A 72,089-nucleotide genomic window follows, 5' to 3' on the forward strand; every position below is an offset into this window, starting at 1 on the left:
CGGTAGTACCCGGCTAAACCCAGAAAACTGCATACCTCTGATACATTCTTTGGTACCTTCCATTGAACCATTACCTCGATCTTCTTTAGATCAACTCTAATCCCATCAGCAGATACAACATGTCTTAAGAATACTACCTCTGATAACCAGAACTCACATTTACTCAGTTTCCCGTACAACTGTTTCTCCCGCAGAATCTGTAGCATAGTTCTGAGGTGCTGATCATGCTTCGACTCTGACTTCGAATAAATCAGTATATTATCAATAAAAACAACCACAAACTGGTCTAAATATGGCTGAAAAATACGATTCATCAAATCCATGAAAGCAGCTGGAGTATTAGTCAACCCGAACGACATTACCAAAAATTCATAATGACCATATCGAGTACGGAAAGCAGTCTTTGGCACATCACTTTCTCTTACCTTCAGCTGATAATACCCAGAACTCAAGTCAATCTTCAAAAATACCGAAACTCCTTTTAGCTGATCAAATAAATCATCTATACGGGGTAACGGATACCGGTTCTTAATCGTCACTTTGTTTAACTGCCGATAATCAATACAAAGCTGCATCGATCCATCTTTCTTTTTAACAAATAATACCGGAGCTCCCCAATGTGAAATGCTCAGTCTAATAAATCCACGATCTAGCAAGTCTTGTAACTGCACTTTCAACTCCTTTAATTCAGTGGGCGACATTCGGTACGGAGGTATAGAGATTGGTGTTGTACCCGGAAACACTTTTATAGCAAATTCAACCTCTCTGTCAGGTGGTAAACTCGGTAGTTCTTCAATGAATACATCTGAAAATTCACATACAGTTCTGATCTTGCTGCACTGACTACCAACCGAATCAGAATTAATAACATAGGCTAAAAATGCTGTACAACCCTGCTGAAGCAATTTATTAGCCTTTATTGCTGAAATAATACGTGCCAGTCTATTAGTACGGATACCATTCACCTCAATTTTATCCCCGTCTTCTGTCTGAATACTAAACTTCTTTTTATAACAATCTAATACCACTCCGTGTTCAGACAACCAATCCATCCCCAGTATTATATCAAAATCCCCAAATGGCATTATCAACAGGTCAATAGGAAAAATTTTATTTTGTATAATTAACGGGCATCTCGGACAAACCTGATTCACTAATACTGTTTGCCCCAATGGACTCGACACTTCTACAGTCACTCTAGATATTTCAGAATTAAATTTTCCCAGTTCAACTAATTTTGAATTTATATAAGAGTGTGAAGATCCAGGATCAATTAAAGAATAAACAGTCTTAGAATATAGTAAGAATATACCTGTTACTACATCGTGGGCGTCACCTTCTTCCCGTGTTCTGACCACATAAGCTCTGGCGGGTACTTTAGCTTCAGACTACTGGGTACCAATATCACTGCTCCTCCTAATACCTCCTCCCTTGGAAACCAAACTACCTCTACTTGACCCTCTGCCTCTAGCAGTAGATACCGATCTCTGTGATGTCACGGGTGCAATACTATCAGTTTTCGGACAATCTCTGACGAAATAGTCTGTAGAACCACATCGAAAACAACCTCTAGTTAATTTCCAGCATTCCCCTCTGTGTTTCTTTCCGCAGTGTTGACAGTTTAGAATTTCTATTTTTCGAGAAGGACCTCTCACACTGCCAGTAGATACCGTCATCTATTTTCCCCTGCTTCTACCACCTCTGTCTGATCTAAAACTGGATCTCCAACCACCTTGGGATTCCTTTGGCCTTTTCGGCTGAGGATTCGAACTAGTAGTTCCTGTACGCTTCCCAGTTGGTCTAACAACTTCAGTCTTTTTATCGAGGCCCAGAACTTGTTCCACCATTTTAGCTCGTTCAATCAAATCTACTAACTTTGTAATCCGATGAGATACTAACTGTACATTGATTTCGTCTCGCAAACCTCGTAAAAATCTTTTGCAACTATCAGCTCCTGTCAGAATAAACTCGGAGGCATATCTGCTGAGTCTCGAGAATTCCCTCTCATAATCTATTACTGGCATATCGCCCTATTGTAACATTAAAAATTCTTGTTTCTTGTCTTCAATATACATCTCTCCGATATATTTCTTTTGAAATTCTTTCTAAAATAGATCCCACGTTATCTGATTCTCTGGTAGATGTCGAACCACTGATTCCCACCATAAATAGGCTTCCCCTTGTAGCAACGATACAAAGACAGATTAAACACTCCAGAAGTACAGTCAAGCTAACAAAAATTCTTTTAGTCGACTCCATCCAATTCTCAGCTGCGGATGGATCGACTCCTTTTAGACCCATAAATTCAGTAGCACCATATTTCCTCAGTTCTTTTTTCGGGGCCGTCTAGCAGTAGGTACTAAAGTCGTAGCAGGAGTAGTTCCTGCTACTCTTTGTAATGCATCAGCTATAACTCTCAGTAATTGGGATTCATATCTATCTCTAGCATTTTCCCGTTCTACATTAGGAGGTTGGTTGCCTAATGGATTTACACTCGGTGTAGCTGATTCTGTTTCATCTAATTCTCTATCTTCAGTGTACATTCTTTCATCAGTATCATTTATTCTTTCGTCAAACATCTTTAATCTATAAAACAAAGCAAACAAATAGGTCAGCATCCAAAAATCCCGATTCAGTTTGACTCGATTGTGGCATGTACATCTAGACTCAATTTTGAGCCCGATTTAGTTCGATAATCGGTTAAACCTGATAGCTCTGATACCAACAACTGTAACACCCCTTAACCCCAAACCGTCACCGAAACAGGGTTACGAGGCATTACCGGACATATCAAACGATTTACAAATAATTCATAAATAAATAACCAACATATTAAAATAAATCATAAATTCATATATTTGTTTACCAATTGACTTCATTCATTTTAATTTTTTTTATAAAAATTATGGCAACACTTCTACTTATTTTTACATAAAACCCACTGCAATTAAAAGCCATATCATTTGCAAATATAATCAAATCAACCAATTCATGTCACATTCTCATTTTCTATTCTAAATACATTCTAATCAAACTCAATCAACATAATACCGATATAAATTTAACAATGTATTAATTAAATAAAATAGATAAACTTCTTTCATTATAATTCATAACTTATAATACTAACATTTTTAACCATTTATATTAAAACTTAATAACCTTTATACATACCCTATGTGCATGCCAAATTACTAAAAGAAAGTATACATCACCAAAGTTATGCTGAAGTCGGGATTGATCTGGATGCTGAACCGGAATTTTTGACTTCTATCAACCTGCGCACGGGAACAACCATAAGCTGAGTATTTCATACTCAGTGGTATTACCATAATTCAAATTATAACAATAAGAAACATATAATGCATAAATCGTATATACAAATTTAAATTTAAATTCCATATTTCAACAATAGCAATTCATCAATTGATATCATACATCCACAATTTGAATTTGGACATATCATGAACCTTAGGTTCATTTCTCAATCTCATTTCACATTTCAATTCACAATTCAACTTTTTCATTTCATTTCAATAGCTCATTTGATCAACTCGTTCGGTTTATCATTTCATCATTTACCCTATTAACAAAACTCGGACTTTGGAAGATACACGGATCCAACCAAACACACCAGAATGGCACCCAGTGGCTCATCGGATAGTTTGAAGCAATAGTTGACACCCAGTGTCTAATCGGCAAAGCCGAAGAAAGTTGGTACCCAGTGCCTCATCGAATCTATCCGAAGAAATATAGTGACACCTAGTGTCTCATCGACTCAAGGTCGAAGTATCCCTGAACTCTTCCAATCCTATGGCATGCAACCATATCCAACTCAGCCCGACTAGTTAATAGGGTATTTAAATCACATATAACCTCATTTCAATCATAATTTCTCACATTTTCAATTCAATCATTTTCCACATTTCAATCAATAATTAATCCACAATTCACACATTTTCACAACTCAATACATTTCCATTCAATTTAATATCAGTCACTATTCGATTCAAATTCACTTCCCGCTTTCAATCAACAAACAATTTAAATATTAATTTATATCAACTATTCAATTTAATTCCCACTCATTTTAATAATAATAATAATAATAATAATAATAATAATAATAATAATAATACTTACCTCACATTTCATTTACCAAACACATAAATTAAATTTAACATTTAATAATAAATAACTTGAATTATAGTAATACAAACCGTAAATCTTCCGTTTTAGTCCTCGATAGCTTTCTCCTTTCCTTTTGATGCCGATGCCTCGGGTTATTTGATAACTACGAAAATAATAATTTATACTATTAATTACAACACTAATTATAGTAAATAATTAAATTTCTAATAAATTCCTACCTTGTTCTCAATTTAATCCTAACTAAGTTCACTTACTTTTCTAATTCAATTCACACTCTATTTCTATTCAATTTTCATCCAAACTCAAATTTAACTATCAAAATTTCAGCATATTTTCTAATTTCGAATTTCTCTAAATTTAGTCCCTAAAACATAAAACTTATAGTTTAGTTTACAATTCAATCCTTTATTCAATTCCAATTAAAATTTCTACCAAATAAACCCTCAATTCCATCATTTATTCAACATAAACCCTACTAAAAATCTATCAACTTTCAAATTTTCAACTTAAATCCAAGAGTATTTCACTCTAGAATTCCAAAAACATCGAATTTATGAGAAAATGACTTGATTTAACTTACCAATTAAACTCCAAGCTTTAAATCTCTAGTTTTCCTTTTATTTTTCTTTCCCTTTTCTTTCTCCCCTGTTTGAATGGTATTCTCTTGTTCTTTTCCTTTTATTTTAACTTACTTTACTTTATTTCCTTTTATTTTATTTGTTTTATGTTTAATTAATTATTATTTATAAAATATCTATTTTAATAACAAATATAATTAATGCATTTGTACCATATCATAACCTTACATTTGTCTTAATCTAATTACTTCATTAAAAAATCTTTTAATATAATAATTTAATTAATAAATATCTTTTACTTCAATTATAAGAAAATATACAATTATATTACAAATGTACAAATACTTATATTACGCATGTATTTTATCATATCCATACAATTAGCATATTTTGGTTTATTTAATAATAATAATAATAATAATAATAGTAATAATAATATAAAACCATAATAATGTTTAATAATTATTGTGTTTTGGCATAGCATACCTGCTGTTAAGAACCGTTAATTGCTGATCTCTTGCTTCTTACTCACCTGCCCCCTCTTGGTATCAGAGCCAGAAAAGGTTCAGATTTTCTTTAATCAGCAAGACTACGATCAAGTAAGATGAGATTTTGGAATCATGGAATCTCCTAGGTTATCTACTACAAAAGCCCCACTTTCATTACTAGAATCCCCTTTCCGTTCTCATTCTGCTAGAAAAATCTCCTCCCTCTATGAAGTTGAATATTTCACAGAGGAAGAAAAAGTCCAGGCTACTAATCTTCCTTTAGTAAACCCATACTCTACTTACCAAAAACCCTCTTTTTCTCCTGTAAAAAGTATAAAATCCCTTATAACTACTAGAAGAAGAAATGTTAAAGAATATGTTCAGTCCTCTAAATTTGACAAACATCTTATTTATGGAGGCCAAGAAGAATAATTTGTCACTTTAGAGATCCCCTCTCATTTTCCACAAGAATGGAGTCAACATGGATATTCTCATATCCATTTTGGAGCAGTCCGATTGGCGTTAAATTATCACTAAACTTCAGGAAAACCTGTAGTATACAGAATTGCTTTGTTAGATTCCAGATACAAACACTACCAGGATGCCTGTATTGGAACGGTAGAAGCAACTTTAAGCTCGGGAATGGCCATGGTAACTCTGTTCCCCAACTTTACCATGTCCCTGCAAGATCCCAATTTGCTTGATGCTCTCAAGGTCCAGATCCAGATTATTGGAGCAGAAATGGTTGAATCGGCGGTAACTGCAACCTTGCACTATCAAATAGTGTATAGGGTCCAAGATCATGCATTCAAGCTGACAAATCAAGGATCTAAAGATTCTCTTTTGATCTCTGTAAACACAAAAGAAGAGCCCCATTGTATTCATGTGCCTAAACAGATACCTAAACAAGAGCTTTTAAAGCTTTTACCAGAAAAATGGGTGACCAACTACGAGCAGATCCACCAACATAGCCAGCCGATTAAATCCACCAGAAGTCAAATCACAACAAAAGCTGATGGGACTAGTGAAATTCGATTTGATCATAGTCACCTAAAACAGCTTTCAACACCTCCTGTTTTTACTACTCAGATGATGTTCCAGCCATTATCTACAGAAGAATTAGTACCAGGACCAGAGGCAAAGTTAATCCAGAGTTTTCAACCAGATGGAAAACCTTTGTACTATTTCAAAGATCCTTCAGGACATTGTCCGTGGGATATCAACTGTTCATGTGAAGGGTGCAGAAATGATGTTTTTGAAGAACTTGATGAAGACATCAAACGCACCAGGAAGAAGAAATCCAGCAAAAAATCAACACAATCAGATTTTTATGAGAGATGGATAAATGGAGATCCAGATATTAGCCCCTTAGGAGAAGATAACGGCAAATTCATATATCTTGTGGACTATTCTGCAAAAAAGCCACAATCTCCTAAGATTCAAGATTTATCACAAAATCCATCTCCATCATCTTCTCCAAAAACAGAACCAGACCAGAAATGGCTAGCTAAGCCCTTGAAGCAGCCATGTTACAAAAAAATCAATAAATGGGTCCAGAAAAATGATCAGTTCATGACTTGTAACTAGCAACACCAGTTGAAGTTTCCAACTACTGTTCAATCAATTCCACAAGTTCAGATGTACGCAGCGACTTCCTCTTATGATCAAGATTTTTCGTCGCTTGAAGAATTCACAAAAAATGAACATCTCCATGCGCCCAAAATCTCTTCAAAACTCCAAGTTGATGCAGAAGGAAGGCAAGTTAAAATTGCAGCAGCAGAAGCCACTTTAAATTGGCAGACAGAAAATGCTGTAGCCCAAAATGCTGCAATCAAGAAGATTGATCATAAAGTGAGTCAGATTGATAATAAGGTTTCAAAGATCAAAAGAACGACAGATGAAAACTCTGAGATGATCAAAAACCTTATTAAGATCTTCCAGAAAAGACTCAAAGAAGTTGCTCATGAGCCAGCTGCCCCAGGACAAGATATCTTTTCCCATATTGCTCAAAGAGAAAAAGAAATCCAAAACCTCAAAGAACAGATAAAATATCTGAAAGAAAATGGGAAGCTGCCACCACCACAACCAGCCAGAAACGGAATTGAGCTTTTCCCGTCAGTCAGACAGACAGAAGGACCTCGACATTTTGGTACTCAACCACTTATCTTTCCTCCTCCTGAGCCAAAGAAAAAAGCTACAATTAGTGAACTATTGCAGCAGATCAAAGCTCAGAAAGCAAAAGAAAAGAAAGAAGCTGAAGAGGAGAAAAGAAAGAAAGAAAAGGCTCGAGGTAAGAGACCAGTAGAAAAGGCAGATGATGATGATGAAGAAAGCCAATTCTCTTCACCACCAATATTTCTGCCATCAAAACAGATATCTAAGTCTTTGATGTTGCAAAATAACACATGTCCTACTAATCCTTTATCAAAGATTTTAAGGGATTATAGCCATGATATTTTGCCAAAGATATCTGTTGCTCAAAAGGAATCAGAAATGACCCCAGTTCCAGATTTTGAACCTGTCCCAAATGAAGAAGATTCAGTATCCTTCTCAGGAACTGATGACTCTGAATCTATTGAAACACAATCTAATCCTTTTTCGCAAGAGGAAATTGATGACAATCAATCAGATCTGCCAGAAGTAATGGCCACTCCAGGAGTAAAAGTAGAAGAACCATCAGATGAAGATATAACTGAAACAGAACCATCAAATGTCAGAACAACTCCACATGTCTCTACAACAAAGATGGTCTTCACTTTAGATGATATTCCAATCTCAAAATGGCCAGCGAGATTACAAGAATTCCACTCATGGCTTGATACCAGGAGGCTTACAGAAGAGAGTCATTACAACATCCTGTCTGAATTTGTTTCAAGATTCACAGGAATGTTAAAAGATTGGTGGAATTCAGTTACTCAAGCAGATCAATTGCAGTTTCTGGTATTAACAGACTTCTCACAAAACATAAGGATTATCCATAGTTACTTTATAGGTAATCCTGAAGATCTGTTAACTTTGAAGAGAAGGGAGTTTTTCAAAAGAAAATGCTACTCTTATCAGAAGAAAGATTTATCAAAACATTTTTATGTTATGATGAAGCTTTTTTATGCTCTTGGATTAGAACCAAGCCTGAAGCAAGCAGTTGTTGCATCCCTTCCAGATCCTATTCAAGTCGCAATTAATCAAAATCTTTATAGGCAAAACAAAAATATCCTCAATCTAACTATGGGAGAAATTCAGCAAGAGACTTTTATTGCTCTTGAAGATATCTGCAACAGAAGAAAAGTCTTTAAAGATTATCTCTATGGAGACAAGAGGATAGACAAAGCCTGCACTGATTCACATTTGAAGATTAAATGCGGCAAAGAGGATAAATCATGTTATTGTCCAACAAAGAAAAAGAAGCACTTCAAAAAAGAAGAAAGAGCCAGAAGGATGGGATCTAAGAAGAAATTCAGATGGAGATATCTCAAGAAAAAGAAAAGATTTTCTAAAAAGGGCAAATCCACAAGGTGCTACATCTGCAACAAAAAAGGTCACTTTGCAAAAGATTGTCCAAAGAACAAGAAAGGAGCAAAGATGATCAGACAGATCCAACAAAAATCAGGAGTCAAGATAACAGATGAAGATGACATAGAGTCCTTATTCTCTATTGATGATGAGCCTAATGATCAATCAATATGTGCTATTCAAAGCTTTGTATCCAGTGATTCAGAAGACTCAGAATTCTCTTTATCAGAATCATCATTGATGATACAGCCTCAGAAAAATTGCTGTTCTCTCTCTCTTCTTTCTCAAGAAGCATCCATGGAAGCCACACCCTCACATTCCAGTTTCTATCTATACAAGTAAATACAGTAAACCTGTTACTGTAATTACTTTTATTGACACTGGAGCGGCAGAATCCATCATGAATCCAGAAATTTTGCCAAGAGAACATTGGGAGCCCCATACCAGATATTTCAGCTCAGCATCAGGAAAAGTCTTTTCAACAGACTTAAGAAGTAAGCCCATCAAGATCCAGTTTTTCCTAACATGTTCCATTATCACTACAGTCTTGGGATCACAACTTCCGGGAAAAGATCTTATTGTTGGTTTTGATTTATATCTTAAAGCCAAACAATTAAGAATTTTTCCAGATGGAATAAGGTATAAACAAATGTTTAAACCTTATGTTCCAATTCCCAGATTATTTACTATTGATGCTGACAAGATTCAAGAAGTTGTTGGAGAATTAAAGCATAGAACGTGTGCGGAATCTCATTCAGATTTCCTGAAGAAATACAATCATCCTTTGTGGAAAAATTCAACATTCTTCATCAAAATTCCCTTCAAAAAAAATGAAGATATCAATCCTACAAAAGCCAGTCATATCGGGATGAATCCAGACCATCTCAAATTAGCTGAACAAGAATGCCAACAGCTACAGACAGAAGGACTGATAGAAGCTTCAGATTCACAATTGACATGTGAAGCGTTCTATGTCAACAAAAGATCTGAACAAGCTCGTGGAAAGCTCAGACTAGTAATCAATTATCAGCCTCTCAATCATTTTCTCCAAGATGACAAATTTCCTTTACCCAACAGAAATTGCCTATTCTCTAGTCTTGCGAAAGCCCAGGTGTTTTCAAAGTTTGATCTTAAAGTGGGATTTTGGCAATTGGGTATAGAACCTGAAGACAGGCCCAAGACAGGTTTCTGTATACCAAACAAACATTTTCAATGGACTGTGATGCCCTTTGGACTCAAAACAGCCCCTTCAAAGTTTCAAAAAGCCATGATCAGAATTTTCCAACCTATCATGGATCAGGCCCTAATTTACATTGATGATATCCTCCTCTACAGCCCTGATGAACAGGATCATGCACTTCTTATCAACAAATTCAAGCAGATTATTCTTGATTTTGGAATAATGCTTTTTGAAAGGAAGATGCAAATCAATAAGCAAGAGATAGAGTTCCTTGGGATGATCATCAAAAATGGAATGTACCAGCCATGTCCAAATATTGCAGAAGAACTGAAGAAATGTCCTGATACAAATCTCTCTCAGAAGCAAGTTCGACAATTTCTTGGGATAGTTAATTATCTTAGGGATTTTGTTCCCAAGATAGCCAAATTAACAAATCCTCTGAGAAAAATGCTCAAAAAAGATCCACCTCCTTGGAAATCCAAGTAGACAAAAGCTGTTCAGCAGATCAAGGAGAAAACAAGCCATTTACCACCATTACAGATCCCATCTGCAGAAAAAAGAATTTTGCAAACTGATGCAAGTGACAAGTATTGGGGAGCCATTCTCTTTGAAGAAAAACATGGAAAGAGACAACTGTGTGGATATAAAAGTGGAAGATTCACAGATGCAGAAATCCATTATCACTCCACTTTCAAGGAAATCCTTGCTGTGAAATACGGAATTACTAAATTCCAATTTCATCTGACAGGATATCATTTTCTTGTTGAAATGGACATGTCATCCTTCCCAAAGATGTTAAAGTTTAAACAGAAAGAAGTTCCTCATTCCTAGATTTTCAGGTGGGCAGAATGATTTTCCAGATTCTCTTTTGATGTTATTCACATTAAAGGGAAAGACAATGTTCTTGCAGATATTCTCACCAGGTTACCCGAAACCACTGAAAAACCCACTCAAAACCAAACCTCAAATCCTATTGAAGTTTTCATGTTTCAACCCTCTCCTTCCTCAAAAGAAAAAAAGAAACAAATCCAGCAACCACCTTCACCTTTTTCCCTTCCCTGTAAACCAAATTCCCATCCAGACCACCCTCCGGAAGTCTTAAGTCTAATCCTAGAGAAAAATTCCATAAAGAAGCCATGAACATGATGCTATCATATCAATTAGATGTCTTTAGGAATTTTGGAGGATTATTTCTTAAACCTTTAGGACTTCATCCTGATTACCCATTTATAAATCCTATCAAGTTCCAATTTGGTGAGTTTCCTGAAGAATTGAAATGGATGTTTTGGTACTTAACTCATCTCTTTCACATAGGGATAGAGTTCTTTATGCCTGACCTCCAACATTTCTTAACCATGGCAATCCGCAATGAAGAAACTCCTGAGATGAAAAACCTAGCCACATTTTTAAAATGGTTCTATCCTTTAGAATATTGGGTAGATATGCTCATGTTTGAATTTTACAAAAATACCCGTGTCCAATGGATAGTAATCATCTTCTATAAACCTCAATACTTCATGCAAAATGGAACAGCGACACAGTTAGCCTCTCTTCCTAGTTCCTAAATCCATAATACATATTTTGAAGAGGTTTATAAGAATCCTTTTGATCTCAAAAAAATTCAGAAATATTTGTGCCAGATTAATAAGATAATTCCCTCAGAAATATGGCCTTCAGGAGAAGCCCCATGGGATGTTCAAAGGAATCCACCGACATCTTATCAAAACCAGCTGAAAGAAGCCCTGAATGAGTATTGGTCCAACATACCAGATCCAAAAGAATGGTCTCAAGATTATCCTATGCATTGCAGCCAGATAATTCAAGACACACATGTCTGGAAGGATGAAGAAGGACCAAATGTTTCACAAGATCCACTTCCCAGAAGCAATAATGATGATGTGATACCACCAGGTGACCTGGAAAAAAGGATTGAAAAGCTGGAATTTAGGTGTTACAGAGCCCGTGAAAAGAAAAGACAGAAAGTGGAAGAACTCAACATCACCTCTGATATTGATACAGACTATGATACGGATACAGATGCATCAATAATAGATAAGTTAATGTAAAAGCAGATTCCTTCTTATCTGCTTATGTCCTTTATGTATGAGTCATGTCCTTTGTATCTGAAAAGCAGATTCCTTCTTATCTGCTTATCTTAATCCTCCTCTATATAAGAATGGAGAAGAGTCAGTTGTAAAATAAGAGTAACCTTTGAAATAAAACCCAGACGAGTTTTAAAATCTATGGCTTTCTAAATCCCTCTCATCTCTTCTTACTTAAAAATAGAATTTCTATGGAAGAAAATCTCTCATAAAGTTTAAGAGTATGCTCTGTGCTTGCCATACTTATGGATCCTGCACATCAGAAATTAAACCTGATAGAAGGTACTATTAGGTTCAGATGAGTTTGAAGAAGGAGTTCAGTGATTAAAGAATTTTAACAGCTAAAAGGCAGTGCCTTGTTGATGGCCAAAAGGAGAGAAAATGGCTGTGTTTTAAATTTTAATGCTTATATGCCGCCTCATTTCATATAAATGGCTTAATTTCCATTTTAGCCCTTTTTACTTTCTTTTAATCTATAATTAGGCTTTCATTCTTTATTCAATTTGATCCTTTTCCTAATTACTTTAAATTAATCTATATTCACAAAATAAAAATCTAATTAAACACACAACTAGTCTCATAAATATTTCTAATAATTATTTACTTAACTTAATTTACTAAGACGGAGGCCCGATATTATATTTTTCCAATGCCCATGAATTTTGGGTCATTACAGTAATACTATATAGTAATCTACATAAGTAATGCATATAAAATTGAGAACTTAATACAATAATATATGTATAATACGTACATTAAGTTGCAATGAACAAAATTAAAATGAAATAAAAATTAAAATGATTTAAATAGAATGATTTAAATAGGTGATAAAAATTTAAATGAATATTATATGAGAATGAGTTTTAGATAATCAATATAAATTAATTTAAAGCAAAGAATCTAAAATAATTTTAGAATGATTAATATATAGAGCAAATTAATAATAAAATAATATACAGACTAATTTAAAATAAATAATTTACAAAATAAGTTAAAAAACACACAATAAGTTTAATATAATATATAAAAGAGAAATTTTAAAATTAATTAATTTAAAGATAAATAAATTTTAAAATATCATATATAAAGAAAAATTTAGACTAAATAACGTATATATATATTTTAAAATATGTACTATATACCAAAGTTTAAAATAACTAAATAAAGTACTGTAAAATAGAAAATAAAATAGTTTAAAATGTAGAATATATTAAAACGATTTAAATAAAGGTTAAGGATCGAATTGAAACTACAACAAAACATAGGGGGTAAAAATAATAAATAATGAAAGGATGCCAGGCATATTAAAGTGCGCGCGAAAAACATGGATCTAAACAGAAAATATCCCGGTCTCTTATTCGTGCAACCTTTCGATAAGGACTAAAGCGAAGCAAATATAAAACAAATGGTGCAATTCGCGAATAATAAAAAATAATAATAATGGTCGAATTGTAGTACGCCTCAAAATCGGAAGGACTAAGGGAATAAATATCCCAAAACTCAGAAACACGCGGATCCCCCAAGAGCGAGTCGGGTCGCGCGCGGGCTATAACCTAAACGACGTTGTTTCGGTGCCTATGAGCCCCTGTTCAAAACGGCGTCGTATGGAAGCTCTATTTAAACCAAATTTTCTTTTAAAAAAAACATTTGTAGCTCTAGAATAAAAAAAATAAAGTTTCTCTGCTAGAGTTCCGACCCTAGCTTTTACACCGCTCCTCCGCCACAATTCCACCGTGAACGGTGGTCAGAGCCTCACCACAAAGGGCTTTTTGGCTCCTTTTCTCGCGGATCCGAGGGCGTCGAGAGGTAAGACTTCTTTTTTTACCTTTTATTCACTAACTGTATTATTTCTTTGAAAAAAAGATGAATCGAAACAAAGAGAAAAGGAAATAAACAAAAATCTACCTTCAATCTGTTTTTTTGTATTGATTTCCGTGTGTAAAAACATTACGATGGCTTTCTATTTTCTTTTTATATCCGCCTATCAAAATAAAAATAGAATAAAATAGAAAAAATATGCAATCTATTTTTTCTTTCTCTGCTGCGTTTGTTTGTTTGTGTTTGCTGCAGGTACGGGCATACGGAGGTGCGGTGACGTGGAGGGGACGCATGGTGATGCGGCGCGGAGGAGAGCCTCTTGCTAGGGTTTTATGGCTTCTGTTTTTGTGTTGGGCTGCGTTGGGCCATTAGGTTTTGGTTAATTTGAGCTATTGGCTGGTGGGTATTAGGCTTAGTGAGTTTGAGTTTTAGTTGGATCTGGTATAATTTTGGGCCTTTAATTTTTGATTAGTAACTGGACATTTTTAGACATTTAATTATTTTTTGGTTTTCATTATTTATATCAGGTCGGGCAATATTAGGCCATTACAACAATAAATCAAATTTATGAATGGCTAACAAAGTTTGCAAAGTGGCTAAACTTGATAATTAATTTATTATAATAATTATTATCAAAAGTAGAAAGTAAAGTTTAACTGGAACTCTCTATAGATGATAGACCAATACTTATCCCAAACAGATATTCCACCAAGGTACTAGCTGGACTAGATATTGAAAAATGTATAATGCCAGCCAGGGTGGCTTGCTAACAAATAGAAAGCAAACTTTATTTGGAAAAATATACCGGTTCTTGAACCAGATAGGCTCCTAGCAGCAAGATTTATATGAGGAGTTCCGTGCATTACCTGCTACCAAGGTCCATATCATCATACTCCACATCAAACGGACAAGGAAACCCAGAGTTATCAAAATCATTTTGTATAGACCTACTGTATTATGCATATATAATGTAAAAGTGTCCATGTAAAAGTAAATCAAAGTACATATAAATGCTTCATAAGTATGGCACACACTAATAATTTTAAGAGAAAAGATTACGAAGCATGCATAATCTCATCTGTTCATTTATTTATTTGGTTTGCTTTATAGGTAACTCAAAGTGGATTTTGAAGAAGAAAAGAAAAAAAGCTATAATTTTACACTTTGACGAAAGAAAAATAGCTGTATACATTGTATTATGCATATTGAAAGAACTTATATTCTCACTCACTCTCATGTGAGACAGAAGTCTAATCCAAACATATTTTTGAAGATTGTTGGATGATATCTTGGACTAACAAAGTCATATTAATGTAAGAAGAGCCCCCCACTTCAACAGCTTTTTTTGCCTTCTCTCCAAACTCTTTGGCACGTTTCCTTCTCTCTATTCCTTCATTTCCTTCATCCATCAATTGGGCTATCGCGTTTTAACATCTTCTTTCTTCAACATGAACCCAGATTTCTCATCTCCAAACATCGTCGGTTTGCCAATTCCAAGACTGACTCCGATTTTCAATACTTGTACTACAAGCTTCTCGTTACTAAACTGGTCTGCGAAGAGTGGTAATGTTATTAATGGGACACCAACGGAAATGCCTTCAATTGTTGAATTCCATCCGCAATGAGTTAAGAAGCCTCCTATAGCTGGGTGTGACAAAATGAGTACTTGGGGAGCCCATCCCACAACTACAAGCCCTCTTCCTTTTATTCTTTCCTCAAATCCATCCTCTTTGATCCACTTCTCCACTTGGTTTGATGTTGTATCGTTTCCTCTTAGCACCCAAATGAATGGTTTGTTCGATGCCTCTAACCCCAAACCCAACTCTATCAGTTCTGGGCACTTTACAGTGCTGATGCTCCCAAGGCAAGCATAGATTACAGAGTTGGGTTGTTGAGAATCAAGCCACTTCAAACACTGCTGCTCACTGATTGAAGCCTTGTTGCCTCTTTCTGCCTTGTCTAACTCATCTTTGTGGCTAAGAGAAACCGGACCAATGCACCAAGCTTTCTTTATCTTCCTATACTCTTTCACATAAGTTGACTCCAGCTCCTCGAAAGTATTTATGACGACCCCGTATGATGCTCGGTCAGCTTCGATCATTGGTTCAACAGTGTCCTTGGGTTCATCACGGATAAGCGGTAACTGGGCTTTAGTAAATTCGATCTTTTCAGTCAAGCCAGGTACCGTGAAGTATTCAGAATCAGAGGTTATGGTCTCAAGTATCTGGGAGGAACGTATATTATGCAAACAAAGAAGACAAAAGCAACAAAATCCATGGAATGATATCCTTGGAACCTGAAACTTGGTGGCAATTTTGTGAGTATAATAGAGGCAGATGTCAGAAATAATGCAATTAGGGCGTGGTGTTAGCTTCTCAAATAATTGCTGCACTGCTTCTTCCATCTTGTTTGCTGCAGTGAAGAAATCGAAAAAGTCCTCCCTTGAATACAGCATGTCTACATTCTCAACCCCATCTTGCAATCCTACTTCTTTGCCAGGAAACTGGAGCTGCACTAAACGGATAGGGAGCCCTGACTCAATGGCACGGGCAATCGTATTCTGGACTCTGCCTGCGTTGTGAGGTGTTGTAACTATAGTAACAATCACGTCACGTTGTGCTAACAGTCGCCCAATATCTACCATGGGGATCAAGTGACCTTGAGCCATGAAAGGGAACAACACAAAGTGAGGCTGGTCGGGTAAGGAACCCATAGAAATACGAGTAAATGAAATACGCAAGTTAATTTGTAATAGAAGGGTGCCGATAACTGTTATATATAGCGAAGTTTGAAGTTCATTTAAGAATGTTATACTTGGCTGCTGATGCAAGAGCATACATAAGAGTATTGTTTTATTCGGTAAAAGGATGAGGTTGGCCAGAAAACTAGAATTCTGTGGGCTGTAGTACTTCTTTATATACTTTTTTTTGTCTGGTCCATTTCAGTACGTGTCTGACCAGTGGCCCTGAGTTTAGTCCTAGTCTTGGGACATAATTATGTGAACGACATATCATATGGCAATGGCCGAAGAACAAACAAACAAAAAGTTTGAAACGGTGGTCAGCAAGATATCTTCGTTTGTGGAACTGGGTTCAGGCCTGGAAGCTTTCTATCAACATTAAAACAGGTCACAATATTTGGAAAATTGTCTTCGATCACCAATAAGTTTCACCTACGTGTCTTAGGCTACAACTCAAAATTCATTTAGGGTTCGTCCTGCTCTTGCATGTGGTAGTCTATCACTGGTTTTAGCTCCAAATGGTTTATAAAGAGAAAAAAAATCATATCCATGTCTGAAAAGAAAATGCAATAGACAGCATGTTTACCAATGCTGGTCTTACCCTATACTGATTCCCCTCAACTGATAAAGAGAAAAACAAAGTATGGGGGCTTAATTCCTCAAATTATAAAGGTCAATATTCTAATTCCTCAATCAAATAGAGTGAAACACATATCCTCATCTGAATCATGTTAAACTATCTCCTCCTTCTTGGCCTCAGCAGCGGCAGGAACTCCAACGGTTGCATCAGTAACCTCCCAGCAGCTCCAGCAGAAGGCATAGCTGCCAATTTCTCTCTTCCAGCAGCAATAAGCTCGGCCAAATCTTTTCCCTTGACTTGGGGCAAAAGCAACTCAATCTTGCCATCATCAACTTCAAACAAAGCGCCAGTAACAAGCAAACATTATTATTCAATAAATGTTTTGTCTTGTTGCTGTTTTCACTTTTTTTTTGGGGGGGGGGGGGGGCTTCCATTAAAGTACATATTTCCAAGAAAGAATTCAGTAGTAAATACAAAATTATACCTTGAAGAGATCAGTAAATGGTTGGAGCATAAAATCATTTGTATCTTTTGCTATGATTAAAATGAAAAAAAAATTGTTTAATTTTATATTGAGAAACACTTCTTACCTGATGATGCCTTCTACTTTTATAGTAAAATAGAAAGAATAACAAAGCAAAAAATAAATCCAATATATATATAACAAATCCAAACAACATAACCCTATTTAATCTTATGTAGTACTAAAAAAAAAGTTAGGATAGAGGAACGAAGCATACTACACACTCAAAGATGTCCTTCAAATTATTACACCAACAATACTAATCGAGAAAATACTTATTAATAAAATCTAAATATTAAATCAAATGCTAAGACTTAACACCGTAAAATAAATGCATTGGCATTCCATATTTAAGTATTTTCATTCAATTAGTGGCTAAAAATTTACAAAGGAAACTGAATATTATTTTTTTCATTCAAATTCAAATTCTGTTTTGAAGGCTTTTTTTTTAATATTTTAATTATCAAAATAATTAAAATATTTTAATTATGTTTAAGAACTTAAATAATATTGATTTGCATTAATTAAAAAAAGCAAAATACATTATTAGTGGCTTAGAAAATAAAAAATATATATTTAATAAAGCAAAAAAAAATGTTTTGCTCAGCGGCGGTGCTAGCCTCAGGGCTAGCTATCACCCGCTTTTTTTCCCCTCCCACCAACTCTTTCTTTCTTTCTTCTTTTCATTCACTCCATGTGTGTTCTCTTTTTCAGTTTGTAGATCTATTTTGAGAGTATATTTGTTGTCTTCACAAGTCATGATGGATAGATGATGATCCCTGTTGTTAGCTAAAACTCCACCAGACACCAGTAGTTTTTTTTTGGAAAGCAGGTGGCTCTTCATCAATTTCTTAATTTGTTTCTATTTGGAGAATATTTTAAAATAATAAATGATTTCATGAGTCAATTTGAACTCATGTTGTCTTAAGTTTTATATGTTTTTTTTGGTTTGTTTTTCCATTATTTAATAAGTCTTCAGTTTTAGAAGTTTTTGTCTGCTCTTGTAGCACGGTTTTTAGTCTTACTTATGCATGTAATCTTAATTTTACAAGTGATTTTAGGGATGGTTTTGTTGTCGTTCTCTATAGTTTGGTGAATGCTCGATTCTTTTTGTCAATTTTTGCTCGTCGCTTTGGACTATCCGAGGTTAATTTTCTTATCGTATTAAGTGCTTGCAATCACTCCAAATATATTATGCTCGAGTTATGACAAAGTTAATTATCAATCTGTCAGAATGTTTTAAACGGACTTTTGCAACAAAAAGTAACTGTCATGGTTTCAGAATTTTTTCCACCATCTAAGAATGCTTTTTGGCTGATGGAGAAGTTAAAAATTTCAACTTTTCTTCAGCCAAAAGTCTATTTGGCTGATAATTTCCCATTTTAACTCGTCTTCTCCCCCCAAAAAAATTCTTTTCTCTGGCTCTTTGGAGCTCTATACTCAATTTTTTTTCACATTTTCACTTTCAAAATTTTGGCTTACTGCTTTCGATTAGAATTTTCAGGAAAAATTCTGGATTACTGCTTTGATTTACTCTACTCGACGGCTGTGGTTTGAGGATTGAGAATCGAGATAAAAGAAATGGAGAAGGGAAACAGGCAAGTAGTTGTTTCAGCATTGCAATTCGCTTGCACCAACGATGTGCCCACCAATCTCGCCACTGCCGAAAGGTTTCATTTTTTTTTTACTCCTATTACTTCCCATTTGATTAGATTTTCTAGGTCTTTCATTAATTTCGAATTGTATTCTCTGATCAAACCTATATTCTGGATTTGCTTTGCTACTCTTCCACTTTCATCTGTTAAAAAGTCTCTTCATATTGGTTTTGTGGTTTCTTTTAGTTAATTCTTCCTTTAGTCTCTATTTGATTGAGATTTGGAACTGTGGTGTAAATTGTTTGTTTGATTCTTATATGAGAGTGAGCCTATTTACTATGTGGTGAAGAACCGATAAAAGAAAAACAAAGGATATAGAGACTGTTCATGGTTATAAATTGTTTTCAAATTTAATTTGGTTTCATTGGAATTGTTCAAGTTCGAACTTTGTTGGGTTTTTAAGCTAATGTAACCTTGGTGTTTTTTCGTGCATAGTCACTCTCATGATTCATTTTGAGCAACAGTAATGCCTCAATTTATTGTTTATTAGCTTATTGGTTTAAGGTAATCATTTTTTGGCATCTGTTTTCCGATACATGCTCTTTTTTTTCCTGTTTTAAAAGAAAAGATTTTAGATGGGACATTTCACTTTAGCTCTTCGTATTTCTTCACCAAATTTGGGATATTTGGTATTCACAATCTACAAATTTTAATATTAGCCTTAATGCTACATTTCCCCTAACCAGTATCTCATCTTTTCCTAGGATACATGTTCATTTTGCCTTATTGTTGTGTTTGATCCTTTCCATTTTGGAGTTTTGCACTTAAACTAAGGAAACTGTTAGCAATCTTGATGCTTATTTTCCTCGGTTCTAGGTCTTTCAGTATTTGGTATGTATTTAGAAATTCTTGAATGCCTCAATTGGTTGCATATACTAATCCCATAGATATTGTCTGCTTGCAGTGTCTAACATACACTGTGTGTGTCCTGAGCAGCTTCTGAAGCATATGTCTGAGGTCAATGTGTTATTAGGATTTTTTTTCCCTACTTCCTTGGAGTTTCAAAACCCCATTTTGTTAAACCATAGTCATATAAAGCAAATACTTGGAACTGTATTGATCTGACTTTCATCTTTGTATAAGTCACTACTTGTAATTAAGTTGTTTTCTGGCTCCTTTTTTTATTGAATCTGTGCTTTATGCATGGTGCAAATTCGAGGTTAGTGGAGATGAAAATGTAAAGAAATATTGGCTTATAACCATCAAGAGCTAATTGATGATAACACATTTGAGGAAGTTCAGATGTGAGAGGCAAAGACCTCTAAGTGTTGAATAAGAGATGTCACTTAGTAGAGGATGCCGTGTTGGACAGGGAGGGAAAAATAATAAATGGAGCATGATCATGAAATATTATGCATGCAGCTTTCCTCATGTAGTGGGGCATCGTTTGTTTGGCTATGGTTGTCTTTTTCTTTTTTTTTGTGTGTGTGTAACATACTCTACTTTTACTCTCTAATTTATTATGATATTTTGCGTCATTTTCCCATGCTTTTTGGTAACCTTCTCTTTAGTAACTTAAAATGACTCTCCTCTACGCAGGCTGGTTAGGGCTGCTCATGCAAAGGGAGCAAATATCATTCTTATTCAGGTATGTGCTGTTCAATTTTATAAAACTGGGCACTCATAATGTTTTCAGCCTTTTCTTAGAGATTCTCTCTCTCTCTCTCTTTTCTATTTTTGGGAGGTATTTCAATTATATTGTGTCTAGTAAATGCTTTTTTAGTCTAAACCAAAATTTTTTCTTTTCTTTTTTTGGCTTTGTTTATTGCTGATGAAATTATTACCACTCCTCAACTCTAATACACTATCTATCTTGCAAATGCTGAACAATATGCTTGAACAGTTAACAAAAACAATTGAATGCATGCCATAACTAAATGATGCTAAGTGGTTGGAAAATAAATTGACACAGAAAAGAAAAATGGAAGGAAAAATTCATACCTCTCAAGAGTTAGAACATAGGAACCAGAAACAGATTGTGATGTTAAATGAAAATCAAGATAAATTTGTACATTAACTGCTTTTAATGAAGAACATAATAAACTATATGAGAATTATTTGCACCCAGTAAATTGATGTAGACAGGGATTTTGAAATTAGTTTGGAAAACAACTTTTGTTAAGGTAGTGTTGCTACTGAGTCTTCTTAATGGACTGGCGATAGCTCCTTAATGCTACAGTTGCGATATACTGGCTTTCCAAAATGGAAATTTGAATAGTTCATGACTCTAATTCTTATTTTCTCCAATACATCTGAGGTTCTGTAATTGGTAGTATAATAGAAGTAAGCTATCCAAATGATTCAATTTTTTTCTACTGATTAATTCCTTGGTATTTGGTTTAGTTTAGCTGCTATTCTTGTGTATTTATTTGTCTTCAGGAACTGTTTGAGGGTTATTACTTTTTTCAAGCACAAAGGGAGGATTTCTTTCGGCGTGCTAAGCCTTATAATGATCACCCTACCTTTAAAAGGTAAAATCACTGCCTACTGACTGACTTCTAAAGTGAAGTTGATTGGTTGCACCAATGCCTTGTTTTCTCTTAATAAGAACAACTAAACTTGCTTTGAATTGCAGATTCTAGTTAATTACTCAATTCGACTTGTTTTTCTCTTAATAAGTTCAGTACTGTTCAATATACTTGCAAAAGTAATGGTTATTGTAATGTCTATCATTGCAGAGGTTATAACATCAGCAGAGTTTCACCCTACCCACTGTGATATGCTAGCATATAGTAGTTCAAAGGGCTCAATTCGCCTCATTGATTTGCGGCGATCAGCTTTGTGTGATTCTCATGCCAAATTGCAAGTGTTTTACCGTTTTTAGTTTCTTTTGTTGGATTTACTGAGACTTGCACCAAAAATTGAACTATTGTTATTATCCTAAAGTTTAGATTTAAACAAAATATGTTCTGTGAAAGTGAGGCTATTTCATGTATTTGGTGGGTTTTTAGAGAATTATATCTCTTTACTCATATTTAGATATGTATTGGACGCAAGTAGGATATATTTCAGTTTCAGTTAAGTTGTGCTTTATACAATATTATTTGTAATTATACTTGTATAACTTCTTAAAAAAATATTGGCCAAAAGTATTTCAAACCATCAATGTCTCCCTGCTGATATTGTGCTTAAAAGTCTTGGCTAAATATTAGATAAATTCTGTAGCATTGAAGTTTTGTCCGTAGCAAATAACTCTAATCATAGATCAATGCATTTCAATTGTTGATGTCTTAAACTGCATTCATTTGTTTGATTTGGATCTAGAATATAATCTAGGGTTAATGGTGGTGAATCAAACAATTCGAGTGATTTTAAAATGGAATTAATAAGGGATGCTATAGCTAGTTTAATGAATTCACTTTAAATTGTAAATACTATTGTGAAATTTTTATTATTTATATTTGGTATATAAATATTATCCCTTTTTAAAACTTTAATCCAAATATATGTAATATTTTAATTGCTTAGGTTTATGTTTTCTATGTTATGTTAGTATATAATATGAGTTATATATTCAAATACATTTTAAAATAAAATAATACAAATGTGTTAAAAGCATTAATTAAAAATAAAAATAATTTTATAATAATACAATCGTGCCAATATCTAATTACAAATATTTAATTTTATATTTAAATATTTAAATATAATTTATATATTCTAATTAAATTTTATAAATAATTAATATTAATTACTTAGAAATATTTAAAATTAATATTATATATTAAAATATTAACAATAAGTTATAATAAATTATTTCTTTATATTTTTTTTAAAATATCATAATATTAACTAATTTAAACATTATTTAAATACATATTTGTTACTTTATAATCTATGTCTAAAATGGACATTTTATTCTTCAAAAACACTTTTTGACAGCAATGCCAAACATTCAAATTTCTCAAAAGCACTTCTCAAAAGCAATAAAGAACTTGTCCTAAGGCTAAAGCTTTTGGTGTGTTGATGGTGTTTGTCTTTTCCCCATCTACAATGAGTGTGTCGAAACTACCTTTTTTTTGAAAAAAATGGAGATAGACTTAAAAAATTGGAGTTGCTACCAATCTTTTTTCGAGGTGTGATCGGGTTACCTTGAGATTTTAATAAAACATATTGATTTATTAAAATAACGATTTTGGTCTTCGTATTTTGAGAAAACAGGTTCGGGAGTCGGTTACGCGCGAGGAAGGGTTAGCACCCTCCGCCACAATTCCACCGTGAACGGTGGTCAGAGCCTCACCACAAAGGGCTTTTTGGCTCCTTTTCTCGCGGATCCGAGGGCGTCGAGAGGTAAGACTTCTTTTTTTACCTTTTATTCACTAACTGTATTATTTCTTTGAAAAAAAGATGAATCGAAACAAAGAGAAAAGGAAATAAACAAAAATCTACCTTCAATCTGTTTTTTTGTATTGATTTCCGTGTGTAAAAACATTACGATGGCTTTCTATTTTCTTTTTATATCCGCCTATCAAAATAAAAATAGAATAAAATAGAAAAAATATGCAATCTATTTTTTCTTTCTCTGCTGCGTTTGTTTGTTTGTGTTTGCTGCAGGTACGGGCATACGGAGGTGCGGTGACGTGGAGGGGACGCATGGTGATGCGGCGCGGAGGGGAGCCTACTGCTAGGGTTTTATGGCTTCTGTTTTTGTGTTGGGCTGCGTTGGGCCATTAGGTTTTGGTTAATTTGAGCTATTGGCTGGTGGGTATTAGGCTTAGTGAGTTTGAGTTTTAGTTGGATCTGGTATAATTTTGGGCCTTTAATTTTTGATTAGTAACTGGACATTTTTAGACATTTAATTATTTTTTGGTTTTCATTATTTATATCAGGTCGGGCAATATTAGGCCATTACAACAATAAATCAAATTTATGAATGGCTAACAAAGTTTGCAAAGTGGCTAAACTTGATAATTAATTTATTATAATAATTATTATCAAAAGTAGAAAGTAAAGTTTAACTGGAACTCTCTATAGATGATAGACCAATACTTATCCCAAACAGATATTCCACCAAGGTACTAGCTGGACTAGATATTGAAAAATGTATAATGCCAGCCAGGGTGGCTTGCTAACAAATAGAAAGCAAACTTTATTTGGAAAAATATACCGGTTCTTGAACCAGATAGGCTCCTAGCAGCAAGATTTATATGAGGAGTTCCGTGCATTACCTGCTACCAAGGTCCATATCATCATACTCCACATCAAACGGACAAGGAAACCCAGAGTTATCAAAATCATTTTGTATAGACCTACTGTATTATGCATATATAATGTAAAAGTGTCCATGTAAAAGTAAATCAAAGTACATATAAATGCTTCATAAGTATGGCACACACTAATAATTTTAAGAGAAAAAGATTACGAAGCATGCATAATCTCATCTGTTCATTTATTTATTTGGTTTGCTTTATAGGTAACTCAAAGTGGATTTTGAAGAAGAAAAGAAAAAAAAAAGCTATAATTTTACACTTTGACGAAAGAAAAATAGCTGTATACATTGTATTATGCATATTGAAAGAACTTATATTCTCACTCACTCTCATGTGAGACAGAAGTCTAATCCAAACATATTTTTGAAGATTGTTGGATGATATCTTGGACTAACAAAGTCATATTAATGTAAGAAGAGCCCCCCACTTCAACAGCTTTTTTTGCCTTCTCTCCAAACTCTTTGGCACGTTTCCTTCTCTCTATTCCTTCATTTCCTTCATCCATCAATTGGGCTATCGCGTTTTTAACATCTTCTTTCTTCAACATGAACCCAGATTTCTCATCTCCAAACATCGTCGGTTTGCCAATTCCAAGACTGACTCCGATTTTCAATACTTGTACTACAAGCTTCTCGTTACTAAACTGGTCTGCGAAGAGTGGTAATGTTATTAATGGGACACCAACGGAAATGCCTTCAATTGTTGAATTCCATCCGCAATGAGTTAAGAAGCCTCCTATAGCTGGGTGTGACAAAATGAGTACTTGGGGAGCCCATCCCACAACTACAAGCCCTCTTCCTTTTATTCTTTCCTCAAATCCATCCTCTTTGATCCACTTCTCCACTTGGTTTGATGTTGTATCGTTTCCTCTTAGCACCCAAATGAATGGTTTGTTCGATGCCTCTAACCCCAAACCCAACTCTATCAGTTCTGGGCACTTTACAGTGCTGATGCTCCCAAGGCAAGCATAGATTACAGAGTTGGGTTGTTGAGAATCAAGCCACTTCAAACACTGCTGCTCACTGATTGAAGCCTTGTTGCCTCTTTCTGCCTTGTCTAACTCATCTTTGTGGCTAAGAGAAACCGGACCAATGCACCAAGCTTTCTTTATCTTCCTATACTCTTTCACATAAGTTGACTCCAGCTCCTCGAAAGTATTTATGACGACCCCGTATGATGCTCGGTCAGCTTCGATCATTGGTTCAACAGTGTCCTTGGGTTCATCACGGATAAGCGGTAACTGGGCTTTAGTAAATTCGATCTTTTCAGTCAAGCCAGGTACCGTGAAGTATTCAGAATCAGAGGTTATGGTCTCAAGTATCTGGGAGGAACGTATATTATGCAAACAAAGAAGACAAAAGCAACAAAATCCATGGAATGATATCCTTGGAACCTGAAACTTGGTGGCAATTTTGTGAGTATAATAGAGGCAGATGTCAGAAATAATGCAATTAGGGCGTGGTGTTAGCTTCTCAAATAATTGCTGCACTGCTTCTTCCATCTTGTTTGCTGCAGTGAAGAAATCGAAAAAGTCCTCCCTTGAATACAGCATGTCTACATTCTCAACCCCATCTTGCAATCCTACTTCTTTGCCAGGAAACTGGAGCTGCACTAAACGGATAGGGAGCCCTGACTCAATGGCACGGGCAATCGTATTCTGGACTCTGCCTGCGTTGTGAGGTGTTGTAACTATAGTAACAATCACGTCACGTTGTGCTAACAGTCGCCCAATATCTACCATGGGGATCAAGTGACCTTGAGCCATGAAAGGGAACAACACAAAGTGAGGCTGGTCGGGTAAGGAACCCATAGAAATACGAGTAAATGAAATACGCAAGTTAATTTGTAATAGAAGGGTGCCGATAACTGTTATATATAGCGAAGTTTGAAGTTCATTTAAGAATGTTATACTTGGCTGCTGATGCAAGAGCATACATAAGAGTATTGTTTTATTCGGTAAAAGGATGAGGTTGGCCAGAAAAACTAGAATTCTGTGGGCTGTAGTACTTCTTTATATACTTTTTTTTTTGTCTGGTCCATTTCAGTACGTGTCTGACCAGTGGCCCTGAGTTTAGTCCTAGTCTTGGGACATAATTATGTGAACGACATATCATATGGCAATGGCCGAAGAACAAACAAACAAAAAGTTTGAAACGGTGGTCAGCAAGATATCTTCGTTTGTGGAACTGGGTTCAGGCCTGGAAGCTTTCTATCAACATTAAAACAGGTCACAATATTTGGAAAATTGTCTTCGATCACCAATAAGTTTCACCTACGTGTCTTAGGCTACAACTCAAAATTCATTTAGGGTTCGTCCTGCTCTTGCATGTGGTAGTCTATCACTGGTTTTAGCTCCAAATGGTTTATAAAGAGAAAAAAAATCATATCCATGTCTGAAAAGAAAATGCAATAGACAGCATGTTTACCAATGCTGGTCTTACCCTATACTGATTCCCCTCAACTGATAAAGAGAAAAACAAAGTATGGGGGCTTAATTCCTCAAATTATAAAGGTCAATATTCTAATTCCTCAATCAAATAGAGTGAAACACATATCCTCATCTGAATCATGTTAAACTATCTCCTCCTTCTTGGCCTCAGCAGCGGCAGGAACTCCAACGGTTGCATCAGTAACCTCCCAGCAGCTCCAGCAGAAGGCATAGCTGCCAATTTCTCTCTTCCAGCAGCAATAAGCTCGGCCAAATCTTTTCCCTTGACTTGGGGCAAAAGCAACTCAATCTTGCCATCATCAACTTCAAACAAAGCGCCAGTAACAAGCAAACATTATTATTCAATAAATGTTTTGTCTTGTTGCTGTTTTCACTTTTTTTGGGGGGCTTCCATTAAAGTACATATTTCAAGAAAGAATTCAGTAGTAAATACAAAATTATACCTTGAAGAGATCAGTAAATGGTTGGAGCATAAAATCATTTGTATCTTTTGCTATGATTAAAATGAAAAAAATTGTTTAATTTTATATTGAGAAACACTTCTTACCTGATGATGCCTTCTACTTTTATAGTAAAATAGAAAGAATAACAAAGCAAAAAATAAATCCAATATATATATAACAAATCCAAACAACATAACCCTATTTAATCTTATGTAGTACTAAAAAAAAAGTTAGGATAGAGGAACGAAGCATACTACACACTCAAAGATGTCCTTCAAATTATTACACCAACAATACTAATCGAGAAAATACTTATTAATAAAATCTAAATATTAAATCAAATGCTAAGACTTAACACCGTAAAATAAATGCATTGGCATTCCATATTTAAGTATTTTCATTCAATTAGTGGCTAAAATTTACAAAGGAAACTGAATATTATTTTTTCATTCAAATTCAAATTCTGTTTTGAAGGCTTTTTTTTAATATTTTAATTATCAAAATAATTAAAATATTTTAATTATGTTTAAGAACTTAAATAATATTGATTTGCATTAATTAAAAAAGCAAAATACATTATTAGTGGCTTAGAAAATAAAAATATATATTTAATAAAGCAAAAAAATGTTTTGCTTTCAATGGCGGTGCTAGCCTCGGGCTAGCTATCACCCGCTTTTTCCCTCCCACCAACTCTTTCTTTCTTTCTTCTTTTCATTCACTCCATGTGTGTTCTCTTTTTCATTTGTAGATCTATTTTGAGAGTATATTTGTTGTCTTCACAAGTCATGATGGATAGATGATGATCCTCATTGTTAGCTAAAACTCCACCAGACACCAGTAGTTTTTTTTGGAAAGCAGGTGGCTCTTCATCAATTTCTTAATTTGTTTCTATTTGGAGAATATTTTAAAATAATAAATGATTTCATGAGTCAATTTGAACTCATGTTGTCTTAAGTTTTATATGTTTTTTTTGGTTTGTTTTTCCATTATTTAATAAGTCTTCAGTTTTAGAAGTTTTTGTCTGCTCTTGTAGCACGGTTTTTAGTCTTACTTATGCATGTAATCTTAATTTTACAAGTGATTTTAGGGATGGTTTTGTTGTCGTTCTCTATAGTTTGGTGAATGCTCGATTCTTTTTGTCAATTTTTGCTCGTCGCTTTGGACTATCCGAGGTTAATTTTCTTATCGTATTAAGTGCTTGCAATCACTCCAAATATATTATGCTCGAGTTATGACAAAGTTAATTATCAATCTGTCAGAATGTTTTAAACGGACTTTTGCAACAAAAAGTAACTGTCATGGTTTCAGAATTTTTTCCACCATCTAAGAATGCTTTTTGGCTGATGGAGAAGTTAAAAATTTCAACTTTTCTTCAGCCAAAAGTCTATTTGGCTGATAATTTCCCATTTTAACTCGTCTTCTCCCCCCAAAAAAATTCTTTTCTCTGGCTCTTTGGAGCTCTATACTCAATTTTTTTTCACATTTTCACTTTCAAAATTTTGGCTTACTGCTTTCGATTAGAATTTTCAGGAAAAATTCTGGATTACTGCTTTGATTTACTCTACTCGACGGCTGTGGTTTGAGGATTGAGAATCGAGATAAAAGAAATGGAGAAGGGAAACAGGCAAGTAGTTGTTTCAGCATTGCAATTCGCTTGCACCAACGATGTGCCCACCAATCTCGCCACTGCCGAAAGGTTTCATTTTTTTACTCCTATTACTTCCCATTTGATTAGATTTTCTAGGTCTTTCATTAATTTCGAATTGTATTCTCTGATCAAACCTATATTCTGGATTTGCTTTGCTACTCTTCCACTTTCATCTGTTAAAAAGTCTCTTCATATTGGTTTTGTGGTTTCTTTTAGTTAATTCTTCCTTTAGTCTCTATTTGATTGAGATTTGGAACTGTGGTGTAAATTGTTTGTTTGATTCTTATATGAGAGTGAGCCTATTTACTATGTGGTGAAGAACCGATAAAAGAAAAACAAAGGATATAGAGACTGTTCATGGTTATAAATTGTTTTCAAATTTAATTTGGTTTCATTGGAATTGTTCAAGTTCGAACTTTGTTGGGTTTTTAAGCTAATGTAACCTTGGTGTTTTTTCGTGCATAGTCACTCTCATGATTCATTTTGAGCAACAGTAATGCCTCAATTTATTGTTTATTAGCTTATTGGTTTAAGGTAATCATTTTTTGGCATCTGTTTTCCGATACATGCTCTTTTTTTTTTCCTGTTTTAAAAGAAAAGATTTTAGATGGGACATTTCACTTTAGCTCTTCGTATTTCTTCACCAAATTTGGGATATTTGGTATTCACAATCTACAAATTTTAATATTAGCCTTAATGCTACATTTCCCCTAACCAGTATCTCATCTTTTCCTAGGATACATGTTCATTTTGCCTTATTGTTGTGTTTGATCCTTTCCATTTTGGAGTTTTGCACTTAAACTAAGGAAACTGTTAGCAATCTTGATGCTTATTTTCCTCGGTTCTAGGTCTTTCAGTATTTGGTATGTATTTAGAAATTCTTGAATGCCTCAATTGGTTGCATATACTAATCCCATAGATATTGTCTGCTTGCAGTGTCTAACATACACTGTGTGTGTCCTGAGCAGCTTCTGAAGCATATGTCTGAGGTCAATGTGTTATTAGGATTTTTTTTCCCTACTTCCTTGGAGTTTCAAAACCCCATTTTGTTAAACCATAGTCATATAAAGCAAATACTTGGAACTGTATTGATCTGACTTTCATCTTTGTATAAGTCACTACTTGTAATTAAGTTGTTTTCTGGCTCCTTTTTTTATTGAATCTGTGCTTTATGCATGGTGCAAATTCGAGGTTAGTGGAGATGAAAATGTAAAGAAATATTGGCTTATAACCATCAAGAGCTAATTGATGATAACACATTTGAGGAAGTTCAGATGTGAGAGGCAAAGACCTCTAAGTGTTGAATAAGAGATGTCACTTAGTAGAGGATGCCGTGTTGGACAGGGAGGGAAAAATAATAAATGGAGCATGATCATGAAATATTATGCATGCAGCTTTCCTCATGTAGTGGGGCATCGTTTGTTTGGCTATGGTTGTCTTTTTCTTTTTTTGTGTGTGTGTAACATACTCTACTTTTACTCTCTAATTTATTATGATATTTTGCGTCATTTTCCCATGCTTTTGGTAACCTTCTCTTTAGTAACTTAAAATGACTCTCCTCTACGCAGGCTGGTTAGGGCTGCTCATGCAAAGGAGCAAATATCATTCTTATTCAGGTATGTGCTGTTCAATTTTATAAAACTGGGCACTCATAATGTTTTCAGCCTTTTCTTAGAGATTCTCTCTCTCTCTTTTTCTATTTTTGGGAGGTATTTCAATTATATTGTGTCTAGTAAATGCTTTTTTAGTCTAAACCAAAATTTTTTCTTTTCTTTTTTTGGCTTTGTTTATTGCTGATGAAATTATTACCACTCCTCAACTCTAATACACTATCTATCTTGCAAATGCTGAACAATATGCTTGAACAGTTAACAAAAACAATTGAATGCATGCCATAACTAAATGATGCTAAGTGGTTGGAAAATAAATTGACACAGAAAAGAAAAATGGAAGGAAAAATTCATACCTCTCAAGAGTTAGAACATAGGAACCAGAAACAGATTGTGATGTTAAATGAAAATCAAGATAAATTTGTACATTAACTGCTTTTAATGAAGAACATAATAAACTATATGAGAATTATTTGCACCCAGTAAATTGATGTAGACAGGGATTTTGAAATTAGTTTGGAAAACAACTTTTGTTAAGGTAGTGTTGCTACTGAGTCTTCTTAATGGACTGGCGATAGCTCCTTAATGCTACAGTTGCGATATACTGGCTTTCCAAAATGGAAATTTGAATAGTTCATGACTCTAATTCTTATTTTCTCCAATACATCTGAGGTTCTGTAATTGGTAGTATAATAGAAGTAAGCTATCCAAATGATTCAATTTTTTTCTACTGATTAATTCCTTGGTATTTGGTTTAGTTTAGCTGCTATTCTTGTGTATTTATTTGTCTTCAGGAACTGTTTGAGGGTTATTACTTTTTTCAAGCACAAAGGGAGGATTTCTTTCGGCGTGCTAAGCCTTATAATGATCACCCTACCTTTAAAAGGTAAAATCACTGCCTACTGACTGACTTCTAAAGTGAAGTTGATTGGTTGCACCAATGCCTTGTTTTCTCTTAATAAGAACAACTAAACTTGCTTTGAATTGCAGATTCTAGTTAATTACTCAATTCGACTTGTTTTCTCTTAATAAGTTCAGTACTGTTCAATATACTTGCAAAAGTAATGGTTATTGTAATGTCTATCATTGCAGAGGTTATAACATCAGCAGAGTTTCACCCTACCCACTGTGATATGCTAGCATATAGTAGTTCAAAGGGCTCAATTCGCCTCATTGATTTGCGGCGATCAGCTTTGTGTGATTCTCATGCCAAATTGCAAGTGTTTTACCGTTTTAGTTTCTTTTGTTGGATTTACTGAGACTTGCACCAAAATTGAACTATTGTTATTATCCTAAAGTTTAGATTTAAACAAAATATGTTCTGTGAAAGTGAGGCTATTTCATGTATTTGGTGGGTTTTAGAGAATTATATCTCTTTACTCATATTTAGATATGTATTGGACGCAAGTAGGATATATTTCAGTTTCAGTTAAGTTGTGCTTTATACAATATTATTTGTAATTATACTTGTATAACTTCTTAAAAAAATATTGGCCAAAAGTATTTCAAACCATCAATGTCTCCCTCGCGATATTGTGCTTAAAAGTCTTGGCTAAATATTAGATAAATTCTGTAGCATTGAAGTTTTGTCCGTAGCAAATAACTCTAATCATAGATCAATGCATTTCAATTGTTGATGTCTTAAACTGCATTCATTTGTTTGATTTGGATCTAGAATATAATCTAGGGTTAATGGTGGTGAATCAAACAATTGAGTGATTTTAAAATGGAATTAATAAGGGATGCTATAGCTAGTTTAATGAATTCACTTTAAATTGTAAATACTATTGTGAAATTTTTATTATTTATATTTGGTATATAAATATTATCCCTTTTAAAACTTTAATCCAAATATATGTAATATTTTAATTGTTAGGTTTATGTTTTCTATGTTATGTTAGTATATAATATGAGTTATATATTCAAATACATTTTAAAATAAAATAATACAAATGTGTTAAAAGCATTAATTAAAATAAAAATAATTTTATAATAATACAATCGTGCCAATATCTAATTACAAATATTTAATTTTATATTTAAATATTTAAATATAATTTATATATTCTAATTAAATTTTATAAATAATTAATATTAATTACTTAGAAATATTTAAAATTAATATTATATATTAAAATATTAACAATAAGTTATAATAAATTATTTCTTTATATTTTTTTTAAAATATCATAATATTAACTAATTTAAACATTATTTAAATACATATTTGTTACTTTATAATCTATGTCTAAAATGGACATTTTATTCTTCAAAAACACTTTTTGACAGCAATGCCAAACACTCAAATTTCTCAAAAGCACTTCTCAAAAGCAATAAAGAACTTGTCCTAAGGCTAAAGCTTTTGGTGTGTTGATGGTGTTTGTCTTTTCCCCATCTACAATGAGTGTGTCGAAACTACCTTTTTTTTGAAAAAAATGGAGATAGACTTAAAAAATTGGAGTTGCTATCAATCTTTTTTCGAGGTGTGATCGGGTTACCTTGAGATTTTAATAAAACATATTGATTTATTAAAATAACGATTTTGGTCTTCGTATTTTGAGAAAACAGGTTCGGGAGTCGGTTACCCGCGAGGAAGGGTTAGCACCCTCGCAACGCCCAAAAATTGGTACCGAATTGATTGTTTAATGTCTGAGTGTCGAATATTTAAAAAGATTTTAAAATACGATCCTTTTAACTTGAATAAATTGAATTAAATAAGACATTCTTATTTCAAAAAAATAAAATGTCACACCCAGTGAGTTAGGGCGTAACATTTTTAATCTTCGAAATTAAGTTTATCTTTTGACTTTTAAAACCCATTCATTTTGAGAAGGATATCTAGTTATTTGGGTCAAATGAAAAATCAAAACCCAGTAAGTTAGGGTTCAATTTCTCAAAATTCCTAAATACAGAATATTGCCTTTATTTTTAAAAATCTTTAATTCGAAGTAGCAAAATGTCATAACCAGTGAGTTAGGATCCAACATTTTTAAATCTCAAAAAAACTTTATTTAGAATTTGTACAATTTTATTGAAAAAGAGATACTCAGTTATTCGAATTTAACGAGATAAAAAATTGAAGCCCAGTAAGTTAGGGCACAATCTTCTCAAAAATCTCGGATACCGAGTCTTGTTTCATAAACTTTGGAATGAAAATGTAATGTGATTGAATGACAACATACGATGCAAAGGATAATTTGTAAATAAATCGTACATTAATCATATAAACAATAGATGAATACAAACAAGTAATACACATAGCAACAATAATCTCAATCAAATATTATGCAAATGCTAACAACATCAACATTCAAAATAATTAAATGAATTGTCCATTTATTTTAAAACATATACCAAATATATAAAAACAACAAGGAGAGAAAAAAATATAATCAGTAAATTATACATACAAGAATTCTAAAATAAACAATATATGAGTTTCAAATAGATTCAAAATAGAATTAGAAAAACATACAATAACATATTTGAAATAATGATATATGATACATTTAAAATATTCATGATAGATTAAAAATAAATATGCACGACTACCTCAAAATAATAATCCATAATAAGTTTTAATAACAAATTCGTGACAAATTTAAATAATATAAATGGTAAATTTTAAATAATAATATATTATAATTTAAAATAATGTCGATGATGAATTTAAAAATATATTAAGCTTAAGCATAAAATAATGTTAGATGTAAAATTAATATATTTAAAAAAACAGAATAATGAATACTAAAGTAATATATATATATATATATATATATTTATCAAATAGATAAGGATTAAATCAAAACCTAATTCAAAGAAAAGAATAAATAAATAAATAAATAAAAATAAAACAGATTGAAAGGTCCAAAATCTAAAGCATGAATTATATGAGGGGCCAAGTAAGGAAAATTCCCACCCTTCAAAACACTACGCTTTAGCAGGGACTAAATTGATTCAAAAAGTAAACGCGCGATTAAATTTAAAAAAGAAATAAAACAGCCAAGAGGATCAGATTGAAATGTTCTTAAAAGGTGACGGATCGCATGCAAAAATACCCCAAACGACTGAAACGCGCGGATCCTTCCCCAAGTCGGGTCACCGCGCGGGTTATAGACTCTTAAATGGCGTCGTTTTGGCGTTTCTTCTTTAAACAGTTTTTCTTTTTCTTTTTTTACATTTGCAGCATAAGGAAATAGAAAAAAAAAAATCAAAAACTATGCTAGGGTTTCGCCCTAATTTCTGACTGCTGCCGCTTCTGCTCCATCCGACTCCGATTTAGAGGGAATAAACGGGGCTACGACGGCGCTGTTACGCAGGTAAGACTCTTTTTCTTTCCTTTTCCGTCAACAATCCAAAAATAAATCGAAAGAAACAAAAAGAAAGGAAAAGAAAAAAAACTGGAAATCACCTTTCCAAAAAAATCACTGCTCTCTGTTCTTTTTTGCAACTTTTCTATTGATTATGTGCGTAAAAAAAATACAAAGGTTTTTTTGGTTCTTATATTATCATTTGACAAAGAACCCGAAAAAAAATCGAATAAAAAAAATCCCATTGGTTTGCTCTTTGCTGCGTTGTTTTCATCCCATTTGCAGGTACGGTGTACGGGGGCGAGGGACGTGGCGCGTACGGAGGCGAAGGCGTGCCCGTACGGAGGCTCGTCATGTGTAGAGGGCTTGGCTGCGGCGCCTGGTATCTCAGAAACCCTAGGGTTTCTGTTTGTGACTTTTTGTTTTGGGCTTGGGTTTGTAACGGGTTTGGGTTTAGTTAGTATTTCGGGTTAGGGTAGAGTTGGGTTATTTGGGTTTTAAATGGATTAACAGCTTTGTAAATGGACTGTTTTTATTGGGCTCTTTATTTATTTCTGATTTGGGCCGGGCAAATTTAGGCCATTACAGAGTGTTTGTTTTTTTTTTCCCTAAATTGTAATGAATTTATCTTTAAAAAAATAGTAAGAAAAAGAAAAATTGGTTTTAGATATCTGACTGCATCCACTAATTGAACTATGAACTTGATTAGTTTGGACGTTTTAATCGTATAAGTTAAATTACAAAAAAAAAGAGAAATGACCAAAAATAATAAAAATAAAAATCGAGATTTAGATAAATCAGTTAAAAACATATAAATTATAATGCTTTTATTTTTGACAAATAATTGAGTTTTTTTTATTATCTTTTGTTTTCTTTAAATATATGTTTCATTATATTTGGGTTTTTTTTTTTTACTATTAATAATTTAAAAATTTTAAATAGCTTCGACAATGTTAAACTGATTAAACCGAAAACCAAATTGATTTGCAGAATTATGAGAATGAGGAGGGGCCATTTCCATAATTAGACAACTTTTGTCCCTTTTCCTTTGCGTTTGACTCCGGTCTTGTACGGAAAACCAACTCACCGCCAAATCAAATCCTATGTTTATGTGAATGTGTAACGTTGATGACATGTATGTTAGTTACAATATCCAGACTCTGAAAGAACCCACCTTCAATTTCGCTGATCCCCTCTTTCTTTTCTTTTCTTCAGCCATCTTTCAATCCAACACCTCCCTTCTTTTTTCTCTTTTTATAATTTTAATTTCTTGGCTTCTTTCATTCTCTGAATCAATCCCCCATTCTCCATGCCTAAGAGGTGATTTTCATCTTTCAATTAATCCCCTCCCCCTTTTTTCCTTCTTCAAGAGTTCATAATTTTTGTTTCATTTCATGTAATTTCATTCTATTTATCTGATGATTATGATGCTTTAAATTGTTTATTATCCCTTGATAATTCTCTTCCTATCCCTTTTAGGCTTCAATTTATTGTTTGTCCTTTGGTTTCAACTTTTATGTCTAGCTGCAATCTTATCTCTCTGTTGTTAAATATGGATTCTTTAATGACCATCCTGCTTATTAATGTTAAATTTTGCTGATATTTCTAAATTTTTTAAATGAAATATTGGAAAATGTTTGTTTATTTTTTCAGCTTTTTCTGTATGAATGAATTCCCCATAATTATCTGTTTCATTAGCTAGGTTCCTTTGCTTTGGGAATGCATGTCTTGAATTTTAGTTACTTATTTCGCTGTCTCACCAAAACTTCAATCCTGGTTCCATTATTTTGTGGATGATGTCAGGATCAACCTGGATGTAGACTGCATGTTTTGTAACTTTTAATTTTCTTATCATTTCAGAGTTCTTTGCAAGTTCTTTGCTCATGGAGCGTGCCTAAAAGGGGAGCATTGTGAGTTTTCCCATCAATGGAAGCACCCACCTAACAATGTAGGAAGTTTCCCTTCCCTTCGCCTTTTTGCATTTACTTGTTGATGATGCTTTTTGGTTACCTTATTCTTGTTTCTTGTGCATTCCAGATTTGCACGTACTACCAGAAAGGAAACTGCTTTTATGGTAGTCGGTGCAGATATGAACATGTTAAGGCTTCTCAATCAGATCCATCTGCTTCGTCTTCATCAACAGCACCTCAACAATCTACGTTATCAGATACTATGCCTTTAGCTCCTTCAAAAACTGCATTTGTTGGGTCGGTTGTATCTCCAGCTGCTTCTAGTAAGGTTCCTGGTTGCAGTAGAGCTTGCCTTGCTCCCTTCAAACAACCATGCGATTTGGAATCTGGGCCTCAAGATCTATCAGATAATGGTGAATCTATAGAGCCTAGGAGAACTAATCCAGTTGAACGTTCTATCTGCTCATTTGCTGTAGCTGGAAATTGTCCCCGTGGAGAAAAATGTCCTCATATTCATGGAGACTTGTGTCCCACCTGTGAGAAACATTGTTTGCATCCTTTTAGACCTGAAGAAAGGGAGGAACATATAAAAATGTGTAAGAAAAAGAAAAAATACCTTGATGCATTGAAGCATAGTCAAGAAATAGAGTGTAGTGTGTGCTTGGATCGGGTTCTCTCGAAGCCCACAGCAGCTGAACGTAAGTTTGGGTTGCTTTCAGAATGTGATCATCCATTTTGCATATCTTGCATTAGAAATTGGCGTAGCAGTTCTCCTTCCTCTGGAATGGATGTCAATACTGCCTTGAGGGCTTGCCCAATCTGCCGCAAGCTATCATACTTTGTCATTCCAAGTGTCATTTGGTATTGGACTCCAGAAGAAAAGCAGCGAATTGTAGATGGCTACAAGGCAAAATTGAGGTATTGTCATTGCGGTTCAATGCTTCTTACATTTCCTGCTTACATGCACTATTAGTTTAAGTTGTCAAAAGTATGTACATGTACATGTAGATATATATATATATATATATATTGATGGATTATTTGGATGATTTGTAAAATCTATCTTATGATGGGGTGAATTAGATCATCTAATTTCCCCTCCATACTTAAAGGAAGACAGAATCTGTTGGATTTTCAAAAAGAAATTACCGTGTAGAATGTTTTTAGGCTGTGATCTGACTTTCAAGCTTAGATACCTAAATCACATAAGAGAAGATGCTAAACCTAGGATTTGTAGATTTGTATGGCAAATTTACTTTTCTAACTATTAAATCTCCATTTTTGTTCTTCACCCTTGCAGGACAATAAATTGCAAGCACTTCAACTTTGGAAACGGGAACTGTCCTTTTGGGAATAGTTGTTTTTACAAGGTAACAATTCGCTATTCATTCTTCAATTCATTGCAAAACCTATAAATTTCTTTTTCTAGTACTTTTTAATGTATGCCTTCTTGGTTCTTCTCAACTCTAAGCCGTTTAGATGTGAATTTTATATTATAGTTTTCTGTTTCGCCATTTTCCCTGTCCCCTTCTTTCTGGTGATTCCTTGTCCTTTTCTCTTATTTTTGTCACTATGATTGCATAATGATTTAGCTGGTTCTTAGCCCAATCTCAACCATGATGTCTAACAGTTTCACTTTTATTTGAAGAGATCGACTTGGGAAAATAAGTTTGGTTGTACTTAAATTAACATTTGACAACCACTAGATTTTATCTTAATTTCCTAAAACAAAAGTGCCGTTAATAGAGGGTAAGAGGAACAAAGATGAGCAGTGGGTGATATGGGTCTAGACAACAGTTAGGCAGAGATGATTAATTATATTCAAGATGTGGACTGAGTGAATAGAGGGAAAAGTGGTAATTCGACAGACTTAATTCCGTACAAGGAGAGATCAACAAAAGGTTAATGATAATAGTTTAAGAAATTACTTAGAACTTTTTGGCCGTTTGTTATATGGATTCTTCGTTCCATCTTTCTGTGCCACTGAACATGCATCATGAAGAACTAGCAAACTGCAAAATGCACAGTCTTGTCTCATCTGGCCAAGTCCAAGCATTTATTCATCTATTATCAATTTTATATTGTTGTTTGGTTCAATTAATTCTTTTAGCTGGGTGGTGCTGTTTTTTGCTTTCATCTTCTTGATATATTATGTTTCAAGTTTGATATAATTTTCCTGTGCCTTCTGTTGTTCTTCTTCCCTTCTTTTTGGTGGGTAGATGTCTTGTGTCACAGTGCCATTTACTTGGCAGTCTGTATGGATGCTTATGTAGATGCTGAAAATCACTTTTACTGTATTCTCCCCTTGGTATTTTTGTAACTTATATGCTATTTGCTTTAGCCGTTTAGAGTGCTAATTTTTACGATATGTGTTGTCTTCCATCATATAGTCAAGTCAAGCTCTTGTGCATGGAAATACTACAGGTGAACTCCTTGCAGATCCATGTTATGGATATGGATGCAATTTTTGAAGTCTTCGGACACTTAATTACTGAAGATGAAATGAATATTCTTTATGCTGAAGATATTGCTAATGATGTATAACATCTATGGAGAGGCCTTATTCTTAATGCAACTAGGTTTTGAACTAAATGATTCCTCAAGCGATGGGGGGGGGGTATTTTCTTTATTATGCTCTTCTGCTGATTTTTGAAAATGTGGTCATGTTGGTGTTCTAATATGATGCAACCTTTTTCAACCAGGAGACATTGATTTTGGAGTATGTTAATTTGATCATTGCAGATTTTCTCATGTTAAGACAAGACTTAAGACATTGTTAATTATGATGAGAATCTAGACTAGCTACTAGAGTTTGAATTATTACTTTTCTTGATGGTTTGAATTAGTTTGAGGCCTTTGATATTATGGATGTTAATTTGTACAGGTTTTGCCTTGGTTCAAATTCTGAAATTTATGTAACTGTTCTTTAGAGGATTTTATTCCTCTTGCCTCCTGGTAGTTCATGTATGTCGAAAAGGTTCTCTTTTATTCTCGGAAAAAATACTGAAAAATACAGAAGGCATGCTTTATCTGATTAGAAAAATATTCTTTCGACCAACTAGGTGGATGTATGCAGTCCTATCATTCAAAGGGTGGACTTTAAAAATTGCATTCCTTTTAGCTTATCCTTGTTTGCAGTATATGTCACCCAAATATTTATTGAAGATTGTCTGTTCCAATTTCAGCCTTTCATCTTTAGCTTTCTCTTCTAGCTGTGTTTTAATTACGACAAACTTTTTTTTTGGTGTATGCTCACAAATGTTGTGTTTGCAGCATGCATATCGAGATGGTCAATTGGAGGAAATGGCTTTACGCCATCTTAGAGCTGAAGATGGGCGCACTATAATAACTAAGAATATTAGGTATTCTCTTTGCTTGTTTTGTACTTTTGCTAGTAGAACTAAAGCAATATATTCTCATTTGTTAGTAGTTTTCTCTTTCCAAACTTGCTTACCATCTTGAGTGTGTTTGCAGATTGTCAAACTTTCTTGGTGACTATGCACATTAATGTTCACAACATTTATTAGAGTGTGAGTTCCTCCCATGCCTTTGCTTTTCTTCTTTTAACCTACTTCTGATATTTGATACAAGATGCTTAGATTCATACTTGCAAAATCTCCAGTTTTTGCTCCAATATTGCACTATTTGTTTCCAAGATGCTTTATCTTATCCAAAAAATACTTACCATTCATGCAGGATATCTAAATAATGCAAGGACCTATATGCAGCTTTGATGAAAAAGTTTCTTGCTTCAGTTTCTACTGTTGCTCTCCATATCAAAAGGTGTGTAATCATCAACCTTTGAGGGGCCACACAATTCTTTATGTGTTGTACAAGTAGTTTTTCACAAGTTACAATCTTCATCAATCATTACAACCAAATAGCATTTGATAACCAAAGTATGAAACTAAGAAACTGGAATACACTTAGACAACTCCAATATAACCATCAAATTCACATACAGTGGGACTTATGCAGGTAGTTTTATTTGTAGTTATATGTCCCTGCTCCCTAAACATCTACTTTAACCAAATGCAGTATTGCTGATACAAGAAACCAAGGTTGGAGTCATGGGAGTATGCGGGGCTATGCAATATAAGTTGCATCTTATGATGATGGATAGATAATACAAATATATGTTGAAGGTATGGAATGGAATGTGTATAGTAGCCAATGGAGATTAATTTGAATAATGGATGCGAGTGACAGTGGCAGTGAAAATGCTGTATGCTTCCCTAATCAAGTGAGACACTTAGAGCTGTATATTGGGTGAGGTCTCTTCTCTCTGGCAGTGCTATAAAGATAAAGAGTGAGAGAGAGCAACAACAACAGCAGCGTTGAGGTTGTTTGTTGAAATATCAGGGTTCCTATGCTTTGATACTGTATCTATAATGTGCTGGATAGTGTGTACACATTGTCTTGTGATATGAATACATTCTATACATGGGACCAATACCTTATACTATAATAAATCAATAAAATAATTTTTTTTTAAATCTTGAGTTTTTACCTTTTTTTTATATAATTAATTGAATATATTTAAATGTCAAATTTATACACAAGGCCTTAGGACCTTCCTCCATTGGACACGTGTCCATTTCGTTTTCCTTTTCAGCCATTATAGGATAATGGTTAAATTCCAATTTTAGTCCATTTACTATGCTATATTTGAGATTTTGTATAAGAAAAAGGTGTGTGTGTGTGTATATATATATATTCAAACTAAGGAAATGTTTGATAAATCATTGAAAATGAAAATTTCAACATTTAATTTTTAAACGTTTCTGATAATTTTATTAATTTGTTAATTAATACACAATTTTCAACAAAACAAAAATGTTGATTAAGATAAGTAGGTTCTTATTATTGAAAATGTTAAATTGATTTATTTTAAAATAAATTATCTTTTTTTAAGAGAAAGAAAAGTGAGATATCCACATTATGATATTTAATTTTTATGGTATGGAAAATTATACAAAACAATATTAATATTAATAAAATTAAATTAAATTTAAGAAATAAATACTTTTAAAAACAACATTAATTTTATCAAAGAACCTAGTTACATTCAATGCTGAAATTCTTTTTAATATAAATTCAATACTTAGAAAGTTTAGTATTGAAAAGTTAATACTTAAAATTTCAATTTATCAAACAACACTTCAATAAAAAAATATTTATCTTTTAAGTCAAAAATCAAAAATACAGAATTTAAAACATGATGTAATAAAAATTAAAAATTTAACCCAAATGATTCCAACAATAACTTAATATTTAAAAAAAAAGAAAATATTCTTTCATTAACTATAGATGAAGCCATAAAGTTGGGAGAGGAAACAACATTAAAACTTTTGAGGGTTAAAAGTTAAAAATTTGAGTTAAATTTAAGTTGAATAAATAATATTTGAGATACAATTTTTCATTAGGTGAAAATTAAAAAATTCCACTCTTAATTTTTAATAGTGTTATGAAATAAATAATAAAGAAAGTAAAAGAATAAGAAATAAGAGAGCAAAAGAAAAGTAGTTATTTTTTATTAATAGGAGGTTATATTTAAAGACATAAGAAGTATAAATTATATAAAATTCTATTCTTAATGAACATTAGAGTTCTAATGTATATCAAACTTCTTATCCTAATAGACATTCACATTTATAATAATAAAATATTTATAACACTTTTCCTTGGATGTCAGTCAATAGATAATGTATCCTGTTCAAACTTTACTAAGATAAAAACCTTGTGGGAAAAAATATTAGTGAAGGACGAGTACACATATCTATAATACGTATAACATGTTGCCTTATCAAAAACCTTACCAAAAAACCCAATGAGACAAAATCTCGGTTAAGGGAAAAAGAGTACAACGTGTATTTACTCCCCCTCATGACAACATCATATAATATTTCAAATTCCTCGTATTCCAATCTTGAAGACTAGCTTCTATGATCATTTGAATGAATTTGCTAAATATTTATATAATCATTCTTTTGAATATCACGAGTGAGGAAGAATTTTAGGAAAATATATTTTGATCTCTTCAAAAGTTTCAACATTAATCATAACAAACTTTTATCACAATCTTTCTATAAGAATACATATAAGTATTTTTTATCATTTTATAATATTCTTTCAACTACTATTTACTGAGTTATATTTACCACATATGTTCAAATCATTTCAATTCATATAAAATATCTATGCAAGTATATTGAACAAATTCCTAGGAACTTCTATATGCTTCTAGCATTATAAATCCTTCAAGGATTATAAACTTCACTATTTAATGATTTATATAAAAGGTCGTAACAACAACCATTAGATGCATGTCAAATTTTTCATGAACTTCCAAACTATAAGATATCTAAAGGTTATTACATCCACCACAAAAGAATATTATACCTTTCATAATCAATCCAGGACTTAACGAAAAACTTCATTTTTCTTATTTCGTTTTCGTATAACTAATCATTTGTACCTTGCTAGCTTTATACCTTTAGACGTTTGGACTACTCATCCAAAAATTTCACGAAAAATTTATTTCATTTTGGCCTATCTATTCCTTATCTATATTTCTCGACAAATTTATTCAAGGTCTTTATTTTCTCTTATTATTTCAATATTTCAAAAATGTTGTCACAACTTTTCATTTCCACAGTTCCATATTTTCTCGTATTGACATAACTTATCAATATTTATTTATTTTCGCTATTTCTATATTCAATTTCAAGCACCTAAATCTCTTCGAATATTTAATAATTAGTTATGTCTTAAGTCTCTACAAGAGCACCGTCTCCACTATATGATAATCTAGATTTATTCTTTTCTTTTACAATATTTTTCATATTTAGAACCAATCAATCTACCATGTTTTAGAAATGCAATACTTTCATTCTATTCTAACAAAGTTGTCCTATTGGGACTTTGACACATCGGCTAGTATATAAGATTTGATTATTCTTATTAGATCAATAAATACATTTGGCGCTTAACTTATAATAAAGTGAATTATCTTTTCAAATTACAATCTATAAGGATCTAGATAATGATAATTCATTCCAAGTACTTTATTTCATCCAATTGTTATTTCTCTCCTATAATGTTGGGAAAATCATCAAATTAAAATTGTAGTTACCAAATTATGTTATAATTGAATTTCCAATTTATTCAACACTATTTCATAATACAAGTAAACTCATAACTAATGTATATTCTCAACTTTCTTTGAATACTCATTTTGTGCATTGTGGTGGAGCAACTTAAACATATATCACACATTAAAAATTCTAAAATGCATTTTGTTTGACTCTTGAACAAAAGTCAATTGTAATGAGAGTATTTATCAAAACTTAGCATGATGTGTACAAGTGCCAATTCATGTAAAATATTATATCCTTATACATATATACAAATTAATAGTTTTGTTCTCAAAAGATATGATTTATCTACTAACTGGAGGCATTTGTTTTTATAAGTTATGCTAAACCATTTTATATGTATAAATAGCATGCTTTTGCGATAGTTATTCATGACTGACAATCTAGCATTCAATAATAATTGAAAGTCTAATAAATTAACTTATAAATATTAGCAAGAATTGTCTCAATTGCATAATCTAAATAGTTTTATTCTTAAACAAATCATTAAAAATAATCTCAAACTACAAAGTTGCTTGTTGATAACTTACATGTGATTATTCAGACCGACAATCTAACATTCAATAATAATTGAAAGTCTAATAAATAAACTCATAAACATTAGCAAGAATTGTCTCGATTGCATGATCTAAAAAGTTTTATTCTTAAACAAATCATTAAAAAAATAATCTCATAAACTATAGGTTGCGTGTTGATAACTTACATGTGGATATCTTTGTAGATGCATCTACTAAAATCATATCAGGACATTCACTTGTTGGATAAAATGGGCCTATATTTTTTTCAGAAATGCAAGAGATTCAATTTCAACTTTTGCTAGTGAGGTCTAATATATCTTCTTTGACAACATGCAACACTTGATAAGTGAAGAATATTCAGGTTCTTTAAAAAATATTCATATTAATTATTATCTTGTCACATTATTATTGATCAGGATGGTCTAACCAATCATGCCAACTAATTAGTATATTTGGACTATTAAACTTCTGGTTTGCTATGCGCACGATTCAATGATACTAATGGAAACTTCTTGTTTATCATCTCATATAATTCAACCATACTAATATACGCATAGTACCAACTAGAGGAAAATGTTGTAGCTTTTCAATACAAAATTATTACCCAATATAATATATTTAATTAATCATCCCATCCTCCACAGTCTTATTATGATATTTTTACAACATATATCCTTCTAAAACATGATTTTTTGAGACTGACTAGAACATAATGTATTAATTATCACTTTGTTTCAATTTATTAACTCTTCTAAAGTTTTGAATGAAATTTATACTTATGAAAGAATAACATGTTTCATCGCCACATTAAACAAAATATACATTATATTAGCTCTTCTAAAGCCTTAAATTAATTTTGTACCACCAAAGATTGGTTTGTCTCATTACCAAACAAGAAAAGTGTTTTTATCCCTAAGGATAGTATGAACTGTTGTATTGTTTACTTAAACATATATTTCCTTCCTTTTAAGGAATATTAATTGAATAATAAGATATATATGTATGTGACAGTACATAACCAACAATTTTTCATAAGTTGTCTTTTTTTTAGGGTTTTATTGATAACTCTTATTGTTCTCTTATTTATCTATATGTTTCCACTTCTAGTAGCCAAAAGTAATTATTACTAATAAGATATCCAAGAATCAAGTATTGGGTGCCACAGTTCATGAAAAGATGAAGCTCATTTAGAAATTTGTCTTTAACAAAATACTTATCATTATAAGGAATATAACCATAAGATTGCATTTAAATATCAAAATAAAATTGGGTAAACTATGACAATAATCATTTTTATTTGCCTCAGGTTATATTTTAGTCACTTATGCTTGAAATGTTACGTTACGTTATTGTGTTGTAACATTTTAGTCACTGAGCCGTTAATTGATGTTAATAGTGTAACAGTAAGCTGACGTGGAATGTTAAATCATCATTTCAAATAAAAAATTTAGGTTAAATTATACAATTGGTCCTAAATTTTTAAGCAATTAATTATTTTCTTTTATGTTATTTTAACTTTCCTTATTTTCCATTCTCTTCTACTTCTCTTTCTGTTTTCCTCCTTCTCCATTTCTTTTAACGTAGTTTTCTATGTTTTCCACTTGTTAAAACTAATCCCTATATTTGGCTTTAACAAATAAACAAATAAAAATAAAAAATAAATTGTTCAAAAAATAAAAGTATAGAGACTAGTTTTAACAAATGGAAAACATAGAAAAACAACGTTAAAAGAAATGGAGAAGAAAGGAAAATAGAGGAGAAGCAGAAAAGAATAGAAAAAAAGAAAAAAAGTTAAAAACATAAAAGAAAAAATTAAATTGCTCAAAACGAAAAAAATTTAGGGACCAATTGTATAATCTAATCTAAAATTTTCATTTAAAATGATGATTTAACGTGTCACATCAACTTGTCATTATCATTAACAACTTCAATGACTAAAATGTTACAACATGGTAACGTAAGTAACTAAAATGTAATATTTTAAACATAAGTGACTAAAATGTAACATAAGACAAACAAAAATGACTATTTTCGTAGTTTATCCAATAAAATTATATCGTGAATAACAAATAAATTGCAGGAATAATGATTTAATTATAAAACATTGCATAATTTAACTCAATAAAAGGAATGTTAAACAAATTTACTAAAAATAGGAAAAAGTGGAGAACATATACCAGATAAGGTGAAGTGTTTAAAAATGGTTGATAAGTTGAGCGGTAAAAGAATATAAGGTGGTGTCCTTTTTGTTTCTTTGCTTCTCTGCCCAAACAATAGGGGGATGTTTAGAGAAAGTTACACAAGGTGACAACAACAAATAGGAGAACAAAAGAGAAGTACGTATTTTCTTGATTAATACTTTCTCCAAAACTCATATCAAACTTTTTATCTTCGTAAAAATTCATTTATATATATAAATTACAGAGGAACTAAAAAAATTTATAGGATCAACTATCCAGTTGGCCGTCTAACTTTTAGGACGCTTTTATTTTGGTCATTCAAAAAGAAATCTTTGCAATTTCATCACCCAATTTTTAAGGCGTTTTCATTTTAGTCACTCAAGTTTTAAATCTCTAACGGCAATTGATTGTACATACCACATCATGTTTACACTTCCATTTTGGTCATCCAATTTGTAAGTCACTTTTATTATTGTCACCCAAAATATTTTATTAAGGCTTAAAGTGAAAAAGCGGTAGAAACTAAAGTAATGTATTAAAATTTTGTTATACTTTACTTGTTTACGCCATTTTGAAAGTTCTAAATTTCGTCTTTTCAATATTGAAGATTTAAATTTCAAAAGTCAAAATCAATTAAATAAATTGTTGAAAAATTTTTGTCCATTGATGGTGTTAGCCGATTTTTACTATAATATTGTAATTAAGTAATTTAATTTAATCTCCTTCTAAAATTTAAAATTTTGTTTTATATTTCCAAATTAAAATCAAATCAAATAACTTATCTAAATAAATGTCTATGAAATCCAAATTTCTTTTGATTATAAGATTTTAAATCTTTCATGCTAAGTTAAAAGTAAAAGAAAAATCCTTACAATTAATTAATTTTATGTTCCATGTCAAACACAACCTAGAATTGTTTTCTTCACTTCTTCACCCAAACAAAGAGCAAACAATTAATTTAATTAATGGTAAGGACTTTTTTTCTTTACTTTGGTGGAAGATTCAAGATTATATAATCAAAAGAAATTTAAAGTTCATAGACAATTATTAAATATGAGTTATTTGAATGGACTGAAATTTAGAAGAAGATTAATTTAATTAGTTTCAATATTATAGTAACAAATCGGTTAACATTGGATAAAAATTTAATAATTTATTTAATTGATTTTGATGTTTTAAAATTTAAAGTTTCAAGATTGGAAAAGAAATAAATTTAGAATATTTAGCAATGGATAAATAAGTACAATTTGACAAGTTTTTAATGCATTAGTTTAGTTTTCACCACTTTTCACTTTAGTCTTTAATTTTCTTATCCGGATCAAGACTTTAATTTTTATGATAATCAAAATGAAAATATGAACATGATTTAGCTTGTACAAATCAATAGTAGTTAAAGATTTAATGCATGAGTAACTAAACTGAAAATACCTAAAAATTAGGTCACCAAATTTTTCTTAAAAAATATTGTTCAACTATACGTCAGAAAATTGGTGTATCAATTGAATCATATTTAGTAGTAATTTGATTTGGTTAAAGTTGAACAATGAACACCTTTTATTTATTTGGATTAAAATTTTCAAATATTTTGTAGTCCAAATTTTATATTGGTTGTAATGTTTTAAAATGCGTTAAATACGCTTTCAAAATATTAATATTTTATCAATTAATTTTTTTTTCAATTTAGCTATAAATTTAAGTGTTAAATGCAATGCTTTAGAAATTAGATTGGTAGTTGAATTGATCAAGCTACTAATTCCGGGTCCGATCGGTTCAATCAATCTGAAAGTTGATTCAACTAGTCCAATTTCTTTGTTTGGACCAGTATATCGATTGGTAGATCCAATTAAATTTACACAATACTGATTAAACGTTAGCTCAAATATGATGTGAACACACTTAAAATACATGGATGAAATGGTAAACATGAGTGTACCTATCGCATGGACAACTTGTATTTTACATGCTAAAAAAGATAGTGTTGGTAAAAATAAAATGTGGGAGGGCTATTTTTTTAATAAGTCAAATCTAAGTTACCCATATAGTGAATTTATATATGCTTACAATTTGATCCATATGTTTTAGATTTACACCACAACAAATTTGAGTTAACATTTAATACCCAAGTTAATATAGCAAATAGTTAATCTAAATATCTTATGGAGACAATACTTGATGGTAAAATTAAGTAAATAAGCTGTTTTTTAAATAATTAAGTAGGCCATTTTTTTAAAAAAATTACCAATATAGGTAATTTTGGATAGAGATTGAAAACGCGCCATGTAGGGCGCGTTTTCACGTTGTTAAAAATTATTATTTTTCCTTTTTTTATGGATGGAAATTAGATATTATGGATTTATTTTTGTTTGTGTTTGAGATAGACATTGTTATAGTTTTAAGGTATGTTTGAATTTACAGTGATACCATGGAGCTCGGTGACCTACAAATTTCATCTACCATATAAGAATGGAGTCATCACCCGAGAAGTCAGATCACATTACAACTCAAGGACATAGTTGATGAAGATTATATGGACCCGGGTTGAAATGTAACTAAGACTTCAGGTGTACGAAGGTTATGTTGTCAATGGATTGAGAATAACTGGGCTCTCCAATTGGTAATGGTTATGCGGGCACAACAACGAGTTTCACCTCATCATAAGAGGATGTTTTATAAGATCCATGTAGAAGTCGAAGACAAAAAACACAGGGGCCTTCCAGTATAATCAAGTAATTCATTTTGTCCATTTCCACCAAAGGTCATGAGCCCGTTACTATAACATGTGACAGAGTTGGGGGCAACAAGATCTCTGGTGGGGACGAGTTATTGTGCAATGCAAAAAATATGAAACATGAAATAGCCACTGCCGCCCTGATTCACGTTTCATCTTTTCTACACTGCAAAATAACTCGTCCCAATTGGAGATTTTGTTGCCTTCAACTCTGTCATAGGTTATAGTAACATGGTCACTGCCTTTAGTGGAGATGGACAAAAAAAATTACTTGATTATATTGGAAGGCCCCTGTGTTTTTCGCTTTATACTTCTGTATGGGTTTTATAAAGCATCATCTTCTGATGAGGTGAAACTCTTTGTTGTGTCTGCATAACCACTGTCAACTAAGGCCCCAATTATGCTCCACCCTTTTACAACATAACTTTTGTAAACTTGAAGCCCTAATTACATTTAAGCTTGAGACCATATAATCACCACCAACTGGGACCTTGAGTTGTAATGCGATATTGGTTTCTTAAGTGATGGCTCCATCCTCACACGACAGATGAAATTTGTAGGTCACCAAGCTCCATGGCATTATTGTGAACCCAACAGAATTAAAAATATGATTATGTCTCCCTAAAAGAAAAAGATAAATAAATATTTAAACCCAAAAATTTCAACGCACAAGAAAAAGAAAAAGAAAAAGAAAACAATTTAAAAGAGATTGTAGGCGAAAGAGATGAAGGTGTAGGGTAATAGAAACTCCTTTTTATATAGGCGAGGGTGTGGGGAGAAGATATATTCGGCATGCAATTCTATCTTGGGTTGTAGTGTTTGAAAATAACCATGAGATTTCTGGGTTCTAACAAGGTTAGGGTTGGGGTTGAAATGGTTAAGAGAAAACGCACTCTGCAGTGCGATACAAACCAAAGATTGGAATAAATGGAGGGAGAAAAACTTCAATGAAAGAATAACATAAATGAAATAAAATAATTAGAACTAACCATACGATATGGTACAATACAAACCATTTTAATAAATTTGTTGTGTAGATTATAAATTAGTGTACATTTGGGATGTAAAATAAATAATAGAATTTGGTGTCAATAAATGTGGAACAAGAACATTATGGGTGGAAAATTTTATTACAATACAAATTAAAATTTAACAAACTAAAGATGAAGTATTTGAGAAAAATACAAATAACATAATCATCGACGTCCCAAATGCGTGCCATAACTGGGTGGGCGTCAGGTACACCTAAGGTTCCATTGAATAAGTTGGGGTGGCAACTCCTCATCTTTTTCATATTCATCTTCACCTCAACCTTGATATTGATATTGATATTCATCTTCATCTCCTTCTTCTGTGGTTGAGTGATTTTGGGTCTTAGGCGCCTATTGTACATCCCCCATTGTATGAATAGGCGGTTGCAAAGATAACCCACCTCAGTAGAACAATGATGCTAGGGGTGTTTGCGATACTATCGATGGATAATTGTATGGTGTCGCACAACCTGATTGTGGATAAAATGAGAGAATTGTTGGCAATACTGGATATGTCGATGTTGCTGGTGGCATCAACTTGTAATATGGTGAGGTGGGTGGCGATGGTGTGAAAAATACACTTGGATAATGTGTTGATGCAGTGAATGATGGTGCATGTTGTGGTCCTAGTGTAAAAAAAATAGTTTGACACCAAAAACATATGAACCATACTAATTGGAGGTTGCACACCCATCGGGTCCTTGTGTGGAGCTGGAGCTGATGTTGATCCCCCTATGACATGTTCTCTCGACCTAGGATTACTAAACGGTCATCTTGACCTGCAACGATGATGTTGCTTACTTATTTCCACATCCGACAGTAGATACGACTTGTCATTATGCTTGAACCAATATATGTAATCTGGAGATGTCGCCAACTTTGGTGTGAGAAATTATTCACGCGTTGACAAGTAATCGTACCTACACTGCCACATCTCAATATAGTTCTTGTGGAATGTTAGCCAATCTTCCTTGAGCCTCCCCCTCAAGTTGATCTTGTGCAGGTCATCGAGATCTTGGGGTTGCAACTATAAAACATTGCATACACCCAAACTATCGCATTACTCGGTCGGATCTGTGCATCTCAATCATTGCAAAAACGATTAATGGCACTTTGATGTGCCAGATGTTGTGATTGGCAAAAAATTCGGTTGGTATGAATTCTTGAATTTTCGAATCGACATATGATATCCATACAAACTACAATACGAATTTATAAATTTTAGCACATGCCTAATATTTAATTTCAAATGTTGAAGCAAATATTATATAATTTTAAATTTTATAAACTAACCTACTCTTCGGACTGTTGATCTAACGCTAATTGGATATCCTCAAGCTCGGTTGGTATACCTGTGTTTCTCGCACAATTATTCCACCTATTCAAATAATATGTTATTTCAAAATTACAATAATGAAATAAATATTAGGATAATTATATTATCAAATGAATTTTGCCATATTATGAGCGGGAATTCATAAGGGGGAGTCCACTCGGGGCCATAAAAAGATAGTTGATACCATGCCCACGATTGAAGAAAGAGCATGCAACCACCGATTTTAACTTTTCTGGTTTCGTTGCCTAAACTTATTTGACACCTTCCCAGTAATTGCTCGCGTAACGACACGTTTTTCAGTTGTAACGAAATAGTGGTTTCGAAACCATAAATTTTCTATATGTCGATTCATACATATTATTTATAGAATATTTACGGAGTCATTAGAGTTGTATTAAAATTTGGTTAAGAAAGTTCATCGTTTAGATAGTTAATTAAAGAAAAAGAATTGAATTGTAAAAGGTGCAAAACTTAGTAATTATTACATTAGGTGATCAAATAGCTTAATTGTTAAATGAGGAAGGACCTATGTAGCAATTAACCCTTAATCATTAGTGTTGGACTGTCATTAGTGTGAAAATGAGAAAAATAACATGTGGTTTAATGGCAAAGTTGTAATTAAAGCAAAATTAAAACAAAATTAAAGGAAGAAAAACATTTTATGCTTCATTTTCTTCATTTGGGTGCCGAAATCACCATTGAAGAAGCTCCAAACTTCGGTTGTATTCTCCTTGTGCATGTTACCTAAATTCTCACCTATTTCTAGTAATTTTAATGTTTTTGATATTGTTGCAACTAGATCCAGCTAGCCCGTACCTTCGTTTTTGGATCTGTTAAAAATTTTGGAAGTTACGATTGATTAATCTTGGTTGTTTGTGATGATAATTATATATTTGAAGTTTTGATTGTGATATTTGGTTGTTTTGTGAAGTGATTTTTGTTAAATTTTGATTTAAGAATTAAATTGTTAAAATGTCAAAATTTCAAGGTTTGATGATGAATTTGATGTGTAATATGGATTGTTAAAAGGCATAGAATAATTGGCTGTAATATGATTCTTCGAAAATGGTCAATTTGATGATTTTCGGGTTAGATGGTTAAATTGCAAAATTTGTAAAAGTTAAGGGAAAATGTATAATTAATGAAAAGTTAAGGGTCATATGCATTGAATGGAATATGAAATGTGTATGAGATTTGTAATACCCCAAAAATTTTTACAGTAAGATATTATCTTTGATATAATAAAATAAGGAAATAAAGCGACAAAAAGGGGAAATTTTAGAGTTATGTCAACATTGGGAACTATATTATGACATATTAGTTCAACAAAGGATTAAATCGCAAAAGTGAGAAATGTTTTGTTGCCCAAGAGTAAATACTCAAAATTTGAGGGGTTAAAGTATAAATATGAAAAATTTGAAGGACCAATGGTGTAAATATTTTAAGGGTGGAATGATCTAGAAACTAAGGAAAATGGATGGATTAGGACCAAATTGAAAAATGTGAAGAATTTTGAGGGACTAAATCACAATTTTACCAAATTAAATGATGACTCAAGAATGAAATTTTAAAATATCATAAAGGGCAAAATAGTCAAATAGAAGAGAGAGAAATCTAGAAGATAATGATGATGTTGGAGATATTTTAGATTAATTAAATAAATAAATATTAGTTTATTAATATTTTAATTTGATTTTTAAATGATATTTTATTATTTTATTTAGTATATATATATAAGAAAAGGCGGAGTTTGATAACAATAAAACCCTAATTCTCTCTATTCTCCAAGAGTGCTTCGCCGTAAGTCCTAGTAGAGGCAGTTGTTTCTGTGACTTGGGATGGGGGAAAGCGGTGGCGACGTTAGAGAGTAGAGGGATGAGATTTCCCTTCTATTTGAAGAGCTCATGCAATTATCTGTTAAAGGTTCAAAGGTGGTTCCAGATGAAAAACCAACCCTAATCTGCACAATTTGGACAGGTAAACTTTACAACCCTGAAAGTTTTAAAGCGCAGATGAGGAGTGTGTGGAAAACAAAGAAAAAGTTTGAAATTCAATTGGCAGGTCAGAATTTATATTTGATTGTGTTTGAATTGGAAGAAGATTTAGAGTTGATCATGGAAGGTAGACCATGGCTTTTTATGAAAAGTTTAATCTTATTTGACAGGTTAACTCATTCTGTGGAAAGATCAAAGATATGTCTTAATTTATCTCCGGTCTGGTTAAAGATAGGTCCATGTTTACCAGAATTTGATAAAAAGGATTTATTACATGCTATAGGTGTTACATTTGGAGGAGTCATTAGATCTGAAATTAGTGGAGAATGGTGTCATCTCAAAATAAATCTAAATGTATAGAAACCGCTTCGAAGAGGAATCTTTGTCTCATCAGATAATAGGAACCAATGATGGATTTCTTTTAAGTATGAGACATTACCATTATTCTGTTTTGGCTGTGGACGAATGGGTCATAGACTTCCAGAATGTAGTGTGCTGAGTACTGAAGAAAAAAATAACATTAAAGAGGATCCTCCATACACGATGGCATTAAAAGCAGAATCAAAATCTGTTGGAAAGGAAGTTATAAAATTTAATGATTTTGTAAAGAATGATAGAACTCAATGCTCTTATACAGGTGATTCTGAGTATGTGATGATTGAAGATATAGTTAATAGAGAAGTGAATAATTTGGAGGTGGGGGTAAATGGGAGATCACAAATGAATGTGAAAGAGGAGATGTTGAAGAACTAAGTGGATGATGTTACAGTCATGACTGATGTAAATATGGATGATAATAGGACCATCCCAGTAATTAATTCTAATTCAGGGAAAAAATGAGTTGGAAAAGAATTGGCCCAGGTCAAAGGGGAAGTCTACGAGTGGATGAAGGTGGTATAAAGAAGAGGAAAGCTACGGAAGTAAGAGTGGAGTCTCTTAATGCAGAAGATGAATATGATGATAGCACAAAACGGCAGAAAAAAGAGCAAGAAAAGGACCTGAAAGAATCGTTAACAGAAACGATGAGTAAGATTTTGGCTGAAAATGAAGTTCAATTAATTATGGGATCGGCGGCTGCCAAGAGGCAAGCCGACCGAACGCAATGAAAAGCATCAGTTGGAATGTTCGTGGATTGAGGAGTCCACGAACAGTTAAAAGGCTGCGACATTTCTTAAGGCAGCATAATCCCCAAATGGTCTTCTTAATGGAGACAAAAATTAACAAGCAATGCATGAAAAAAGTCAGAAGAAGTTGTGGGTTTCTAAACGGAATTGAGGTTGCTGCGGAGGGTTCCCGAGGTGGACTATGTTTAGCTTGGAAAGGAGATATTTTAGTCACATTGAGAAGTTTTTCCAAAAGTCATATTGATGTTATGGTGAATGAAGATATTGATAATGTAGAGTGGAGATTCACAAGTTTCTATGGATCCCCTTATGTAAAAGATAAGGAGGAGTCTTGGAACCTTTTACGGAAATTGGGACAGGATCAGGAACACCCGTGGCTTGTAACTGGGGATTTCAACGAAATTATGTATTCTTTCGAGAAGAAAGGGGGACTTCTAAGGGAAGAAAGAAGAATGGAGGCTTTCAGAAAGACCCTTGAGGAATGTCAATTAGAAGATCTGGGGTATACAGGGACTTGGTTCACATGGGAAAGAGGGAATCTGCCTGAAACAAACATCAGAGAAAGATTGGATAGAGGAGTTGCAAAAGACAAATGGAGAAATCTTTTCCTAAACGGTAACATTCAACACTTAATTCACTCGATGTCTGATCACTGTCCAATTTTACTTAATACAAGAAATGGCACTGATTATGTGGGGAGGCAAAGGTTTAAATTTGAGGCATGGTGGATTATGGAAGAGCCTTTAGAAGGAAAAATTAAAACATCTTGGGATACACCAGCTGATTCTTTAATGGAGAAAATGGAAATGCTTCAAGCAAATTTAATGGTATGGGCAGAACAAATTAGAAAAAGTCGTGAAGGGATAAAGAAAAGGCTAAAAAAGAATCTAGAGATGCTGTTGGAGGAAGAAAGCAATGACGATGTGCTGGCAAAGATTATTGATACGAAGGTGCATCTAAATTTAGAAATTGACAAAGATGAGAGGTATTGGGAGCAGAGGGCAAGAGCAAACTGGCTTAAAGTTGGGGATAAGAATACAAGTTTTTTCCATAAGTATGCTTCGGCTCGTCGAAAAAGAAACAATATTTTGAGGCTTGATTTAGGAGGAGAAGAAGAGGTGACTGAGGAGGATATGATCAGTGAGGCTGCGAAGACATTTTTTCAGGAGCTATTTACATCAAAAGGGGTAGGAGATTTATCTCATCTCTTAACAGGTATTGAAGGAAAAATCACGTCAGACATGAACACAGGTTTAACGGAAAAATTCACGGTAGAAGAAGTGTTTTCAGCCTTAAGAGGAATGGGACCTACGAAAGCGCCAGGACCTGATGGATTTCCAGCACTTTTCTTTCAGCAATACTGGCATATTGTAGGGGAAGAAGTTACCAGTTTTTGCCTTGACTGTTTAAACAGGGGTAAAACTCTTGGCCCCTTCAACTCAACTGAAATTATATTGATTCCAAAAACCCAGAATCCCAAAAATTTAGCAAATTTCAGACCAATTAGTTTATGCACAGTTATATATAAACTAGTTGCAAAGACAATTGCAAATCGACTTCAGAGGGTTATTGGGCAGTGTATTACTGTGGCGCAGAGTGCTTTCGTCCCAGGTAGATTAATTTCTGATAATATTTTAATAGCTTATGAACTCCTCCATACCTTTAGATGGAAACGTATAGGAAAGAAAGGCTTTATGGCAGTTAAGCTCGATATGAGCAAAGCCTATGACAGAGTTGAGTGGAGGTTTCTTAGAGAGGTGATGCTGAAAATGGGTTTTGCTGTGGAATGGGTTGACTTAATTATGAAATGTATTTCTTCAACATCTTTTGCAGTCAACATGAATGGGAAAAGGGGGGAAATTTTCCAGTCTTCCAGAGGGTTGCGCCAGGGGGACCCCCTCAGTCCATTCCTTTTCTTAATATGCAGTGAGGGGCTTTCGGCATTAATAAGATTGTCATTAAAATAGGGTAAGTTGAAAGGGGTAAGAGCAAGCAGGAAAGGTCCAGGGATATCACATTTGCTATTTGCCGATGATTGTATATTGTTTACTGAAGCTACCACTAAGGGAGTGAGAGTACTAAAAGGAGTTCTGAAGGAATACGAAGACTGCTCTGGTCAGTGCGTTAATTTTGAAAAATCCACGGTTTTTTCAGCTCAAATACAACAGAAGAAACAAGAGGTGAAATTTTAGGCACTTTAGGGTTAAGAGGGTCAACAGATATGGAAAAGTATTTAGGGCTTCCTAGAATGATTGGAAGACGTAAAAAAGAGTCCTTTCAATATCTGAAGGATAAGGTCAATTCCAGAATCAGAGATTGGAGCATTAGATGGCTTTCACAAGGAGGAAATGAAGTTTTTATTAAATTAATTTTACAGGCCATTCCGACTTATGCTATGTCATGTTTTCTTTTTCCTAACTCCCTATGTAGAGATTTGGAAAAAATCTTTGCAAAATTTCTGGTGGCAAAAGAAGCAAGGGCAAAAAGGGATCTATTGGTGCAAATGGGAGATATGTGTAGAGGCAGAGAAGAAGGAGGGTTAGGCTTCAGGAGTTTGGCCAAGTTTAATACCTCTCTACTAGCTAAACAAGGGTGGAGAATATTTACCAATCCAAGCTCACTGGTCTCACAAGTTTTAAAAGCAAAGTATTTTCCAGAAACTAATTTCTTAAACTCGCGTCTTGGGAATAATTGCTCTTACACATGGAAGAGTATATGGGCTACTAGGGGTATTCTATCAGAAGGATTATGCTGGAAAGTGGGGACTAGGAGTGAAATTTCGATTACGAATGATAGTTGGATACCAAATTATGCTAGTTTATCATCGCATTTTGATTTACGTGATTGTAAAGTGGCAGATCTAATTAATGAAAGTAAGAGGAAGTGGAAGCAGGACTTGATTGAGTCTACCTTTCCAATGGAGATAGCTGAGAGAATCCTCTGTATTCTGCTTGCTAAAGAGCCTCGCAAAGATTTTCCAGCCTGGAGGGGAGAGTCTTCGGGAGAGTTTACCGTGAGAAGCACCTACAAACTATTACAGGGCAATGAAAATGATCCTAGGGCATATGCCTTACAAACTGAAACTAAGAATTTTTACAAAAATATCTGAATCCTAAATCTACCTTCGAAGATAAAAATTACAATTTGGCGAATAGCCAGGAATTATATTCCAACGTGGGTGAATCTGCACTACAGAAGACTCCTAAGTCAAACAACATGTTCTGGGTGTGGTAGAGCAGCAGAAACCACAAATCACATTTTTCGTGAGTGTCCTGTGGCAACGAAAGTATGAGAAGAGTTATCACTCTCGAAGATTTTACATGGACCCTATATGGAATTTTTAAAGTGGCTTACCTGGGTTTTCGAACAGAATAGTCCCAATATGCGTAGGGTATTTTGTTGTGCCCTTTGGGCAATCTGGGGAGAACGGAATAAAAGAGTACATGAGAAGGTTAGTAGATCTGGGATAGAAATTGCAGGTTTTGTACAGAGATATATTTTAGAGCTCAAGGGGATAGAAGAAAAAGCTCCAAAAAGTATAAGAGAAGGTAGAATGTGGAAACACCCACCTGGTCAGTTTGTAAAGATTAACTTTGACGCAGCCTTTGATGAGAATGTTTGACAATCGGCAGTGGGAATTGTGGCCAGAGACAGTCAAGGAAACGCCCTTTTATCTATTACAGAGCTTCATCACCAAGTAGCATCAGCCTTTGCCGCAGAAGCAATAGCTTGCATGACAGCAACTCGCATCAGTATGAACATGCAATGGCCAAATATTATTATCGAAGGTGATGCACTTTCAATCATTAAGAAATGCAAAACACAAGCAAATGACAGATCAAGGGTTGGAGCATATATTCGAGATATTCATCAGTTACTAATAAAATCAAAAATACACTACTTTGAGCACACACCTAGAGAAGCAAATAGTCTGGCTCATATGCTAGCAAGGGAGGCATTAAAGAAAAAGGAAGAAATTTACCTGATTGGCAGAGTTCCGGATTATGCTGAGCGACTGAAGGAAGATGAACAAAAGGGAGTACAAAGAAGCAGATGAAATGAAGGACACAAATCTTAGAGGCTGAAAAAGGGGAAACCCAAAAGTTTGAATGAAACAACCTCATAGATATCCGGGAAACGTCTTAATGAAGAAATGAAAAATGGATTTGAAAGGACGGGGAAGGATTTGGTTCTGATTAGGCATGATTTTAGTAATAAAGCCCAGTTAGAATTTATTCAATATATATATATATATATATATATATATATATATAAGAAAAGGAAGATGAAGAATCCTCCAACCCACCATTTTTCCCATGCACCAACGTGAGAAAAAGTGAGAAAGAAAGAAAGTTTTGATTTCTTTACAATTTGGTTCTTCCACCAAAAATTCACCATTTTCATCTAGAAATAAAAAGAATTTTCATATCCATCAAGAGAGAAAGATAACAAGGAGACTATGGGGAGCTAGAATATCAGGTTAGATTCAAGAAATAGAAGCTGGAGGAGAGAGAAAATCAAGTTAAAGATTGAAATCAATATGACAAGGTAAGAACATCAAGATTTTAATATATTTTTAAGTTTGATATTATTGAAAAGTATGGAAATGATGTTAATGTAAAGTTTTCAGTATATATGATCCTATGTTCTTGATATGTTAGTGAAGATAAAATAAGAGAAAGTGATGAGAAATAGTGTAGAGAAAGAAAATAAGGGTGTTATAAACATGGTAATAAACATCTTGCACTAAAACAGTTTTGGACAGCAACAGTAGGCTAACTTTAAAAAATCACCATAAATTATGGAAATCGAATTAGAGGATGAAAAAAATATGGAATTAAAGCTTATTAAGTCTAGTTTCTCATAAAAGAAACGGTGTAAGTAATGGAATTGTAAATCATGAGATATAATAAATTTTGTGAGATAAGGTCAGAATGAATTCGGGTTCCCCTGTTCTTACTTTGGAAAATCATCAAAAATTGAATAAAAATAATTAGAGGCTTAAATTTATATGTTTAAAATACTGAATGAGTCTATTTTCAATAGAAACAAACAGGAACATCATCCGAATTCTGTACAAAGAGATAATTAATTGTGAAGAAGGGTCGGAACTATCAAACAATGAAACATGGGAAACTTTAAAGAATACACTGTACTTATTGGCTAAACCAAAAATTATGAAAATTTTATGGTACGAAGATATGTGAGTCTAGTTTTAGATAAAATTTTCGGATCTCAATTCAGAGTTCTATAGCTTAAGGTATAATTAATTTAGTGACTATGACTCAAGTGAACAACTTGTTATGAGTAAACAAGTAAATAGTGGTATTATGTATATATCAAGGATGTGGAATGGAGTAGAGGAGGAAAATATATGTGAATATTCAGCTAATATGAGTTTATTTTAAAATAGCTAATTTACATGTTTTAGGTTTAGGGACTAAATTGAATAAAAGTAAAATTTTAAGGGTAATTTTGTAAAATTTCAAAATGACCAAATTGCATGAAATGAATTGTTTTATTATTTAAATTAATAAATTGAATGAAATATTAATTTAGATCAAGATTGGGTGGAAATTCAAGGAAAATGGAAAATTACCAAAATATCCCTAAATTTTGGTATGTCTACAATTTAGCCCGGTAAGTTCATGTAACTTGAATTATATTCTTAAATGCTTGAAATATATTTTTTCTTGATGTGAATATGATTTGGATGTTTATTGTATGATAATTGATGAAGTATTGATATTCTTGATGAAAAGAGAAAATAAATCCCGGTTGAATGAAAGGAAAATTCGATGGATCTTTGAAAAGGAATTTACGGTAAAAAGGATCTAGCCCGGATGGGTGATCCTATCCTGATATAGCCCTCCTGAATAATATGTGGAAAATGGATTTAGCCCAGACGGGTAATCCGAATTAGGGTCTGAATTTAGTCTGGACTGGTAATTCAGATCCAAGCTCATTAAAGTAATTATCATTGCAGGGGATTTAGCCTGGACTGGTAATCCTGCTGTAAGGATGAGGTTCGTGGGAGTGTGCTCTCTGAAATGGAAATGTGCGCACATGAATATGAATTGACGGACCCGGATTTGTACGTTAAAAGTGTACCTCTGAAAATCCATCAAATTTTCGAGAAATTCAACGAGATAAATATGAAAAATAATAAGGGTAATAGAAAACATGGAATTGAATTATTATTGAAAATATATTATCGAATTTAATACCTAGTTTGGATTGAACGCGGGATTGAGTACAATCGTTTTGTGCCAAAGGATGAATTGACGGATAAGACCATAACTGGGTTATGGCATTACAAATGTAAAGGATGAATTGACGACAAATTACCCAAGTAAACCGAGGTTCAGCATTTGTTGCGGACTTTCGTGTTTACTATCTGTTTAGCTCTCATGAGCTTAAGTTCAGCCTTCGGGCTTCTGAAAACGATGTACTCATATCCGTAAGTTATTCTTCGAAAGGTAAAATATCGGGAGTTGTCTTGAATGGTAATATAATTATTTATATGATGCATTGAATTGGTAAGTATTTAAGTGAAAATATGCTACTGCTCATGAAAAAGTATTAAGGTTTAAATTAAGCAATTTTCTTATGAAATGACTTATCATGTGATCAGTTCGGGAAAGGCTTTGGGTAAATGCACTAGCTTGTGACCATGGTTGAATTATATGTTTATGACTTGTGTGACATGCATATGGAACAAGCATGGAAAGTAAAGAAATGAAAATGAAAATAAAGAAATTATCAAGAGTTAAAGTTATATAAAATCCTACTAAGCTTGGGATAATATGTTTAAGTGATACTGTGGATTTATTCACCTTGTAAGTTGATGAATATAACTTCATGGGTATTGTGGTATCAATATTGGGTTATCCTTGATATGTATAGATTTCATATTTTAAAAGAACTAATATGATTAAAGACTACACGAGCTTACTAAGCATTCATTGCTTACTTATTTGTTTTTTTTATTTACCCTACAGATTATCGGATGTAACACCCCTAACCCGTATCCTTCCCCAGAATAGGGTTATAGAGCATTACCGGAGTTTACAAATTAATTTTCAGACATTTCATTTCATCAAACATTCATATTTATAACCAATCAAAATCAAAACATTTATGAGCTAATCATTAACCAATTTAACTTATACAATAACCAGAATCAAATCATCCAAAATTTCCGATAGAACCAATGGATAATGTGATATATCTCCAACAAGCTTCCAACTCAATCGAACTTTCGATAATCATTTTAAAACATCCAATAATAATTCAATTCCAAACACACACATATATAATATTCATTACCAAATAGTATTCAATTTAATTAAAATTATACAAAATATAGTTCATACGAACTTACCAGGCTAAATTGCAGAAATACCAAAATTCAGGGACATTTTGAAAAATTTCTATTTTTTTCTTGAATTCCCACCCAATCTTGATCTAAATTAATATTTCATTCAATTTAGTAATTCAAATAATAAAACAATTCATTTCATGGAATTTGGTCATTTTTGACATTTTTCCAAAATTGCCCTTAAAGTTTTACTTTTATTCAATTTAGTCCTCGAGCCCAAATCATGCAAATTAACCATTTGAAATGTAAATCCATGCTAGCATAATATTCATAAATTTATTTTCCTCCTCCTCCTCTCCATTCCACATCCTTAATTTAGAATACATGCTTATAAGTAACATTATCTATGATTTCACAATTTACTTGTAAATTTATTCAAAGCTGTCCATTTGAGTCATAGCCACTAAATTATTTTTATCTTGAGCTATGGAACTCAAAATTAGGATCCAATAATTTTACCTGAAACTATACTTACATACCTTCTTACCATAAAATTTTCAGAATTTTTGGTTCAGCCAATAAGTACAGTTTATTCTTTAAAGTCACCTTTGTTCTGCTGTCTGACAATTCCGACCCTTCTTCACTAAAAATTAATTATCTCTTTGTTCAGAATTCTGATGATGTTCCCATTTATTTCTATTGAAAATAGACTCATTAAGGATTTTAAACATATAAATTTTAACCCATAACTATTTTTTACAATTTTAATGATTTTTCCAAGTCAGAACAGGGGAACCCGAATTCATTCTGACATTGTCTTACAAAATTTATTATATCTCATAATTTACAATTCCATTACTTACACCGTTTCTTTTATGAGAAACTAGACTCAATAAGATTTAATTCCATATTTTATTCATACTCTAATTCGATTTTCATAATTTATGGTGATTTTTCAAAGTGAGCCCACTGTTACTGTCCAAAACCATTTTAGTGCAAGATGTTTATTACCATGTTTATAACACCCTTATTTTCTTTCTCTGCACTATTTCTCATCACTTTCTCTTATTTTCTCTTCACTAACATATCAAGAACATAGGACCATATATACAAAAACTTTACATTAACATCATTTCCATGCTTTTCAATAATATCAAACTTAAAATATATTAAAATCTTGATGTACTTACCTTGTCATATTGATTTCAATCTTTAACTTGATTTTCTCTCTCCTCCAGCTTCTATTTCTTGAATCTAACTTGATATTCTAGCTCCCCATAGTCTCCTTGTTATCTTTCTCTCTTGATGGATATGAAAATTCTTTTGATTTCTAGATAAAAATGATGAATTTTTGGTGGGAGGACTAAATTGTAAAGAAAGTAAAACTCTCTTTCTTCTCTTCTCTTCTAACGTGAATTGCATGGAAAAGATGGTGGGTTGGATCCTTCTTCTCTTTCTTTCCACACACATATATATATACTAAATATTAAAATAATAAAATAATAACATATCATTTAAAAATCAAATCAAAATATTAATAAACTAATATTTATTTATTTATATAATCTAAAATATCTCCAACATCATCATTATCTTCTAGATTTCTCTCTCTTCTAATTGACCATTTTGCCCTTCATGATCTTTTAAAATTCCATCTTGAGTCATCACTTAATTTGGTAAAATTGTGATTTAGTCCCTCGAACTTCTTCACCTTTTTCAATTTGGTCCTAATCCATTCATTTTTCTTAGTTTCTAGATCATTCCACCCTTAAAATATTTACACCATTGGTCCTTCAACTTTTCATATTTACACTTTAACCCCTTAATTTTTGAGTATTTACTCTTGGGCAACAAAACTTTTCTCACTTTTATGATTTAATCCTTTCTTGAACTAATATGTCATAATATACGACCCAATGTTGACATAACTCCAAAATTTCTCCTTTTTGATGCTTTATTTTCTTATTTTATTATATCAAAGATAATATCATACTGTAAAGATTTTCGGGGTATTACATCGGAAGCTCGATTGGGTTGGAAACTTGTCGGAGATATATCACACTATCCATTGGTTTTATCGGTAATTTTGGATGATTTGATTCTAGTTATAATGGCATGTATAAGTTAATTTAGCCAACGTTGGCTCATTAATATTTTGATTTTGGTTGGTTTCAAATATGAATGCTAGATGAAATGAAATGTTTGAACATTAATTTGTAAATTTCGGTAATGCTCCGTAAACCTGTTCCGGCGACGGATTCGGGTTAGGGGTGTTACAAGATTAATATTGTGTTTAATTATTATATAGATCACGATTTGAATTAAAAAGACAATAACCGAAGAAAAAGGAAAGTAGCAGAATAGTCTCTGCATGTTGATCAGAATTAAATTGTAGGTAAGTTCATAGTATTTCAATACGTAAATGAATTTCTATTTGTGCTCTTATATTATGATTCTTTAATTAATATGTTTATAGAAAATTAGTGTATGATTGCACATACGTGCCTTTGTTTATACTTCGGTACCCCTAAATGCACATACGTGCCCCTGTTTGTACTTTGGTACCTTTGAAAGCACATATGTGCCCCTATTTGTACTTCGGTACCCCTAAATGCACATATGTGCCACTGTTTATACTCTGGTAACTCTGAATCAAATAGTATATGAACTGTATTTAATTGTATTTAGATTAAATGTTATATGTCCTTACTAAGCTTTGTAAGCTTATCGGTTCTTATGGATTGTTTTGTAGATAAACGTTGCTGACAATTTGGAACGATCATTCAACCGACTCACACTATCTATCTAAGTTGGTAGTTTTTGTATCTCTTAGGGTAATGGCATGTATATATAGATAAATATGTTGGTTGGGTACGCTTTGATACTTTACCAAACTATGTCTCTTGGTTATCTTACTATGCTTGTAAATAAGGTTCTTCTTGATGTAATTAGAATGATTTGAAAATGATTAATTGTGGTATGTTTTGGTACATATTTGAACTAGATTATCATGCATGAAGTGAGGCATTATTGACATGTTTTGTTAGTTGATGTTTTGACATAATTGTGGTGTCTTTGAATGTCACATTGGTTAGTTGATTTAGGGTGTCTAAAATGACATGTTTATGTAGTTGTGAATGATGTTTAAGTCCCTTAGGTGTATGCTCAAATGGTTAGATCGGTTATCTATGAATTGGCTATGAAATAGTTTGATTTTAGGTAAGTTTTGGGTACACACGGCCTGGGACAGGGGCTGTCACACGGTCGTGTAAGGCACACGGCTTGGCGACACTACCGTGTGTCATCTGAAAATTTCTTAGGGTTCAAGTTAGTGAGTTGCACGGCCGTGTGAGGCACACGGCCTGGCGACACGACCATGTGTTATCTAAAAATTTCTTAGGGTTCAAGTCAGTGAGTTACACGGCCTGGCACATGGGCGTGTGACACCTGTTTCCAATTTTTGCAATTTTTTCTTAAACTTTTTGTTTTTTTCAAATTAGTTCCGAACTGCTTCCAAGTTATTTCTAGGGCCTTGAGGGCTCGATTTAGGGACGAAATGTATGGGAATGAATGGTTTATAATATATACATTTAGATTATTGAATGTTATGATGTTTAAATGTTTTCGATTGTTATTTAATTTAACCAAACTACAATTTACATACCAATTTAAAATCTAAGTCATAGAAGACTCATTGTAGGATTAACCCTTATTATTTCCTGATCTCCGATGCACAAAATAGGTGGAGCCGAGCCCTGATGGTGATGGTGACGGTGATAATACAACATATTTAATTTCCATGGCCTGGAAAGCAAGTAGGGTAGCCATACAATTAGATATGGCCTTTTCAAACACATACCAACAAATATAAAGTACTGGCAGAATACAACACTTCACGCATCCCCTGTCTGCTGAAATAGTTTTTCTTTAAATAGCATAAAAATAAATTAATTTACAAAATGATATAAGTTATAAATTATTTATCAAAATAATATGGAAGGTACAATAATTTAGGTGAATATAAACTAATTATTATCAATGATGGGTGTCCCACATACAATAACCAACACCCTGCTAGAAAGGTAGTTTGAGATAATTTTGTTTACATCCCTAATTTTAAGCTTTGACTTATTTCTAACCTTAATTTACAGTATTAATATATTTTATTTAGTCATTAATTTTAATAGTTTTAATTTAGTTTACATTTCAAATGATTTTTTAATTATTAATGTCTTTGTAGGTATTTGGTGAAGATTCAATTTTTCCTCTAATAATTTTAATTTTGCCTATTTACATGTCTCTTTTATATAAATTAATTCAATTAATTTTCAATTTGCATGTTAATATAAATTTTAATTATAGAAGATGAAAAATAGTCAAAATTAAATTTATTATACAATTAATGTATGTTATAAGAGACATGTAATTAGACACAACTAAGATTATTATACTGGCATTAACAATTGGAAAAAGAAAAATTATATAAGATGCGGATTGAGTCTTAGTTTAATTAGCATCGGTATTCTTACCAGTGCAGGAAAACATGAGTTTAAACATGCTGAAGCATATTATCCTCTTATTTAAGGGTTGAGGAGGGGCTATTGTTAGTTCTAGATAGTGTATCAAAAAACAAAGAAGGTGTTTGGTAAACAGAGTTTTAAGCCTTTTTAGCTAATTTGGGCACAAATGGAGGACTGGGTAGTCAAACCCTCTAATTGTAGTGAATGGAGGCCTGTAAGAGCTTGTTGAGCTAAAACCTCCAAAACAAAAAATATAGGGATGAACAATTTTTTTCTCAGTTGACTGGGAATGAGATATGTGAAATGACATATCTGACCATGCTTGCTAAAAAATTACTCCCTTTATCACATGCTCTCAAACATAATAAGGATGTCAAGATTTCAGTAGCTTCTATTCTAAAAATTATTCACTAATTAATTTATGTACTCTTAATTTATTTTCAATTTATTTGTGTAAAATGATTTCTTATGAAACTTAAGAAATTTGCAAATAAGAAAATTTAAGAAATTTGTTTATTTAAATTTTGAAAAATATTCACTAATTAATTTTCATAATGGATGTTTTAATTCCTTGGTACTAGTGTTTTATTCCAATAGTTTCACCCAATAAAGACTAAAGTATTATAAACAAATAAATAATTAGCAATAAAATGTGTCATGTCCTTATTTGTTATTTTACACATATAAACTTTCATTAAATTTTACCAAACACTTTTAAATAAGCAGTTAATAGAATTAATCGATCAAATCGATTAATAGAATGAGTTGGTTAAACCAAACAACGCAATAAGCAATCACTATCAATTAATTGTCAAATAGAATAAAAATTAAGAATCGTGATGTTACACTCATATAAAAAAGTAAATTAAAAAAAAACATGTAAGGTAAAAGCTAAATTAAAAAATATTAAATGTAAGAACTAAATTAAAAAACATTAAAATTAAATCAAAGTTTAAAATTAAGGGGTACAAAATAGTTGCTTCCCTCATAGTAATGTGAGGGCCAATTCTTTTGGGAGTTTGAAAAGCACTTTTACATATAAAAGTGCTTTTGGGTGAAAAGTAATGAAGAACACACTTCATTTGGTAGCAAATTTCTAACTTCTTTGAAGTGCTTTTGGCCAGATGAAAAAGCAGAAATTTTTAGCTTTTTTAGCCAAAAAGTACTTTTGGGCTGGTCTTTTACCTTGTTAGCCACACACACAACACTTGTTCTTTGCTCTCATCTCTTCTCCCATCGCTGGTTCTTTATTCCTCTGCTGATTCTTTGTTCCTCTGCTGGTGCTGGTTCTTTGTTCCTTTGCTGCTTCTTTGTTCCTCTTCTCCACCACCAATGAGTTTATCTTTTTTTTCGTCTGGGTAACTCCATTTTTTTTCAGATTTCTTTTACTGCTGGTGATGTCTTGGAAAATTAGTACACCAAATTATCCGTTGATTTGCTTCCTTGATCTCTAGGTTTAATTCATAGGATGAGTTTTGTTGCCTGAAATTTTAGCTACCTCTTGAGAAAAGGTGAAGAATGAAAACGTTCAACTAGTCAATTGCAAGACGAAATATTAATTAACCGATATTTTTACAAATTCACTGAAGACAAACATATTCACAAACTTAAAAGAAAAACATATAATGAAAAAGCTGGATTTGAGGGGAAGTTTTAAAGTCAAATCCACTTCAGGGTCGGCTTATCATAGAGATAAGTTGATAAGTTGGCTTGCTAGGTGGAAAGTTATAAATGGTTTTAAATTGACAATGCATGGATAGAAACAATGTGGCAAGAATCTAAGCAAGGTGGTAGCTTGCTGAAAGTATGGCAGTAAGGTTAAGCCTCTAAGTCGGTTTATATAGCCTATATACATACACGTTTAGATGTGTGGTGTGTATAAGTGAGCAAAGAAAAAAGAAGTATAAGTGAGAAATAGATATTGAGTGTTGAGAAGCATAAGAAATATTAGGCATGAGAGTGAAAACTAGCAGCAGCTAGGAGTTGTGAAAATACAAAATATCAGTTTTGGATTTAATAGCGATGTGAAGAGCAACAAGAATGGAAAAAAATACTTACCTTTTTCTGCATATACTCTATTTCAGCAAACAACAGCTCATTCTGGTAGAGTTTAGAGGGGAATAAATTAAAGGAGAAGGAAAATTTTCAGAAACATTTGGAAAACAAATTGAGTACTAATTGAAAAAGCTAAATGGAACACATTAGAAAATTTTCAGAAACATTTGGAAAACAAATTGAGTACTAATTGCAAGCTAATAATAGAACATTCAAATCATCATCCCAAATTTAGCCCCATTTTTCTTCTACTTTCTCTTTTTTCAGCCTATAACAACATTATTTATACTATGAAAAGGAATAAGTCAGAAATTCCAATCTTTTAGCTGTTACATGAATATATAGATGATAGATATTTCAATCATTGCTCCAACATTATGGTTTGTTTTGTTTTATATAATCCATAGGGAAAAAAACAAAGAGACTATAATTATCGCACAATTGAATAACCAAAATGCTATATATCTCTTAAAATGAATGAAAAACACTATAAATTGAAACAAAATTTTTAAAAATAAAAAGAAATTCAAGCGGAAACCTTTTAGCTGCTTAGGAAATATCAGAAACTTTACTTGTTCAATATACCATTTAACTAGCTTAACTCCAAAGTTTTCTAGAGCTTAAATAAATCAAAGATGTTGTCATTGTTTTTCAAGCTTCCAACTTTCCCGATGATTTTCTCAGCAACCAATCAAGAAAAACCAGAAGAAAAAACAAAGTAAAATAGACTCGCCGTCTCCTTTGGCCGGAGTTGATCCAACACAGCCCATTCCACTTTTCTTCTAAAAGCCCAAAATCTCACAATTTTCGAAACCCAAAAAAGGAATTTTCTTTATGTTTTCAAAGCAAATTCTTGTTGATTGAAATTTGATTGAAGTCAAAGTTGGTCTGAGAAGAGAGAAAATGAGATGAAATGTGTTCCGGTGATAAAGCCTGTGATTTTCCGGCGACTTCAGTTAAATTCTTAAAAGAGAAAAAAAACACAAGTGACATGTTCAACGCTTAATATATAGAAAATTTTGTCAGTAGCAATAATAATAATTAATAATCATCTTAAAGGGACTATTTTTAATTACATAAATATTAATTAAAAACTTGTGCCTATAAAATGTTCATCAGGAGTAATTTTAGCCCTTAATTCTCGTGATTTTTTTTTCATTTTTTAATGATGGTAATGATAAAGTTATATCATTTTACCATGTTAATCAATTTCTTGGATTACTTCATTATTATCATTGTTACTGTTATTTGTTCATGTATATAGTTAAAATTTTGATACACATGTAAACATATATACTTATGTGACATTTGATTTTCTTGATTGCTTTACTGGCTGAAACGAATCTGTTCGTATACACAGTAGATGAGTACTTTGGCGGTTGAAGTTAGTGATGAAAAATTAAAAGCAATGTGGGATAAGAGATTAACAGAAATATTTTGTGATATTTGTATTAAAGAGATATTGAAAGGCAATAGGCCTGGTGCTCATTTCACAAGAGATGGATGGTTGAAAATAATGACCAACTTTGAGAAAGAAATGGGCAAGGGTTTTTCACAAAGACAACTTAAAAATAGGTGGGATGCCCTAAAAAAAGAATGGAAAGCTTGGAAGAAACTTAAAGGCGAAGATACTGGTTTAAGGTGGAATCTTATAAAAAGAACCGTTGATGCATCGGATGAATGGTGGGAGAGTAGGCTCCAGGTACATTAATAATTCTAAATATTTTTTATTTTTTTCTTATTTATGATGTTATTGATAATTACTGTTATTAAACTATCATTTTATATGTAGGTTGTGCCTGAAGCTAAAAAATTTAGAACATCGGGCATTGATCCTGAATTCAAAGGGAAGTTGGACCAAATGTTCATGGAGATAGTTGCAACAGGTGATAAAGCATGGGCACCTTCTTCTAGTACACTCCCTAGTGATTTTTTTGAGAATGTTAACAACGAAATACCTGAAAAGAATGAATAAGAAAATATAAGAAATGATGTTCACGTTTTAAATGATGTTCACATTTCAAATGATGTTCAAATTGATGGAAACAGTCAAAAAAGAAAAAAACCCTGAGATGTCAAGTTCACATTTTAAAACTGGAAGAAAGAAATCCTCAAAGCAAATTGGAGGGGCTGTAAGATTGTCCAGTCAAATAGAAAAATTATGCAATGCAGCTAACAATATGAGTCAAGCCACATCTAGTTTGACTCTTGTTATGGATCCATATGGTATTCCACAAGCAGTCAAAATACTTGACAGCATGTCGAAAGAAGTTCCAGAAGCTAGTCCACTATACTTTTTCGCACTTAGATTATTGTTCAATAAGGACAAACGAATTATGTTTTTATCAATTAATCCCAAGATTAGAGCTTTGTGACTTAAGACAGAAATGGAGGATAGTTGAAAATTTTTCGATCTTTTAGGGTTCAAAGATATCTATTATGTGACTAAACAACAATGCTAAACTAGTTTTATCAATAGTTATTTGTGTTTGGTTTTTGGATATTGAATTTATGTTCTACTTATTTATGTGTAATCTAGTTTTATTAAAAGTTGTTTATGTTTGGTCTTTAGATATTGAATTTATATTCTACTTATTTTTTACTAAATTAGTTTTATCAATAGTTGTTTATATGTGATTTTGGATATAAAATTTATTCACAGGTGATGAGTATAGTTGAGGATTATAGCGGTGATGAAAATGACGATGAAAGGGAAAAGAGAGAGATTTTACAACGCATGGAATGTTTTAACCGATTATTTGTTGTTGCATCTTCTTCCGTGCAATTATATTACGAGAAGTATATATTGAGGCAACCATGCATGGATTCAAAACAGTCAGGTGAGACATGGATCCGAGAGATCCTTGACGGTCACGAATCACATTGTATGATTAATTTTAGGATGTCTAAAATGGTATTCACAAGTTTGTTGAGAGTTTTAGAGACAAGATACAACTTGCAAACTTCCAGAAACATATCTTTTAGTGAAATGTTGGGAATTTTTTCATACATCTTGGGCACCGGTGCAAAAGTTTCCCAATGTTGAGAAAGATTTCAAAGGTCTGGATCAACAATAAGTCGATACTTTGTAGTTGTGCTTGAGAAAGTTTCAAGGATGGCCACTGATCTAATTGCACCCGAAGATCCTCTTTTTAGCTCAATACCTAAACAAATACGTAATGATTCTAGATATATGCCGCATTTTAAGGTTAAAATTTA

At 32.8% G+C, this 72,089-nt stretch overlaps 3 protein-coding genes, 1 long non-coding RNA gene and 1 pseudogene across 6 annotated transcripts; 2 read left to right on the top strand and 3 right to left on the bottom strand.

Annotated features, from left to right (window-relative positions):
• Window positions 1-14,998: 14,998 nt before the first annotated feature.
• On the bottom strand, window positions 14,999-16,636 carry LOC128043114 (UDP-glycosyltransferase 73C25-like; annotated as a pseudogene).
• Window positions 16,637-18,932: 2,296 nt separating this feature from the next.
• Window positions 18,933-32,199, top strand: LOC105791784 (N-carbamoylputrescine amidase). Of its 3 annotated transcripts, none has more exons than XM_052634136.1 (4): window positions 18,933-19,341; window positions 30,645-30,692; window positions 31,481-31,572; window positions 31,779-32,199. In XM_052634136.1, the coding sequence occupies exons 1-4, from the start codon at window positions 19,253-19,255 to the stop codon at window positions 31,943-31,945; spliced, it is 396 nt and encodes a 131-aa protein (XP_052490096.1). In that variant the 5' UTR covers window positions 18,933-19,252; the 3' UTR covers window positions 31,946-32,199. The 3 variants fall into 3 exon arrangements, with proteins under 3 accessions (XP_052490096.1, XP_012475470.1, XP_052490095.1); XM_012620016.2 differs by lacking the exons at window positions 30,645-30,692; window positions 31,481-31,572; window positions 31,779-32,199 and adding exons at window positions 20,866-20,914; window positions 21,706-21,797; window positions 22,005-22,428 and having other exon boundaries at window positions 18,954-19,341; XM_052634135.1 differs by lacking the exon at window positions 18,933-19,341 and adding an exon at window positions 28,722-29,124.
• Window positions 24,666-26,427, bottom strand: LOC105791781 (UDP-glycosyltransferase 73C25). The gene has a single exon (XM_012620012.2). It carries the CDS (start codon window positions 26,344-26,346, stop codon window positions 24,883-24,885), a length of 1,464 nt encoding a protein of 487 aa, XP_012475466.2. The 5' UTR covers window positions 26,347-26,427; the 3' UTR covers window positions 24,666-24,882.
• Window positions 32,200-35,834: 3,635 nt separating the features above from the next.
• Window positions 35,835-41,402, top strand: LOC105791785 (putative RING-type E3 ubiquitin transferase C3H69). Its single transcript, XM_012620018.2, has 8 exons — window positions 35,835-36,316; window positions 36,857-36,944; window positions 37,034-37,824; window positions 38,207-38,276; window positions 40,180-40,268; window positions 40,381-40,436; window positions 40,603-40,689; window positions 40,945-41,402. The coding sequence occupies exons 1-6, from the start codon at window positions 36,306-36,308 to the stop codon at window positions 40,412-40,414; spliced, it is 1,083 nt and encodes a 360-aa protein (XP_012475472.1). The 5' UTR covers window positions 35,835-36,305; the 3' UTR covers window positions 40,415-40,436; window positions 40,603-40,689; window positions 40,945-41,402.
• A 12,700-nt stretch (window positions 41,403-54,102) lies between these two features.
• Window positions 54,103-59,140, bottom strand: LOC105791788 (uncharacterized). The gene is made up of 4 exons (XR_001133097.2): window positions 58,544-59,140; window positions 58,329-58,391; window positions 57,885-58,246; window positions 54,103-54,352 (listed from the first exon to the last, which is right to left on the bottom strand). It is a non-coding gene; the product is annotated as an uncharacterized LOC105791788 (long non-coding RNA).
• Window positions 59,141-72,089: the final 12,949 nt, after the last annotated feature.

The sequence above is a fragment of the Gossypium raimondii genome, chromosome 8, assembly GCF_025698545.1.
Source record: "Gossypium raimondii isolate GPD5lz chromosome 8, ASM2569854v1, whole genome shotgun sequence".
In the NCBI taxonomy this organism is placed as follows: Eukaryota; Viridiplantae; Streptophyta; class Magnoliopsida; order Malvales; family Malvaceae; genus Gossypium; species Gossypium raimondii.

What these genes read in the sequence shown, in the direction of transcription:
- LOC105791784 (XM_052634136.1), top strand. Translation starts at nt 19,253, where the DNA reads ATGGAGAAGGGAAACAGGCAAGTAGTTGTTTCAGCATTGCAATTCGCT. An exon ending in AATCTCGCCACTGCCGAAAG is followed by an intron (nt 19,342 to 30,644) that starts GTTTCATTTTTT and finishes TCCTCTACGCAG; the next exon opens with GCTGGTTAGGGCTGCTCATG. An exon ending in CAAATATCATTCTTATTCAG is followed by an intron (nt 30,693 to 31,480) that starts GTATGTGCTGTT and finishes ATTTGTCTTCAG; the next exon opens with GAACTGTTTGAGGGTTATTA.
- LOC105791785 (XM_012620018.2), top strand. An exon ending in GGAAGCACCCACCTAACAAT is followed by an intron (nt 36,945 to 37,033) that starts GTAGGAAGTTTC and finishes TGTGCATTCCAG; the next exon opens with ATTTGCACGTACTACCAGAA. An exon ending in GGAATAGTTGTTTTTACAAG is followed by an intron (nt 38,277 to 40,179) that starts GTAACAATTCGC and finishes TTGTGTTTGCAG; the next exon opens with CATGCATATCGAGATGGTCA.
- LOC105791781 (XM_012620012.2), bottom strand. Translation starts at nt 26,346, where the DNA reads ATGGGTTCCTTACCCGACCAGCCTCACTTTGTGTTGTTCCCTTTCATG.